The sequence below is a fragment of the Chionomys nivalis genome, chromosome 3 (assembly GCF_950005125.1).
Source record: "Chionomys nivalis chromosome 3, mChiNiv1.1, whole genome shotgun sequence".
Lineage (NCBI taxonomy): Eukaryota > Metazoa > Chordata > Mammalia > Rodentia > Cricetidae > Chionomys > Chionomys nivalis.
In genome coordinates, this window is record NC_080088.1 from 38409363 (window position 1) to 38481451 (window position 72089).

At 40.0% G+C, this 72089-nt stretch overlaps 1 pseudogene; it reads right to left on the reverse strand.

Moving 5' to 3' along the window:
- Positions 1-45673: 45673 nt before the first annotated feature.
- On the reverse strand, positions 45674-52133 carry LOC130872043 (uncharacterized; annotated as a pseudogene).
- Positions 52134-72089: the final 19956 nt, after the last annotated feature.

Sequence of the window (72089 nt, forward strand, 5' to 3'; positions counted from 1 at the left end):
GTTGTTAGATTTAGAGGCTGAGAAACTGCCAGATTGTTTTCCAAAATGTCTGAGCCCTTCGACAGTCCCACCAGCAATAGTGAGGAATTGTACATTCTTTCCTATATTTGATGAAAATTTGTAAATTTAGTGTAAATAAGGAAAGCTTCTAGGCTGCATCTAGAGTTCAGTGTCAATTTAAGGCACAACACTCTAGGGAACTTACAAACTGAGTAAGTTTTGTAAGCAGGACCTAGCTATATGTTGTAAATCATGATCAGAGAAAAATGATAAAGAACTGACCTGGGAAGAAAGAGAGACTTTTGAAGCCTATAGTTGTTGACATAAAATGGTGAAAACATTTTGTGTGACCACTAATTAGATGAATGGTTAGTTTTAAACACCAGCTTGCCCCAACCCAGAGTCACCCAAAAGAGTCTCAGTTGAGCAATTAAACCTAGACTAAGTTGGCATGTGAGCATGTCTGCGATTATCTTGATTGTTAATCTATGCAGGTCACCACGGGCCAACATATTCCCTAGGCAGGACATCCTGAACCATGTGAGCTAGAAGTTACTGTGACCAGGAAGCACAGTATGCTCATTTCTCTCTGTTCATGGCTGTGGATGGGATGCAAGCAGGTGCTTAAGTTCCTGCCTTGACTTCCTCTCAGTGATGGAATGAAACCTGACACTGTGAGCTGAACAAGTCTGTATCTTCCTTGTGCTGCCTTTGGGCAGGGTGTCTTATCACAGTAACATGAATGAAACAAGAGCCAGAACTGTTTCAGGTAACTTCCAAGGAGTTATAGCCCCAGAGAACTCCAGAAATAAACATGAAGAAAAGGAAGGAACTGGGAAGAGTAACATTAAAATACAGTTGTTCTAATATGAAATGTCATTTGAAAATTAATAATTGTGATGGTTAATTTGTTTGGCAACTTGATTAGAAGTAAGATCACCTGGTCCTCTGAGCTGCTACTGTAGTCTGCTGTTGCCATTGTATTCTGACCACAATGGACGGTCCACTCAAACGGTGAACCAAAATAATGCCTGCTTCACTTACATTGCTTTTGTTAGGTATTTTGTCACAGTAATGAAATGTAACAAATGCAGTATTCCTCCTCTTTTAGATGGAGGTCAGGGAAGAGAGGAGCATGCCATGGCGAACATATGCAGAAAGGAAAATTTCACGTGCAATGGGTAGAGGAAGGGAGAAACTGTGAAGCTGGGTCTAACTTGATGAGCGTGTGATTCCATGGCCATATGGAACTCATCTGAGCTCTCACTGTTCTAAAACCTGGGAAAGGGAAGGACAAAATTAACAAATATGGAGAGAAATGAGACCCATAACCACAAAAGAGAATTTGGAATCAATTTGGAAGTGTTTCCAAGAAGTTGCATTTCGATAGCTTGAGTTGCTTTTGAATTTTGTGTCAAACTGAAAATTAGATTTTACAATTTTATGAGTTGCAGAGATATTAAAATTTTTTACATTGTTTTGTCTACTTGACATTCATAGGAAGTCATAAGCATTTGAAATGAGAGCAAGAAATACAACATTAAATTTAAAGCAAGAATTTCCTTTTATTTACAGGAGGATCTATCTAGAAGTTTAGTAAAACTGTGCAAAATAAGATTAAACAAATTGTGAAATGGGGGGAGTACCAAAGAGTTGTATTTAATATTGATCAGTGTAGGAAAATTCCCAGAACAATTACACAGAACTAAAAATAGACACCTTGACTCATTATTATAATAGCTTGTGAACATCACAAGGTGGTACTAGACTAAAAAGGCAAATTCATAAAACTATAGCTAAGCAACAATTCATGCAACTAAATGGTAGAAAAACTAAGACATAGAAAAACTTTGACAGTCATAGTTAAATGCATGTGTTAGCACCAGGTTCTTTTGGGAAGTCATTATAATATCAGCCTAATTGCTTAAAAAGCAGAAAGTAAAACAGTTGAGATGATGAAAATGTCGAGGTCTCTGGGGGTAGAAAATGAAAGTACCAGAAACAAAAAGAAGAAAAACATAAATTGAATCAAGTTTCCAGACTTTCTTCATGACTCTTGGATACATAGCCAGCATCGTTTAGCAGAGTGTGTCTGTTTACATAACACAAACATATTCATGCATGTGTGCATATACCATTTAAATGCAGGTACATATATAAATATAGGTAAATGTATACACATTTTTCTCAGTCCCTTTTCTTTTGCAGCTTGAATCTATGCTGAGAGGAAAAAAACATAAAACATGTGCATGATAAGTCTCAGGTGGTGTGGGAGAATTGTCTGTATTCTGTCAATCATGTTTTAAATAAACGCTGATTGGCCAGGCAAGAAGTATAGGCAAGAAAACAAGACAGGAAGTAGAAATGATGAAATGAGAACAGGAGAATTCTGGGAAGGAGGAAGTTGATTCCTCCCACTCCTGCCCAGACTACCAAAGGAGCAGGATGTGATCTGCCCCACTGAAAAAGGTACAGAGCCATATGGCTAAAATAGATCAGAATAATGGGTTAATATAAGCTACAAGAGCTAATAAGTAGCCTGAGCTAATGGGCCAATCAGCTTTATAACTTATGGAGATCTCTGTGTGATTTTCTTTGGGGCTTGCTGGCTGTGGGGTACTGGGCGGGACAGAAACCCAAACAAGCAGGACCCTCATGTTACACTCAGGTAATGGAATTCATTCATCAAGGTTTTCTTTTATATATATATATATATATATATATATATATATATATATATATAGTTTGGTTTGGTTTTATATTGCTCTGTTTTTAAGGAACAATGGTGCCATTGTGTTGCCTAGGCTAGCCTTGAACTAAAGAGGTCCAAGAGATCTTCTGTTCCAGGTTCCCAAGCAGGTGGGCTATAGATGTCTAACTATGAATTTTAAAGTATGAATAGTATCATGACTAAGTCCATTCTTCAGTTGAGGGGTATTTAGGTTGTTTCCAGTTCCTGGCTATGACAAACAATGCTGCTATGAACATAGTTGAGCACATGCTTTTGTGGCATGATTGAGCAAGCAGCCTTTGGATATATACCCAAAAGTGGTACCTTATGCTGTAGTAATTTATCATCAAAATCCCAGTGGATTTCTAAATTTATATAAACGTTACAATGTCATCTAGGACCATCTTTCAGTAAAACTTGGATTTTTGAATATAAACACTTCAGTATAGCCCATCTGATTGCTGAGATGACTGGTAAGTGACTAATGTCTGAAAAAGGACACTCTGGACAAAAAGGACAACTGACATCCCAGGAAAGACAGCAAAATGACACAAAATTTTGTCATGAACAGTGGACATATGTATTCCAGAAATTTATTTCTCAAATTTTAGTTTTCATACATTTGGACCATAGGGTAACAGAAACCACAGAAAACAAAAATAATACATAAGGAGAAATTACTTTAATGAAACCTCTCTTCTATCGACAATTGATATTTTATAAGGAAAACTCCAAGAAATCAATCTGGTAGCAGAATGGAAACTTAATCCCTACTTGCTACCTTTCATGATGCTGGAAAGTGCTATGCAAGCTTCCAGGGTAGAAAAGCAATCAATACTCTTACCTACTTAAGAACCCTGATTGTAATAACGACTGACTGCAATAGAGACAAGAATGTTATAAAAGCAACCGACCATTTTCTGCTTGTATTTAAGACCCACTCCACAATATAGAATTCTTGTCTAATACCATTAACTAGACAAAGAACCAATGGCTGGGTAGGTATAGGCTTTAAGGGAGGTTACTATTATTGTAAAGATAGTGTTAAAGTGCCCCCTAAATACTGATCTTTATATCCATGAGTTATAAATGCAGCCTTTATATCCTCATCAGAGAAGCTTATTTTTGTAGTAGATAGCTATTAACAAAAAGAACTACACCCTGTGAATGTGCAGAAAATAAGGCTGTTCCTCCAAAGTAGTATCATATGGAATTATTAACCCCAATACCACAGGACATGTAAAATGGTTTACCCATTCTAGTAACAAATAGAAAGTAGTGGTCTTGTACCACCAGGCAGGTTTGTCAAATGACTTACTTGGAACTTTCCTTATTTACAAAACCATCTCAGAAGCATTAACAAATAAATACTGTATAAAATGCCAACTCAAGCAGCAGTTATAAAGTTGTCTTTGTCACTGCAGCCTTTATTTCATCCTTACAAAAATATCAATGTGTTTTGGGAGGTCCCAGGGAAATGAAGCAAATATATTTACCCAGAACAACTCAGTTCTCCATCTGAGTCCACATCCTCTTAGTCTGCAGACCAATGTAGAAACCATTTCCCTCCTGCAAAGGAGCCAGGCTTTGCCAAGCTCAACAGCAGGCACAAAGCAGATGGAGCCAGCAGCCTGGCTCTGCCTCCAGGCTCTACCTTTGGTTGGCAAGAGGCATTTTCTGTTCTTTGCACAGGATGTTCACTGACCTCTTCTGGCGCTTGCAAATTCTTCATGAAGTGGGATTTCTCTTAGAAAGTTTACATTCTCTACCATTCATCTGGTAGAAAGAATTTCATCTAGTTGTGGGGAAAAAAATCACAAATTAAAGGTGTTCTAGAGTGACGAATTCCTTTTTGCAAAATAGAGTATGGGATTATGAATCCATTGATTAAAAAAATAACATATAGTTTAAGCACCAGCAACACCAGTACTCACTCTGGCAGAATGGCATACATAAACTCCTGCAACAACCCTGAAATGTTTACTTAGCAACACATGTGCATATAGCACTGTTGCCATGTAGTTTTTCTATAGAATCATTACTAGGGCAGAGGAATAACACCTCCATTAAATCTTCCCCTTTGGGTTAAAATTTCCCACTTCTTTTAGTGTTTCCCCTTCCTATTCTGCCTTGCTAAGAGGCCACCTGGGTGGTACAAGACTTATCTACTTCCCTCTGTTGATCCTTTGTTCTCTCTGAAGCACAGAACTGTGCATCTGCTGAAAAGAAACTGGTCCCTGGACCAACTAGCTTCACGACTTCTGCCGCTTCATTGTCCAAATTCATTGCTTAGATGCATCTTTCTTGAGGTACAAAATCAAGTTGTGATTTCCTGAAGACTGTCTTCAGTCTGGCGGCACAGATCTAGTCTTCATGTATTGACGTAAAACCATTTCCAAGACTCACCTGGTTAAACCCGTATTCAATAGCACATGGAAAGAACTCAACTCTGTGAGGAACTGGTAATAGCACCCCCATCCATCTGAGAAATGAAGAACAAGCTCCCTACCCCAAGAGCTTCTACAGTCTGGTGTTTCTGCTTCCTGTTTCCACTTTGGGGGTTTGGTGGAAAGAAGAAAACAAGCAGAATGAGAATCATGTTTTCCATGATCCTGCCTGTCTCCTCCCTCTGTGCAAAAAGAAAGCAGACAAGAACAGAGATCTAAAGGTCCCAATAAGTAGCATCCTTAAAACTGACTCTGACTTTCTAACTGAGGACTTTCAATAAAACACTACAAAGAAAGTCTGCCAAGCTTGTTTTCTTGTATTCATAGTGAGAAATAAATTCCCTTTCTTTTTGAGAAAACTAGATTTTAAGACCACTCTATTATTATAGTCTCTTTGAAACTCCTTCTCTTGGAGAAACCCATCATTCTGTTTGTTTTCTTCTCTTGGTCTGTATGAAGATGATTTAGATCTAAGAGAATGAAAACTACAACCATCACACATTTAAATAACTGTATTGCCAGATTTCTTCTTGATAACGGGAAAACACCAGCTTGATTTAAAATCATGCTTTCATTCCCTACTGTCACCACCACAGAGATTTAAGAGAAATGAGAGGAGAAAGTTTTGAAAAACCCCAACTCACAGAGATACTTTTCCTCAAAACATTTTAATGTGGTGGTTTGAGGTAAAACTTGTTAGATAAGATGTAAACTTACCCAAGATATCTCGGGGCCTCCCATATTTCAGGTACTAGGTAGAAAGATGTGAACCAAGTCACAGTCCTGTCCTTTCCACACTGGTTTCCTAGTTACACTATTCTATTATTTTATGAATGTATCAGCCTGCTTACATAACACCTAAACATAGATGATACTTACAGTGCATGCTAGCAGCAAGACAAAGAGAACACCTTTCACTTTCTTTAATCATAATAATTAGCACTGTGGTGGGGTCATTGACTGTTATGCATAACCTCATCAACAGCAATTAAAACCAAGACTCTGAAGATTCAGGTGACCTCTGTATATTACTTCATTTTTCATCATGAACAATAAACAAAGCCTGATGAAAATGAAACAAAGGAGGAAGGGTTTATTTGGAATCGTGATTTCAAGGAACTCACTCTATGGTTGTTAAGTCTCCGGCATTTATGTGAAAGAAGATAGCACAATGGCTTTTTCACAACATGAAGGAGAAAAGGGAAGAGGGGAGGAGAGAGGAATAGAAGACAGCAGAGGAGTGGAGGGGAAAGCAGAGAAGAGAAAAAGAAATAAGGGAGAGGAGGGGAAAGGAGAAGAGCGAAGGAGAGAGGTGAAGAGGAGCAGATATTCTTAAAGACGTATCCCTAGTGACCTGTTTCCTCCAGATAAGTCATCTACTAAAGCTTCCAGAACTTCCCAAAATTGCTCTATCAGTTAAAAATCAAGCTAAGCCTCATATTTTTACGGAGTGGCTACATTTCACATGCAAATCATAACATAATATGTGTAGGCTGAGATTTAAGCACAGTTCCCTTAACACTGCTCATGCTACTTCTTCTCTATCATCTTGCATATTTTTGTAACAGAATCTCTGCATAAAATGATGTAATTGTGTCTTTTGGGGCTGGAGGGTATACAGTTCAGAATCCTGCAGGTGTGAGCCAGTGCTAAGACAGGGGATAAAGAGAAACAAAATCATATTCCCTATTTTCTCGCACACCAACACTTCCCAATTGATCATGTTTGGCCCTAGATCCCTAATATTCTGTCTTATGCTAATAGAAATCTATATTTCAACTGAGACATTGTCCTTTCTACCCACCCTTTCTGTAGCAGACATGTAGAAATAGAAGGAAACATGTGGACTGCATGGACAAGGGCAGTGTCTAAGAATGAAGAAACAACATCCTAGAAGGGTATGGAGCCCAGACTCTGTGGAGCCAGTACACTAGTCTGTGCTGCTTAAGACTGAACTGTCACTAAACTGAGAAATAAACTTTAATCCTAGTTAAGTCTCTTTTATTGTAGATGTTTGCTAGTCCAGATGAACCTATAGTTTAATTCATGTTTATGTTTCCAAATTACCCTGAAGCATGTGCTGTGATATAGAGACCACTGACAGAGACCACTGTCATCCAGAATGAAACACCAACCCAGAACTAGTGGGCTTTCAGTCTGACCAACACCTTTCTCTCTTCATTTCTTTCCCAATCTGACCAACACCTTCCTCTCTTCATTTCTTTCCCAATCTGACCAATACCTTTCTCTCTTTGTTTCCACGTTGTCTTCACACAGCCAGAATGATGGATTTACTGTTTCTTCAACACTCCCCATCCTCCTCTGCCCTGACGTCTGATGTCAAAAAGCCATTTATTCCCCCAATGTGCTATTTACAGCCGCCCTTTGAACCCAAAATACCCTGTGCCAAGAAAATAAAGGTTGTTTTGTTTAGGTTGGAAAGGCAGAAGAAGGGAGTCAAAGAAGGAGGGAGGAAGTTAAGGAGGAGGGAGTGAAGGAGGATTTGAAGAAAAGGAGTAGAGGAAGGAGAAAGTTGGGAATAAATAGCTGTTGTGCTGTGCTCTTACGGGTGACAGAACACTGTCCATAGGGGATTCGGGAAAGGAAGACTCACCCTATGAAAACGTGGGAGGAAAGTCTGTAGGCATAGGCATGTTTTATATCTTTCTGCTTGCTTATGTTTATTCCTTGGGAAAGCAATTAGGCAAATGAGAAACATTAGAAAATTGGCTTACACTAATTTACTGAAGTATTTTCTCCTCGTGTACAGTAATTTGAATAAACCACAAATTAATTTTTGTATGAGCAGTGCCAAAATGTATTTTAGCCTTTTAAGATACTTGGGGAAGCTGTTTGAAACTGAATATACTTTTCAGGGGTAATCACTGGAAATTCGAATCCCAGAACATAGGCATATTCAGAAGGAGCTCTGTTCTGTTTTCGGCAATAGACTTCTTGGTTGTTTTATCCCATATAAAGAAGCACCCTTGTCTAGGAGCATGTCAATTTTCCACTTTCTTAGGGAACTTTTACTTTAACATTGAAAATGAGCACAAGAGCTCTAAAAAATAATGTAAGCTTTTAAAAGGGAGAATTCCTGAAATGGTTGTAAACAAAATATTACTTTAACATGTATATCAATAAGGCTCAACCAATGGTATTTTTCTTCTGACTTGAAGTGTTCATGCATCCATCCCCAAATCTCTATCCACAGTATTATTGAAAAATATCCTGTTATAAGAGCAAGGTTTCATCCAGTCTTCTCTCAAAGCCAAGATGGTTGGATCACTCATGGAAATTGACTAAAGTACTTGCTCTACAAAGCAAGGGGTACCCTCTGTCTAGCTTTACCCACTGAGCAACTGCATCTATAGTTCCCTTAATACCAATCCAGTCTACAGATGAAGACCAAATGAGACAACAGAGGATGGGGCTGATCTTCTTTTCTCCATGGTGAGAAAATGAGTAAACCTCTGGAAACCTGTACCTGGTGTTGCGTGGAGAATGATGTATTCACTGAGACCTTTAAACTTGGATGTTTACATTCCTACCAAACGCAGCATCATCAAAGACAGACTGAAGTCTGTTTGGGATTTTTATTTTCCAGCCCCACTGAGCAGTACACCATAATTTACTGAGATACAAATCAAAGAAACAAATGCCTAACACTCCCTTCTTTATAAAATTAAAATTATGATTCATGACTTAACGCCAACTCTTGATGCGGTACTTAATGTACTTTTAGGATAAAAATATTATCTTCCATTTGTATCACATTTTACAGTTTCAAATTCATTATTTCATAATGCATTGTGTTGTTTCTATGTGTTGTCTTGTTAAGTTTTTGAAAAATGTGTCATTTCTTATTGCCAATGTGTTGATTTACTGCACATTTAACTTAACAAGAAGTAACTGCCACCCTACTACCTTTCAAGGTCACATCACATTGTAATCATCCTTGCCAAAGTGTTTTCCCTTAGGACCTTATGCAAACGGATCCATCGTATCATACAACTCCTAGTGCACTAATGGGTGTGTTTCTCTGTTTGATATTTCCCGTAAATAAATACAGTAAAATATATTTAACTCAATTAAGACTTGGGCAATGACGGACTATTTCCCTTGGATGTGGTTCTATAACCAAGGGTGAGCTTACATGCTTTTGCGGCTGACTCAATTGTCAGTTTTCAGTCATAGAAGAGTCCTGGTAGCATGTTGGCGAGTATTAGCAAAACTGGGTGGCGAACAGAGGACAGGCAAGGCTACTTTCTTTCTCACAAGGGAGTTTTCTCCCTGGGTATTCTGCATTTGCATTAATCTGCTGACAGTTCCCACAGCCGGAAGCTATCCTTCTGTGCCCTCAGCTTTTGTAACTACTTGCTGCCTACTCTACTTGTTCCCCAGGCACGCCTTAAGGCCCTTCAGCCAACACTTACTTATGTCTCCCAGCTGACCCTTTCCCTGGAATACACCCTTGTCTCATCTTTTTGTCCCAGACAATCCGGTCTTCTCCATAGACAGTATGTCCAAACAACTTCAATTTGTATTCTGTGACCTTTCCAACAACCCACACACCCTCTTAAATGGATGTTTTACTCATATAATCACAATGCTTTTCTTGTTTCTCTAGGAGTCTCTGTATTAGAAAGTTTAGAGAATGTGCCCAGTTTTGTTTTGTTTTGTTTTACTCATAAACCTAAGAGCTGAGATTTATTACACGCTTGCAGTGTTCCAGTTACCATGATAGGAATATTATTTAAGCTCCATTACGAGTGCTGGAGGGCAGAGGCGACCTTACTATATGGGTGAGGAAATAGCCTTGGACAGTTTGAACAGCTTGCACAAATGCCTTGTCCATCAAAGTCAAACATAGACATGAACTCACACCCACCAGACTCTGTGTCCTTAACAGTGCAGAAAAGAACACAGTGGCTGTACCTAGTAACTCCACAGAGAAAGTTTACAATGGGATATTACTCACAAGTGTGTTACAGGAGCCCAAAAGCAGTCATCAGAGGGGAAACAGCCAACTACGAGATCTTACTGCAAGAGACTTCTACAATGAGGGGAAGCAGCCAACTGCGGGATCTAACTGCAAGAGACTTCTACGATTGCCAGAGCTGGAGAGCAAGTGAGATGAGATGACACTAGAGAGAAGGCAGAAGCTGGCACGCAGCTTCTCAGTCTCAGACAGTGGGAGTCGGGGCCACAAAGAGCAGTCCGGCAGGGGCTAGACTGCTACACTAGAAACAGTGGCGAGATGCCCCTATAGCAGAGGTAGAGGTTCAAGCAGTGTTTCCCGTCCTCTGAATCCCAACACAGACTTTAGTGCCAGTCTCTGGAAAAATCCAATTGTTCGAAGGAATCCCAAGGAGTAATTCTCAGAGCAGCTTATGTGCAACACAGAGAGGCAGGGGGTGCATTTGAGAATGAGCATGCAATGACCCCCTTGACACAAATGCCCACACTGACCTCACTAATCCGTGAAGTCTCAGGTATCACTCACATCCACGGTTGTCAATCAAGTACAGCTTATGCCTATGGCACACAGTGATTGGAATATAACACTTTATCTGCAGTTAGGGAAGATACGTGTGAACATCAAGTATGCACCGCAAGTGGCTAAATACCAAGACGTTAGGCAATTCTTTCCCCAGCTATGTAAGGATAGCACAGGAACGCACGGCAGATTTTATCCTTTGTTTCTATGAGACATTACTCAGTGAATTATTGTTAAACCAGTTCCATGAGGTCAGTAACCAGGGGTCCCCAGGTAAACCAAAATTCTGCTTAGGTAGTTTGGGAGGTCCTCAGAGAGCTCACTGTTCTTTTACAGCTAACGGTGTCTCGCCTTCAAAAGAGAAGAAAAGGCAGTAACAGTTTAATACTGTTGAGAAGTCACTCACTTGGCCTTTTTGTTACAACTGATATTATTGTTGGAATCCATTACTTCTCTAGTGTCCTTTATTTAATCTGTTTCACATTCATAAGGAATATGAAATCCAAAACCAGCACAGACTCAATTGCTCTCATTACTTGATCTTAAATATAATTGTCTAACTCATGGAAGACAGAACATTTCGAGGAAATGTCGATGAGTCTGATGCGTCAGAGTGACAAAGTCCCTGGAGCTAATGTCCACCCAAACATTTTTAATTCCCTTCGTTACAAAAATTACATGAGAAATTTCTTAAGAGCCATCTTACTAACAGAATTTTAGGTATTTCCTGTTCTCAAGGGCAGAGAAATACTGCAAAATCAACATTTTTTTAATGACATTTCAGTACTGTCTCTCTTGGCTGAAAACAGAGAAAGTAAGAGACATAAAAATGAAAAAAAAAAGAAAAAAGGTTAATTAAGCATTTTTAACTCTTAATAGCTGTTTTTACGTTAAACCTTTAATCCAATTTATATTTTGTGTAAATAAATTTATTTGTCTTCCTGGTGACAAGATCATGAATAAATTAAACGAAATATATCTGCTTCCTCTGGGATTAATTCTTCTGTGATTACTATAATACAGAAATAAGTACAAGCATTTCAGTTTAAAGATTAAGCATCTTTTAATTCCATTATCAGGGACATTTTAGAATAAAATGCTGTTTGCTGCTTCTCATCTGGGGTACAATCTGAGATAAGCCCATCTGAACTGTGGCCAAGTCTAATGTTTATTAAAGTCTGTGAAATGAATTCACATTGAATATGATCCCTTGGTCTGAAAGTTGAGTATCAAGCCAGCATAAACTTCGCTCTTCTGGAAGAAAAGTTAAGAATTTTTCTGTTTCTTGCGCTCTCCCCATCACAATTCCACAACACACACAGAAACACAGACAGACACACAGACACAAACACAAGACACACAGGCACACACACACACGCACGCACACACGCACACACGCACAATTTTCCTCTATCAGACTGCCCAGAGGACTAGGACATGACTTCGGCCCTGACCCTCTCCTGTCGCTATTCTCTTCTATGACAGGAGTCAGAGGTATTGACCCTGCAGGTTATTTTCCTCCAGGTCCCCAGTGATTTTCTTCTGGCATTGGCTAGTGAGTGGTAACTTGCAAGGATGCTGAAAAGCCTAGATACTTCTAACTCTGCTTACCTCGGTCTCCGAGACAAGAAAATCCAACTACAGTTAGGGGTTCCACAAAAACGCTCCTCTTCTATCTCTTCTGTTACGGTTTTCTTCGTTGCTAATATATAAACTGCTTCTGTTTCTATTGGTTTTTCAAGACTTCCATCATAAGTATAATGAAGCCCCTCTACCATATCTCCACTATCTTAAATCCGTTAGATAGTTTTCCTTTTTTGGATGGAGCGTGACTAATGCAAATAGTTTCCATCAAAGCCGAAAGAATGAAAACACTCTGTATGTGTTACCTCTCACCCTGACTTCGTAGAAACCAAAACCATGGCAAAACACATCTTTAAATAAAGGGTAGAGGGCTCTCTGCACCCATGGTGCTCGAGGTTCAGCTTCCAGAAGTCCCATGCTGTTCTCTATATAGGCTGAATTCTGACTCTTTTTTATTTCCTCATGATTCACTCCAAAATGAAAGTAAGTCTGGCTAACACCAGCTACCACACTCCTTGCCCCCACTCTAGATTGTCTTGGATTTTCCTATAATTAGAACAATCTAGCTACCAGCCAAGTCCCAACCAGAAGGCAGCTGCTTACAGTAAAGACAGGAATGGTGCGGGATGGCTGATCCACCTGGAGTTTTGGGTCAGATACTATCTCAGCTCTATGTACTGTGTGGTCAGAGCCTGGTGTGGTCCGGAACTTCCAGAGAGAAGCTTGGTGCCTTCGCGCTGTCACACAGTACCTTGCAGAGTAGATCATCAAACCTGAAAAGCCTATCTCCACATATCATTGGCCCTGGGAAATCCAGTATGCCAAACAATCCACATTCTTCTAGAAGCCAATAGCAGACCTTCCCCAACTCTACATCTAACTCCCCAATGAGCCCCCAAAGAACCCATGCCAGCCAAAATCTCCAAAACTCTCTGGAAAAGGCCCATTCTCTGACACTCACTTCTCCAAAAACAAAATTAAAAACAGTCCCCTGAACCAAATGGGAGCCATCTAGTTCTCCTTTTTTGCTGCTTTATTAGCCTTTTCTTCCAGCCTAAAAGAGAAGAAAATGTCAGGCAGTATCAAGATAAATGAATGTTCCTAGGCAGAATTAGTCAACAATTAAAGAGAAGGGGCCTCTCTCTATCCTGCTGTACTCAGAGAAAGACAAGCCTGCAAGTGACACATGCTGGGTTAGTTCTACAATTTGCCCTAGAACAACTTAGGGGAAAAAAGAAAGAAAAAAAAAAAAAAAAAACAGGCCAGTAGGGGATCAACAAGAATAGGTCTCTACACACACCAATGCCCAACCAGAGGCCATAAAGTTGACAGTTGAGAGACTGTCAGTGACTGGCCTGAGACAGTCACACGGGGCATTAGGATTCGGGCATGAGAACTGGGACAATTGGGACTACGGGGTTGGGGTGGGGTATAAACAGTGACTCTGTTGCACTCACAGATTTCACAAAGTTCAGTGACTGTTTTGTCTCTGTTCTCTCTGGGTCTTTGTTGATTCTGAATATGTTTACTGTGAATAAATGTTATTAACAAAAAAAACTTTATTTTACAAAGGAGAAGGATCTTAAAAAGGAATGTTTAATTCTGATTTCATAGGCCCAATAGTGTGTGTGTGTGTGTGTGTGTGTGTGTGTGTGTGTGTGTGTATTGCATGACTTTCATGAAATGCCTAGGTTTCCCTTGTCCGAATGGACTCAGTACTTACAGCTAACTCCGGACTACATTGATTAAGCTCAATAATGTGATAGGCTAGTTCAAATGTTTGAAGAGTCATTTAATCTTAGGACTTAGCACTCATAGACTAGTTCTTATATATGCACTCTGTCTCAGCGAATTTTGTTTTACTACCATTGATGCGATAAAATCATAGCGCAGGCCCGATCTTTAATAAGCACATACCTAAGATGTTTTAGCAACTACACCGCATGTACATTTAGGTTATGAGAAAAATGGGATTCATAATAATATGAAGGACTTCCGGAATGGTCTCTGGGAGCCACGATTTCCATATTCGTCCTTTTTGGGGGCGAAAAACAAGCCTAGGTTGCATACTTGAAATGCTTTCTCCCTGAAGCTTCACATGCCAAGCTAAATCCGCTCGCTACTTCCCTCATCAAATCTCTGAGATTTGTCAGGAACGGCAGGCGTTTTCAACTGGTCAGCCCCTGTGCAGAGTCAAATGGTCTTAACCTAAGCTATTTGTTCACTTATGCAAAACCAGCCGCATAAACTGTGGGCTGCTTTGTGTCAGCGAGATTTATGCGGGCGCAATCTTCATCACTCAGCTTGACAAGTCTCCCCAACAACCATGCATCACTTCTGAAGTCCGCAGGTAGCCATTCTTTACCCACTTTAGTCCCTAAAAACTAGGAAATCACTCTGGTAAATCAAGCCCCTGGCCAAAGGCCACAGTATGGCGTTAGAAATGCAAAGGAAAGCAGTTTCTGCTTCTCCCTTGCTTGTCTAGTGAAGAATAAAATGAAATGCCATAAAGTGACGTAGAGAAGAGGCCATAGGTTTTGGAGTCAGACAAACCTAATTTTGAATACTGGTGGCTCCCCACACTGGCTGGAAAATCTGGGGTTTTGAGTGTAGTTCCTGATCTGTGGCATGCAGACACCAAGGCCTGCACTGTGGTAGCATTCTGACGGGCTTAATCTGCAAGGAAAGCGGCAGCCGTCACTGAGAAGAATAAGCAGACTTCTGTTACATAATAGAATATGAGAAAAATAAAACAAAGCTAGGCTCGAGGATCACACACACAATCCTGTTAAACTTGGTGGGTTTCAGTAAAAAGGCATGAATCAGGAAAAGGGATTTGAAGGGAGGAGGTATGGGAAGGAGTTGGAGGGTGAGGACTAGCAGCAATTAGAATGTACTTAATATATATAATTAATATATATATATATATAGAGAGAGAGAGAGAGAGAGAGAAGCTATCGAAGAACAAATTCAACAAATTTTAAAAAGAAAGAAATTATGCAGGTGTAAATGCAAAGGAGACAGACTTCACTGCCCATGGGATGTATCCAACCAGAATTCTGTGGCCACCTGTGTCCAAGTCTCTAATGATCGCTGGAAAACTCAAACGTCACACTATTGAAATGGCACGCACCAGGAAGGTTCTGTACTTGAGGGCAGGATGACAGTCCCAACACTGTATAAATCTCCGGTTTGATCAAATGGAAGCAACAGAACCCTTATACCAAATAAGGACAAAAATGTTCCTTCCATGTAAGTGGAAGGCTGCAATGGCTAGCCAGGCTGTGGAGAGCTAGGGCAGCAAGCTGTAGTACCTCAGTCCAGGTTGCATGCAAACCCTGGAATCAAGCCCCAGAGCAGCAAGCAGATACTGTAAAGCAGGCTGCTGTCATCTTGCTATTTAACCGTTACACTTTTCTTTAGTTCTAGCAGATTTTTAAGATAAACGTCCTACTTGATTACAATTTATTTTCTTCTTGATCTGGGATGGGGTTGTGTTTGTAGAACATTTATAGTTGTCTACAAAGCCATGAGCTCAGTCTACTACACAAGGGTTTTAAAGAAAGACAGGTTGCAAGAATTGAAAAAAAGAAAAAAGAAAGAAAAAACAACATGTCCTTCTCTTTTAAATCTTGGGACATCTGTACATGTCTGCAAACTTTCCCAAGTACACGGCAGTAACCTCAATTCACACTCAGTAAACGCCTAGAACTTCTCTGAAGATAGAGGTTTCTCTCAACAAACTGACAGCATCACGTACTTTTGGGAAAAGGATAATAATATTTTTTTAGTTATAACACATCGTTGATATAGATGGCGTTTCCAGGGGAGCTATGCTTTAGCTCCCAGCAAGAACTTGAGTTTGCACTCAGTGTGCATCTTAGCTTGCAATACATAAACAGCAGAAATAGCACCTCTGGAAAAAGAAAATTGTGGTTACAGCCTGCAAGCAATGGTTAAAATTATTTCCTGAGATACAGCTTCTGAAATTTCACACTTTAAGTCTTCCCCCAGGAGAGTTACAACAGCACAGATTTCTTTAATATGCAACCAGAGCTCCAGATACTTCATGGAAAGTATCTGCAGAATCTGATTCTCAATATCAAAAAGGAGGAGCTAGAAAGACAGACAGACAGACACAGAAAGACAGAGGGAAAGAATTTGCTACTTCTAACATCTCTTGTTTCCCTAGAAGACCATGAATCATAGTTTCAAGGGATTTTTGACCCTTTTACCCAAGGAATCACAGCATTCACTGAGCCAATCTCTGTCCTATTTTGGGGGAAAGAAGAAAACTGAGGTGGAAATGAAAAAGCCATCAAATTGTCCAACTTGAAATTGAACCGGCTGGAGAGAAAACCATTCAGGTGGAATATTACTAGACAAATGGCAAAGATTAGTCTGATATGTCAGAGATCTACTGAGTGAGTAGTTTAAAGCTAAAGGCTATGGTTAGGACTGCATGTGGAAGCAGTGCCTGCACATAAAACCATGAACATATAAGATCATGTATCGGTTACATGTAAAACACTTGAGGCTGACTGCAGACGAGGGAAAGATGAATCAAACTTGTGTTGAAATTGGTTATTTGGAGGAAAAGGTGAATAAAACTTTTCCCCTTGAGTCAATGGTCGTAAACATTTTTACTGGATTTTTGGAAAGTCTTTATACGGCTGTATCACACAACACAAGCCAGTTTCCCTTTTTACTTGAAGAACTAAGCACAGTTCTAAAGGGCACTCATGACTTGGGATTCAAATCTATGTCCTGCTTAGGGAAACCCAAAGATGATCGTGCTATTAAATGCATAGTCTGCAGCTGGAATTCGATAGAAAAGCCCATTATCGCTGTCCTGAACTTGTATCCATTAAAATTCTAAAGCCAGTTCCTCCAAACTTCCCAAGTTGGAAACCACAAGGGCTCCAAATCTGCCTTACAAATTTGACAGCCGGTGTCATAAGACTTCCAGTTAGAGCCTACAAAGTAAAGGTGTTCCTAACTCTTATTCTCCTTTCTGAAACTCTGACTAAAACATAGGAATTTCACTTTGAATTGTATTAGCTACCACAGCAGCAAATCCAAAACAATGAGGAATATAGTGAGACTTGGGTTCAACCCAGCATAATGGATGCATACCTTAACAGACCTCAGGCAGAGAGTGGAATACTAGAAAGGAAGGGGATGTGGCCCTAAGGTGTCTGACCATCGATTCCTTGTTTGAATAGCAAGTTGTATAGAGTGGCAGTCAACGAAAGGCCAAAAGGATAAAGAAGCAGACACATCATCGTTCCTCGCAGTGAACTGGCTCACGGACAGGAGAGGTGGCAGTAACAATCGGTTGCTGTTTTAAGTTACAGTTCAAAATGGGTAAAGTAAAATTAACAAGCATTCATTTCCCAAGACATTGCTATGCAAGACAAACTGATATGCCTATCACTGATAGAAATGAATAAAACTGTCTCCAAAGAGAAATTTTAAGAAGGGAATTGAAGCACAATCATAACAAAGATTTCTGCCGCCCACCACTGCTTTCCAAGCACTGTCTCAGACTACTGTTCAGCAAACAGCAGCTCTCTCTCAGAGAATGGCTTTGTTTCCAGATGAGGAAAAGAGCAGAGAGGAGCTGATATAGAATAGCATGTATACAACCGCACGATGAAAAAGGTAGTCTAAGTAATACACAGAACCACACGCAACAATTGTAGAAGAAATGTACAACTGCCTCCAATACTTTTCGATAATACTTTTAAATTAAAGAAAACAGAACCATTTGAAAAAGATATTTAGAATAATAAAGTATGTTTCTAAGAACAAAAGGTAAGCCAATAGAAATACAAAAAAAGCAGACTGTCAGAGTTGGGCAGTGGTGGCACACACCTTTAATCTTAGCACTCAAGAGGTAGAGGCAGAAGGATCTCTGTGAGTTGAAGGCTAGCCTGGTTTATGAAACAAGTTTCAGGACAGCCATGGCCATTCCTCAGAGAAATTCTGTTTTGAAAAACAGAAAGGAACTCAGTAAGAAAAGATTATAAATAAATTTGATACACTCTAAAATAAAATGCATTTGAGAAGAATAAATTTTTAAATGAATACCATCAAAAGAACAAACTTAATTATGGAGATCATATTTGAGAATCTCAAATAAAATGAATGGAAGAAGGATAAAGAATGAGAAATCACTATAGATAATTAGAGACAAATTAAAACATAATGAAATGCATTTGAGATCTAAATTGAACATTCATGAAGGGAAAAAACATGTTAGAAAAAATACATTATATTTGAAGAAACCATGTTCAAACTAAAAACAAATTATATTATTAATCAATCAATGAATTTTTATAACGTTGAAACATATAGTTTATGGTGAAGATATAACTACCCTAACTGTAAGAACCAAATAATATACCATAAATCACATTTTTAGAAAGCCAAATGGAGTAACTTTTAAAGATACATGGGAAATTGGTTAAATTGCTGTATAATAGCCACCAAAGAAAATCTCAGTAAATTCCCCAATATAGACTAGCATAGATGATATCTTGTAATCACAGTGTCACAATACTAGAAATGTATAAAAATTAAGGCTAACACACCAAGAATTATAACATTCTCAAACAACTCGAGTCAAACAGGAAATTAAAATCAAAATAACCTAACTAAGAGACTGGGGCCATGGGTCTTGGACATTCTTAACTTTAATTCACAAAGTCACCAGGTTAGATCTTTTGCAATATCTTGAAAATCATAAGGAAATTGGAACTTGAGAGATGATTCAGAGGATAAGACATAGGCTCAATTCCCTGCACATATATGGTGATTCACATCCAATCATCTGTAATTCTAAGTTCCAGGGAATCCAATACCCTCTTCCGGCTTCTGCAGGCACCAGGCAAGCATACAGTGCACAGGCATATGTCCAGGACAAAAAAAAACACTCATACACATAAAAATAAGTAAATAAATAGATAGATGACGATGATGATGATGATGATGATGAAGAAGAAGAAGAAGAAGAAGAAGAAGAAGAAGAAGAAGAAGAAGAAGAAGAAGATAGACAGATAAATAAATAGATATTTTTAAATTAAGGAAAAAATAAGACTGTAAATGAATTTTTCAAATATAAAATTATTTGTAAAAATAATTGAAGACTGGAAAAATATAATTTTTTAAGGACCATTCATTTTTATTTTATGTGTATGTGTTTTGCCTACACATACATACAGGCACTGTGTATATGTCTGGTGCTTAATGAAACCTAAAGAGGATACCAGATCCCCTGGAACTGCTATAAGTGCCATTTGGGTTCTGGGAACTGAACCCAGGTCCTCTGCAAGAAGCAAGTGTTCTTAACTGCTAAGACATCTCTCCAGCCCCATTTTTCTCTCCAGATTCCATTCTTTTTCCGCAATGAATTTATCAGCTGGTATCTGGTTAACAAAACAAAATCCTTACATAAAAGTAAATGTGCATACTTATGTTACAATACAGAAAACAGAAAGTGTTAGAATAGCAAAGGGAACAGGAAATGTTGCCTAAAGAATACAAAGAAGCCAAAAGCTGATGATATATTTGATTGAGACAGAAGGACAAGGGAAGGGGTGATACTCTTGTCTACAGTGAGGTACGCTGTGTTCACCAAAGTTGGTAGTACACAGACAGGGTAACCTACTGGAAGCAACTATGACTGGAAGTGGAGACACTGGACAGATGCAGCCAGAGCCGTTTCCCAGTAGCAAAGAGGAAGAAGCTTCCCCAGCTTTGACCCTGCTCTGACTTCCATTATCTTTCCAGTTTTACTCATCAAGCAAACTTTAATGAAATCCAAGGACACCAAAGACTATAGCTTGCACGGGGTCCTTCCATGCCAGCTAGACAGGAAGGGAATTGGATCTAAAATCAAACTAATAGAGAACTATTAACCTAATAATAAAATGAGGAAATAAAATGGTAAGAGAGAGAAATAGCTTTATTTTTATGACACATACAAGACTTTAATGGGATATGTATATATCTCAGGTAGGACAGGAATATTGTACATAAATAATATATAGTAAAAGATAAGGTTCCTGGTGGTATGATTGAGCATCCTTTAAGTATATGCCCAGAAGTGGTACTACTGTGTCCCAGTTTTCTGAGAAAGCACCGCTCTGATTTTGAAAGTGGCTGTACAAGTTTGTACTGCCACCAGCAGTAGAAGAATGTTCCCTTTGCTCCACATCCTCTCCAGCATGAGCTGCCACTTGTGTTTTTGAACTTAGCCATTTTGACAGTTTAAAAATGGAATCCCAGAGTCCTTTTGATTTGCATTTCCCTGATGGCTAAGGATGTTGAACATCTCTGTAAGTGTTCCTCAGCTATTTGAAATTCTTCTGTTGAGAATTCTCTGTTTCCATCTGTACCCCATTTTTAATTGGATTATTAAGTTTGTTGATTCTAGTTGCTTAAATTCTTTATATATTTTGGAGATCAGCCCTCTGTCAGATACACAGTTGGTAAATATTGTCTCCCTTCCTGTAGCCTGCCCTTTTGTCCTATTGGCTGTGTCCTTTTTCTTATAGAAACTTTTCAATTTCATGAGGTTCCATTTAGTAATTGCCTTGTGGATCTTATTGTCTGTGTCATTGGTGTTCTGTTTAGAAAGTCATCTCCTGTGCTCATAAGTTTGAGATTATTGCCTACTGTCTTTTCTGTCAGTTTCAGTGTATCTGGATTTATGTTGAGCTCTTTGATCTATTTGGACTTGGGTTTTGTGCAGAGTGGTAGATATTTGCATTCTTCCACAAGTCGATATCCAGTTAGAAGAGCACCATTTGTTGAGGATGCCTTCTTTTTTCCATTGCATAATTTTGGCTTCTTTGTGTGGATTTTTGTCTGGGTCTTCAATTCAATTCTACCTATCTGTTTTTATGCCAAAACCATGTGGATGTGTTCATAGTAGCTTTGCCTATAATGTCTAAAATAGAACCTAGATGTCCCTCACCTGAGGAATGTATAAAGAAAATGTGGTACATTTACACGATGGAGTACTACTTAACAGTTGAAAACAAGGACACAGGAAACTTGAAGGCAAATGGACAGAACTAGAAAATGAAGGAGCTAGAAAAGGAGGAGAGAAGGACTTCAGGGGCCAGTCACCCAACTACACAGCAAGTCATTGAGTAAGAAGTAAAGAAAGGTATATAGAACAGAGAAAGACAAATGCCCAGAGGCAAAAGGTAGACAGATCAATTTGATTAAGAAAAGCTGTCTAGAGACAAGCCAAGCTAAGGCCAGGCATTTATAAGAAAGAATAAGCCTCTGTGTATTTATTTGGGAACTGGGTGATGAGCTCCCCAAAGAGCCAAAAAGAAAAAAAAAATGTACTCACTCAGAAGTGGATATTAACTGTAAAATAAAGGATAACTATACTACAAACCACAGACCCAGGGAGACTAGGTTACAAAGAGGGTTCATGAGGGAAACTGGAACTCCTGGGGAAGAGGAAATAGAATAAAAGAGATTTCCTCAGTGGTGTGAGGCTTGGTGGGGATGCAAACCTGAGCAATCAGGCTGGAAAGGGGACAGAGCAGGAAAACACTGAAGGAGACTACTGGAAAGGGGGGCGGATTTGGGGGTCAGGTAAAAACCTGGTGAAAGGGGATCTCCCAGAAATCTACAGGGATGATCTCAGTGAAGACCTCTAACAATAGCAAAAACTTGATCTGGCCATCTCCTGTGACCCTCTTGGTGCCTGGTCCAATTGTCATCCTAGAGGCTTCAAACAGCCAACGGAAGGAAAAGATGCCAGACCCACAGCCAAACACTAGGCATAGTTCAGGAAATCCTGATGAAGAGAGGGAGGAAGGATTGTGTAAGCCAGAAGGGTCAAAGACATCACAAGAAAACTCACAGAATCAACTAACCTGGTTTCCTAGGGGTCACAGAGACTGAACCAGGGAGCCTGCATGGGACTGACCTACATCCTCTGCATATGGTAAATTGTGTAGCTTGGTCTTCTGTGAGACACTTAACAGTGGGGGCAGGGGCTGTTGCTCTTTCCTTGGCTTTTGGGACCCTACTCCTCGAGCTAGTTTGCCTTGCTCAGCCTTAATATAAGGCAAGGTGTTTAGTCTGACTGCAGCTTGATATGCCATGATTTGCTTATATTCATAAGAGACCTTCCCTTTCCTATACAGAAAAGAAGGAGGAATGTGTTGGGGGTGGGAACAATGGGCAATGAGGGGGCTGGGAAAAAAGGCGGAAGGGGAAACTGTGCCAGGGAAATAAAATAAATATATTGTTAAAAAAAAAATGTGGTTTCCCCTCATCCCATAAACCCAACTGTTCTCTATAGAGGTGACAACTATTATTTATTTTTGCATATTTCTGAAAACTTGTAATGACTAAAAATGAATACATATTTTAAAGATATTTTTATTTTATGTGATATGCATGTATGTGTACATATCACATGCCCCCAAGTATCCACTGAGGCCCGGTTTCTGAAACTCCATTTGGTAAAGATAAAATGACTGGGTTTGCTTTTGTCCTTCAAAATGTAACCACAGAACCTGAAAAGAGCGAGCTTGCTGAATTTTAAAAAGCAGGACAGTTTTAAATGCCACTTTGGTTTCTGTTTGCTAAGAAATCAGAAGCCCTGGAGTTGGAGTCTCGGATGGTATTGAGGCTCCGTGTGGATGCTGGGAATCAAGCCTGAGTCCTCTGCAAAAACCTGAGCCATCAGTCTAGTCCCTAAATATGAATATTTTTACATGCACAAGTCATTATGTGGGGTTCAAGAGCATAGAAGTATGAATTTTAGGTTTCTCTTTCACTTTAGGCAAATCTTGTATGTTTGTTACAATTTAATATTTTTGAGTGTCCATTTGGGAAAAAAATTCCATTTAATGAACAAATAGGCTACTTCTAGATTTATTTTTCTATTTAAGCCAATTGTCTTAGGTTTCTATTGATGTAATAATAATAATAATAAAATAAACATAACCAAAAGCAACTTCAGGAGAAAATAATTTATTTCAGCTTACACTTCCACATTACAGTCCACCATCAAAGGAACTCAGGGCAAGAATGCAATGCAGGGAACTGAAGCAGATGCCATGGAATAATGTTGTTTACTGTCTTACTCCTAATGTCCTATCCAACCCAGGATAATCTGCCATGGGTGACACTTTCCATAATGGGCTGTGGCCTGCTACATTAATCATTAATCAAAACAATGTCTGACGAGCTTGCCTTTAAGCCAATCACATGGAAACATTCTTCTTAATTTAGAGTCCCTCTTCCCAAAATGACTCTAGATTCTGTTGAGTTGGCCAAAAACAAATAAAAAGTAAAATAAAAAACAAGCAAACATGAACGGCCAAACAGAATACCAGTATAGTACAAAGATGAAGGAATGCTTATAAACTGCTTGTCCTGTGTCTTTCCATTTTTGGTACTCAGTTAGCATGTGGTATGCTGGAGGCAATATCCTAAGAGCAGAGCTTAAGTGGGATATGTGAATTAGATATCAGACACTGAAACATGGAGCTCATACCATGTCTATCTCATAATCAGTGCTATTTATAATTCATATCCACATGTTTGGTAATGTTTAGAGAGACATGCAGATGTAACCAATATATGCATCTTTGCCCCAAGGCAAATGCACATACCAACATTCTTATGGAGCCTTAAGTTGATAGATTCTGATCCTCTCTGTTTGGGTCAGAACAATTCACTGGGCTCTAAAAGGTTTAGAGTTTTTGAGGTGACAGATATATGAGCTTACATTAGGCCTTAACCTCTGAAGTCCTCAGATTTCCTAGTAAATGCAAAGTGGCATTTTAATCTATCTACCCTTTAAAAATCAACAAGCCTGCTCTTCTCATGTTTTATGGCTATGATTTGAAGGACAAAGGCAACCCCAGATATTTTATCTTTCGTGAACAAAGATTCAGAACTAAGAGGAAGATCTATGGGAAAAAAAAATTGTCTGATCCTCGTAGCTTCTCCTTGATTCTTGTTAAGTATTAGAGGTTTCTCACTTCTGTTCCTAGGAAGATAACGGGGGGGGAGGTATTAGAGAATGAATGTGATAACAAAACTATAAATTTAGTCTTCTGTTACTCTTAGTGTCTTCAAAAAGAACAAATTACAGCTAACTAACTCTCATAATCCCAGAAGCATAGACAGGCTGCAAGGGAAGAAAAGATTGCTATGGTCTTACCCAGATATGAACTCTATGGATTAGGAGATCAACCTACTAGGCAAGATATACCTCTCTTTGCATTCACCAGTGGCAAATATACAGATTATACATGTACACTCTACAGGCTGTGCAAAGTGCTTAGAATCAGTGACAGATGACAGTTCCATTCTAAAGACCACATTTATAGCATTCCCTTTAAGACTCGGGGAAAAGTGCAGAAAAAACAGAGTGTAAGAGCCCCAAAACAAGAAGAAGGACTAAGAAACAGAATCTCTGGACAAGACAAGGCAGTTTCAGCCGCGCGGTGGTGGCGCACGCCTTTAATCCCAGCACTCGGGAGGCAGAGGCAGGCGGATCTCTGTGAGTTTGAGACCAGCCTTGTTTTAAGAACTTGGACTTTCTTGAAACATATGCTTCTGGCAGCACCAATCTACTTCAAGAGGATGATGGGCATCAAAGAGGCTCCTCATGGAGTTTGCTAGCCATTTACACAAGAAACTGCTCTTGCTTGATGATATGTTCTATGAACTGGACATTCAGGACCCACAGAAAAATGACTGCTGAACTTGTCTAAAGAAGGTGAGACATTGCTTCAGGGTTCCTGCTTCATGAAGGAGTCTGCCAGACATTCTACAGTTGCAGTTGCAGAAGAAAGCAACTGAACTTTATCATTACAAGGTAGAAGAGATCTTCAAATTTACTGCTTCATAGAAAAGTCTGCAAGATACTATGGGCCTGTAGGCTGAAGATGGATGCCCCAATGTTACAGAAGAACTCTGGGTGACTATCTAGGCAGTGAGATGTCTTAGCCAGTTCTAGAACTTTGCAAGTGGCTTACAATGCAATTCCTGTTTACTTAGGTAATATTATATCCTTCTGGGGTCTTTAAAGAGTTGAAAACAGTTATAGTTATAGTTTTCCTTAGTTATGATAAAAGGTAAATTAAATATGAAACTTTAGACTCATAAAAATATTGTAACTATAATTCTTGTTTGATACCTATTCTGTTATATGTAATTTTACTATGTTAAAGTTAAAACTTTCCTTTTTATCTTGACAAAAAGTGAGATGATGTGGGATATCCTTCTGTATATGTGATGCTTTTATTTGTTAGTGAATGAAGCTGTTTTGACCAATGGTTTAGCAGAGTAAAATTGGGCAGGAAATCTAAATAGAGATATAGAGAGAGAATAAGTGGAGTCAAAGAGATGCCATGTAGCTGCCGAAGGAGACAGTCAATAGAACCTTATTGGTAGGCCATAGCTTCATGGTGATACATAGATTAATAGAAATGGGTTAATTCAAGATGTAAGAGCTAGCTAGGAATATGCCTGAGTCAGTGGCCAAGTAGCATTTATTTAGTATAGTTTCTGTGTGATTATTTGGGGCCGGGCATCAGGGAAATGAATGAGCAGTCTCCTGTTACACCTAATTGTTCTAATAAAAAGATGAGTGACCAACAGCTTGGCAGGAAGAAAGGTAGGTGGGACTAGTAGGCAGAGAGAATAAAAAGGAGAAGAAATCTAGGCTCAAGAAGAGATAGAGGGATATGCCAGGGGCACAAATCCAGAAAGCCAGATATGTGAAGAAGTGAAAGAAAGATATTATAGACGGAAAAAAAAGAGTAAAATGTCTCAGGGCAAAAGGTAGATAAAGAAAAACAGGTTAATTTAAGTTAAAAGAGCTAGCCAGAATCAAGCCTAAACTAGGCTAAGAATTCAAAACTAATAATAAGTCTGTCTCTGTGTCATGATTTGGGAACTGGTTGGTGGCCAAAAAGAAAAAGGCCTGGTACAAGGTAAGTCCTGGTTAAACTAAATAGGTGACCAAACCAGACCAAATGTAATGAATATAGGAAAGTGACTGGTGTAGAGGGAAAATAGGTTTGATGGAAATGGGAACAAAATGAGAGCAAATGTAGTAAGGCAATGATCAAGACGTATCATGAACAAGTATAAAACATAAATTAACAACATTTTAAAATTTAAATAATGAATAAAGGTTCTATAAGCAGTCAACAGGAATCACATAAAAAGTATGGATGTAAGGCAAAAGAAGTTGTCAAGTTTTGGACATGATTTTGAAATTTCCAAAATAAAAAGAATTTAGTAGAAATAAATACATTGTTTCTGATGAAAGGGCAAATTCTAAACATTTGAATGTCGGACAATTTTTTCAGTCTTTTGTTTGTTTGATTTAATGTTGAACGACACATATTTCAAAGATGGATAAAATAAAATCAGAAGTTTAATCTAATATTTGAATTCAAAATTCTGAGACTCTTCAGCACATTAGAAATTTTTCAGTCATCTTAAGAGATGAAACTGTTTAGATTGCTGGCACAGATTATAAAATCAATGTGCCCCATATTTTCAGACATTACTGCCTAAGGTCAAGGGTAGCTCTGGAGGATCTTTACCCTCAGAGCTACTCTTTGAAATAAAGCAACGAAAACCAGCCTACAAACCACAACCCCAGAGAACTTAGACAACAATGAGGACACTAAGAGAGACTTGCATAGATCTAATCTACATGGGAAGTAGAAAAACACAAGATCTCCTGAATAAATTGGGAGCATGGGGACCTTGGGGGAGGGTTGCAGTGGGGAGGGGAGAGTCAGGGAGGGGAACAGAGAAAAATGTAGAGCTCAATAAAAATCAATAAAAAAAATCAAAAAAGAAAAATCATCTGTATATTAAGTGGGGTATTTTAGAAGACATTTAAATATTCCACTGACATTTTACTGATTTAAGGAGCTTTTAAAATGCCACAAGGACATAGAATTATAATCCCAAAGGAACAATTCTTTAATTCACACCAAGAAAGGCAGGAATGCTTCTACATAGTTTTTGAACCAATGCTGAAGGATTCCAGTTGTGCAAGAGAGAACAAGCACTCCAGGAGGAAAGAATAGGGAGCACATAGGTATTGAGTCAAGTGTGGATCAAAGAACAAGGCAGTCTATCTTATCACGGGCAGTGTTTGTACATGTAGTAGGAGACAAGGCAGGAATGAAGGGTAGGGAGGGGATGTGTCACAGAGCTGGAGACATATTCAAACACCATGGCCTCTTTAATAAGAAGAAGCCACACTCAACCATAGAACTGCATGTTTTATCACAGCACATTAATGGCCACGTTAACAGAAAGGAAATTGAAAAATAACCATAAGCTGTGGTTATGACTCAAACATTCTCCACATTTCAATCTTCAATGTACCAGTGCGCAAAATGACATTTGAGAGTTGTACTTTCTTTACATCATACTAAAATGAGCAGAAACTCAGCTATTTGTGCATTTTTAGAATCATACTAAACTTAGATGAAGGTTAATGAACAAAGGGGGTGGAACTCAACCCACTCAGAGAGGTCTACATCTTTACAATGCTAATAGAATCTCATGCTTGAAGTATAGACATAGCATAGTCCCAAAGAAACCACAGAGTTGTGGTTCCCTGGGCTTCCGAACCAGAAGGAAGATTTAATTATTTTGCAATCTATGCAGGAAGCAACTGTCCTTCCTCAGCTGTCTCCCTGCCTTTCCAAGCCCACTGGCAATTTGATCTTGTACACAGTCTATGTTTTTCCAATCTTAGTTCTCATGCCATTCTCAAAACATTCTTGATCTAATCTGCCTGACTAACATCCCTTGATGAAGCATTTCTCCCTCTCTCCTTGAGGAAGGGATAAAATATGTATTGATCACTTAGAACTTATCCATCATTAGGATTAGTTTTAGATCATTAATTAGCTTTATGACACAGTACCCTTTTATACCCATCTACCTTATTATACTGTCACTGAATTTATTAAAAGTTATGCTTCCTTATTTACCTTATAAATATTTTCTTCAGATACACTTTATCTCATTAAAGCAAATCTCTCTTTTGATCATTTCCAAAGTCCTATACATTATGTGTATAAGATAGGCAGGTAGATTAGCAAGTATATAGATAGGTAGGTAGATAGATAGATGATAGCTAGCTAGCTAGCTAAATAGATAATTTAAAACTGTCAAAAAACATTGTTTTCATTTAAAAAGCTCTTCTAACTCAAATTTTATCACCTATAGGATAAAACAAGAAATTCACACTGAGGATCATTTTTTTCACTTCTTGCCAGCTATTTTGGTGATATAAAGTAATTCCCCTAGATTCCAGTTATTAATGCATTATGGTCCCAATTACTTATATATGATAGTTCAGGCACTATAGACTGAATTAGAGAACACTGGGTACTCAAAAGGTAAGGATGCCCAAACCATAATATTACACTTTCAAAGCTAAGGCAAGTATTAACTCAAGTCTTTCCATCTTCCTGTGTTGGGGAAGCTGACAAGCTGCAGGAACCCATTCTAATAATGAACGAGACCTGAAAATATTAAAATGAACATCAAAGATGAACTAAAGAGGGTAAAGGGATTATTGAATATGAATTACTGCATTTTGGAGGATGAAGCCTAGGCTATTTTGAACTTCAAAAATGTGGTTAGATCACTAGAGCACCAATATTCATCAAACAGAACATTTTCAAAAGACTTGATTGCAAAAACCTGCCGAAAACAGCCATCGGGTCCCTAAAGAATTATTAACACTTATATTTTTGGTTGTGAGCCTAGCCTTTAACGGCTGAGCCAGGACCGCGAGGGGTGCACCCACACTCTGAGACAATGGGGATGTTCTATCGGGAACTTACCAAGGCCAGCTGGTTTGGGTCTGAAAAAGCATGGGATAAAACCGGACTCGCTGAACATAGCGGACAATGAGGACTACTGAGAACTCAAGAATAATGGCAATGGGTTTTTGATCCTAATGCACGTACTGGCTTTGTGGGAGCCTAGGCAGTTTGGATGCTCAACTTACTAGACCTGGATGAAGGTGGGTGGTCCTTGGACTTCCCACAGGGCAGGGAACCCTGATTGCTCTTAGGGCTCACGGAGGGAGGGGGACTTGATTGGGGGAGAAGGAGGGAAATGGGAGGCGGTGGCAGGGAGGAGGCAGAAATCTTTAATAAAGAAATAAATAAAAAAATTTTAAAAAAGAATTATTAACAATTATTTATCCTAGTTACATGAAAATCTACTGAAAAGAACAAGAATGCTGTTAGCAAATTCAGACACAACAATCTGCGGAGCTGGAGGTGAGGCTTGGAAACGTGAAGCATAGGTGTGTCATTCTTTGAGACACAACACGGGGTGCGGGTACCTCGCCCCATTTCAGTTGTTACCTTGTCACTCCCCATTGTGTCCTCCTTGAAAATAAGAGATGGGTAAGAAATATTCTGTGGCCAACCCCCAGACAGGTAACACTCAGAAATTTAACTTAAATGTGACCTGAAGTTTGACGGCTGCCAAGCTGCATACAGCTACACTGCCTAGAAGCAAGCTCTGGAATGGCAGCAGAAAGGAAAAGCACAGGCACAGGCTCCCCCACAACAGCCCTTCCCCGCCCCTGTCTGTGAACCCACAAAGCCAGAATGGGAGCAGCTCTCTTTGCTTACCCGCTTACCCGTTAGACACAAAGCGGCAGAAAGTTGTGAGATTCCTCCCAGAGCCCCACTTGCAAGAAAGCCCATTTAGAAAATGGTAGAGCGGCGAGCTCTGTTGTTATTGGTTTTCTTCCCTGGGAACACAGAACACACTGGGGATTTAGCACTACCACAAACCAGTCTTCTAAACCCTCAAACATGTCAAGTGCAGACTGGGAGCTGCTCCTTCTGGATTTTCAGAGAGCCATAACTCCCTGTCTTGGCCCACTCGTTCTTGGCACTCTTAGATTGCTGAGGAAAATCTTTGGAACCACCAATCGAGGCTTTTGGTGTTCTGGGACACCATTAGCTCAGCCTCACAATATCTGTTCTGTATTTTTTTTTTTTTGCATAAGGAGCCTGAAACCCACAGACAAAAGTGACATCCAGGAAAGTCATTAAAACAGACTCCACCTAATTAATTGCTTACCAAAATTAGATCATGTTTTTCACCCTTTACAAAGGTTCAATTCAACACCAAAAGGAAAGAAAAATGAAGTCATTTACTTTAACAGAAATATAAGGTAATTCTTCCCTAATGTATTTGTCTTGGGTGAAAATTTTTATACATTAATAGTATATAACAATTTATGAGTCCCTGCTATATGCCAGGGACTATTGTAAATTTTTATGTGTATTAAATTAATGCAAACCCCCACAGAAGCCACCATCTACAATCTATATGATAGAAATGAGAAATTTCAATCATCATCTATATGATAGAAATGAGAAATGTCACACGTCTCAGGAACAGAAAATTGTAGAACTCCATCTTGAACACACACAGGCTTACCTGTTTTAGATTCTTAGCTGACAATTGGTCCTATTGCCTTCTGTGCATTCTACATGATAGGACATTTAAAAAGTGGAAAGTAAGTGCATCTGAATCTTAGGTACTAGTCTTTGTTCACGCCAGTATCTGTAAACATCCACTTTCTCTTTCCAGGCTCCGTGGATAGGAAGACAGGCTTCCTTTGAGGGCCCAGAGGCATCTTTGAATCATCCCCTAGAGCCTCAGCCTTGCTGTACCACATCAGACAGCAGGACCAACTATTCATTAGAGATATTTGTTTTGATGGATATATTTTTATAATACTGTTATTACTGCCAATACCATTTTGAAAAATATAGTCTATGAAGCAGGATAACCACTCCTATTGAAGACTACACCAGAAAGTAAAAAATGGATCAGTGTCTCTCATCCAGAAGGAAAATGATTAAATTTACCTCATCTCTGGGACATTTGCCCTAAATTATATTTTTTGCAGAAGGGTAGTTTAAGGTTTTTTTTTAAAAAAAAAAAAAAGAAAGAAAGAAAGAAAGAAAGAAAGAAAGAAAGAAAGAAACTAGAAAAGTATCAATTCAATGAAAATAAAATCTTCTGGTAATTGGGCTGAATTCTTGTGTCCAATTTCTCTGCATCCTAAGTAGTAAAAAAAAATAATATTCCTACAAAACTACAGCCTCGAGACATACAGACAACACCATATCTATCAACCGCTTGATCTGAGGAATGGTAGTGTTTCTTCATTGTCTAAATAAAAACAGTTATGTACAAAATAACATTAAACATCATATTTTTAAACACTTTACCAGTGAAAGTTTGGATTTTGTTGGACACAAGAGTGAGAAAGGAGAAGACAGAAGCAGAGACAGAGAAAGTTGAGAGTACCTGTCAGAACTAACAAATCCTATTTTTAGAGTTAAAAGGGGCAGGGGGGCTTACAGATAATCTAGGTCCATCCACTGGTTTCTCAAATCAAGACGTTGGGATAGGAAAGAATGCAAAATATTTAGCCATAACCACACAACTATCAAAAGACAAAGTTGAAACTAAAACCAAGGACTTCTGTGTATAGTCAGTCATTTTCCACTGTCCTGTGTTGTCTGGTGACCAGACTGCATTGTCCCGGCCTTTGATAATAACTCTAGAATTGACTCTGCTTAAAGATACAAATACAGTGCCTGACTGTGAACCTGACATCACGTGTTCTGGGCTCTGTGTAGTTTACACTAGCACAGTTCAACATGGGACCTTGATCATTTTATGATAGTTTGATTCATTGTAATTGTGCCATTGACTTGTGGCAACCTGAGTGCATATCCTGTCATCACTTTCCTTGTGTTATCTTACTCTCTTACGATAAAAAGAATTCTCCAGGACCCAGTGTTTAATTAAAATCACTAAGTTCACCTGTTGGCCATGATCTTTGGTTTTGTTTGAACTCCAGGGTGAACTCTATAAAAATTGATCATAATGCCACTTTGCATTCCTGTATGCATCATTCAGCAAGTCCCTTCTCAGCCACACAACTCTGATGTTCACAAAGAAGACTCAGGACCAGCTTCTCAAAAGTCTCCTTCAAGTTGTGAAAATCAGTGATGGAAAGCCTGTGAAGCATGACTACATCAAGTTTATTATTGTAAATTAATATCATAAACATTTCTAACTATAGTATTTTAATAGAAAGTCCAATCTCATAGAATAAAATTATTAGTAAGAGAGATTCAGTGACATTTCTAATGCCTATATGTAATGTTTTTACAGCTTTGCAGCTTATAATTCAGTAATAAAAAGACAAAGAAAAGAATTGTCTACTTTCTCTTTTAACTATTATATAGTCAGTTGTGTTAATTATTAGGAATGACCATTAACTTCTACCTTTTAATATAACCTTAATCATAGCTTGTTATATAAATGTATTCATTATGCCATCAATTTAATATTATTGTCACTACTGATAATTACGAGAAGTACTTCTCCAGGCTTTTCTAGCAGGATATTATCTAGAATTTCATATCCTTTTCCATGGATACTCCAGATAGTGTTGTTTTTTAGAACTCATAAACCAGAATAACTGTGTGGTGTGGGAGAATTGTCTGTATTTTGCCAATCATGTTTTAAATAAACACTGATTGGCCAGGCAGGAAGTATAGGTGGTTCAATCAGACAGGAAGTAAAGGCGGGGCGATGAGAACAGGAGAATTCTGGGAAGAAGGAAGCTCTTCCCGCATTCCTGCCCAGATCACCAAAGAAGCAAGATGTGATATACCCAGCTGAGAAAGGTACTGAGCCATGTGGCTAACATAGATAAGAATAATGGGTTAATATAAGCTATAAGAACTAATAAGAAGACTGAGCTAATGGGCCAATCAGTTTTATAACTTATGGAGATCTCTGTGTGATTTTCTTTGGGGCTCGCCAGCTGTGGGGTACTAGGCAGGACAGAAACCCCAACAAGCTGGCCCTCGTGTTACAACTATGTTGATTCTGCTCATCCTTTTCCTATGTCAGTGAGAACCACAACAATTCTCACATCCTTTAGCTGGGTAATTTGCTTTTAAGTTTCTAACCTTCTTAGAAGCACTTTCTGTAAGTGGCTAAGTAAGTCAGTGGTGTGAGAAATACCTCTGACACATTAGCCATCAACTCTTCCTGACTCAGAACAGACATTCCAGAGTCTCCCTGCACAGGGTGAACTCCAACCTGATTTGAGGTTGAAGAAAGAGGAGTCATATTGATTGGGGTAGAAAAGCAGTTAAGCTTTTATTAGTAATGATCTAAAATTACTCTAATTAAATATAATGTCTACCATTCATGCAGTGTGCTAAATCTTGCACTAAGCTCTTTGTGTGAGATTTTTCTCCCCCCCCCTTTTTTTTTTTTTTTTGCACTGTGAGATGCTGTCTCTGATGTTCTCCTCATTTTATTGATGAGATAAGCTTGAAGCTCCAAGGTGGTAAGTCACACCACACATTTAAGAGAACCAGAAGATGAACTCAGGTTCTTCGAATCCAAGGTCAAGATACTAACCTTTCAGAGGAAATAGGAAAATAATATATATGATAAATATAAAAATATATACACTAAATATATATGAAGCATGATTAATAAAAACTCAGAGATAGATATTGGGGTTCAACCTACAGACCAAAAAAACAGAGTAGTCAGTCACTGGCACATATCTCGACCTCAGTGTGAAAGGGCGATCCTGCCTCCAGGAATCTCAGAATGAGACTGAGCTTGAAGCTGTCTCCTCCTGTTTTGTAATCCTCTCTAGTTCTGGGATTAAGGGTGTGCACCACTACTGCCTGGTTTCTATGGCAAACTAGTGTGGTTACTGGGATTAAAGGTGTGTGTCCTTGCTGCCTGCCTGTTCTGAAAAGCTGGCAGTGTGGCTGTTTACTTTTTTGATCCTCAGGCAAGCTTTATTTATTAAAATACAAAACACACACACACACACACACACATTTGTCCAAATCCTAATAAACCAAGAACTGATATTACCTGGCAAACTAAATGGCCAGTTTCAGCTGGACACCTTCAGAAACTACAACTGATCCTAAACAAAAGACGAAATATTGAATCTCTACAAAGGAGAAAAATGCCAAGAGGAGCAGCAATGTGTCATATTACCATCATATGTGTATGTTAAAGTTAGAAGAATGAATCATGGGGCCAGCAAGACAACTTAGCAGGCAGAGGTGACATGCAGAGAGTCTGCAGAGGTATGAAGGAAAAATGCCAGCAAAAATGCTTAAGCAAAAACTAGACAAAAACATCCCGATGAAATTAATGTTCTCACAGATGTATCATTATCATCGTCGCCTACCCATAGAAAAGATTTTAGGGTATTCACAACCATTTATATCGAGAGATTCTAAAATTTCAAATATACTAATTAAGGATTTTTTTTCTTAGCTGAGCATTGCTCTTAAAATGCAGTGCTGTTTTACATTTGATAAATCATTTTTATTATTCCTTTTGATCACTAAACACATTTTTTCGCAGAGTCAAGAGGCAAAGTGGTATTTTTTAGTTTTACTAGATGTCTAAGTTCCAAGGTTTAACAATTTTGACCCAGATATGCTAGCAGTAGAAATATCTTCACCTTCTATCTCAGGACATCAGATCCCATAGTTCCTCCCAGGACGCAGTGAAAGGAAAGGAAGGAAGGACACTAGGCCCACAGCCAAAGGGGCCAGGGTTATGAAAGGGAATTGGTCAGTCCGGTTCACATAAGGGTGTCTAGGAAGTGTGGACTGTCGTAAGGAACTATTAACAGCTCGTTTTTCACAGTGGTATGATTTATTTGCTCCACTTGCACTTGGTATCATTGTCTTGCTCCAGGCTTATTGCTAAATAATACAGAAGCCAGAAGGGAATATAATAAGCCAGTTGAGAATGTGAAACATGTGGAGAGGTCAGGACACACTCCCACATGCCCACACAACACATGACTTTGCGGTTTCTCTATCACTGTGAACATGAATGTCGTTTCTATCGCCATCATTAATTAAAATGAAAATTTGTAAAGCCTGTACACCATTCATTCATTGTAGGGCTAAGCAGGATTATTCCAGGCTTCGGCCCAAGTTCTCCAAAAGCCTAGCTGATTAAAAGGCATTAACATCTGTGTTTTGCCAACACTGATTATACTGATTGCTGGCAAGTGCTTGCTGCTAAAACCTAACAAGGGAGCTACAGAAAAACTCAGTGAGCACAACACTTAGAGCAAATGAACACCACTGACTGAATTATCTGCTTCCTCCTTGTCAAACGGCTGAGGCTAACTTAGTGTCTTCTACTGGCCAGCTGTCAAGCATACATACAGTCGGCCTCTAAGATTGAACAGGGGAGGCTGCAAAGCCTTCAGAGACTGGTGATGAATCCTAAGTAATCCAAATTCGAATTCAAATTCTTACCTTTTCCCCCCTGACTTTTTCCATGAATTCATTTTGTATGAGTGCTGCCAGTGAAAGGGGAAAGAAAGGGGAATTCAATTAAGTCCAATCTGATGTGATAGAAGAGTTCTGAGGTTATAGAAGGTGCTGAGACTATCCAGAGAAATTTCCATAGCATCTTTCTTCGGTGGAATTAAGCCAGGAAGGTTAACTAAGGTTTGAACCCTTGTCAGCCTGAAGATCCCTGGCAGAAAGCACTGACTACAGGGCTAACAGAATGTAATGAATTTGTGAAGGATGCAACACAGCAGTCTGGAAGCTCACTGCGGCCTGTGATAAGAATAAACCAGCTGAGAGTCTTTTGTGTTTTTAAAACAAAACAAACCCAGAAGCAGTGACTTGCAAGTTTGTAGCAAGCTTATCAGTCTCACTTCAGGACTGCCTGCTTGTGCCCACTTCGGTGTTCCTTTTCACAAACAGAAAGCTAAATCAACAACTTTCTTGGCACCCATGACAGGGTAGGTAAAAGAGTCTGTGAAATGTGGAACGAAATTCTCAGGTTTTGAAAGTGATACTCCAAGGCTAGAAAAATAAACTACTTGATGATTGTTTTGTTGGCTTATTTCAGCTCCATTCTGCCTCCTGAAGCTCGACTCCCAGCAAGGAAACAGACAGCAAAGGAGAGCAGAACTGATTGCTGTTTTGGAGGGATTATAGTGACACACATTGATGCTTACCCCGACTGGCTGCTGCCATCAGTCCTATCATTCGGAGAGGCCGAAAAAGATTCCATTTTTCTGTTGGGACCTTGTGGAACTTTGAACTTCACCCCCATCCCTGAGGAAAGCCGGGGGTCACTAGCCCCCTTTTAGGGTAAATATTAACTAATGGGAAAGAAAAAACAAGCTACACAAAACTGCTGACAAGATGCTGACCACCTAACTTCCCCTATCAGTTGAGTAATAATGGACCAATCAGATAAGTCTCCAGGCAGACCCTATGTTAGCAAAGGGTCAGCAGTTGTCCTGAATACTGACCAGGTGACAGTTGCCAGGATTGAAGAAAACCCCCTAAGCAGTGACAGCCTATTAGAGAATAACAGCTAAACTTTACCTAATCTGTAGCCAATTGTGATATAGGATAAATAATTTGGTACTTTGAAATTGTAATCTTGTGACTGCTTTGTGGTTTTGGTCTTTCTATAAAAACCCTTTGCAATAGCAGGTGGGGGTCCTTCTCCCTCCATCTGCTGTGCCAGACTGCGAGGCAGAGGACCCGTGCTAGCCCACACATAACAAACTAAACCTTGCTTTTGCATTCGGAAGTGTGTGGATCCGTGGTGATCTTCTTGGGGGTCTCAGGACTTAGGCACAATTCGCGTCACACATTACCATTAAGTAGCTTGCAGATACTTTTGAGTAAGTTTTCTGATGTCTTTATGCTCTTTCCAGTCATTATTCAAGGTAGCTAAAAAAGAAACTATTAAGACATACTAAGTATCTCAGTGTCCCTCACCTTTATCCTTTTTGCCACCACCATCCCTATGGCCAGCCCCACTTGTGGCTACTTAGTATTTGAAAAGCCCTGTACCCGAGGTTTGATGTGCACCATCTCATTTAATCTTCACTACCACCCTACGCAACTGATATTATTTCTGTTTTACAGATGGGAAAATGTGGTTGATTGGCGACTAGACTCGGGTTTATGAGTCGCAGTCTAGAGCTCTTTCCATATTGTTTTAATAATAGTTAACAAAGAGCAGAGAGAATGCTAAAGTTTCCAATTCGTTTCATATCAGCTTCCTCTAGACAGAAATGAGGCAAGAAAGGGAGCATGAGAAGAAAGCTCCGTTTGCAGCCTCTTCCCAAAATAAAGCAAATATGCAATAGGCAAAGATATTTGCAAATCTTGGCATTTTGCGAATTGCACTCGGGCTGTCATCTCTCCATGCTTGAAGTTAAATGTTAAACATTCACTTCCAAACCCGCTACTCATCAAACAAACAGTGTCATTGCTAAAAGCCTGTGTCATAAAGTCTGACAGTGTCGGGTAGCCTTTCTAAGACTCTTGGCTTCCAAACCACCATGGTTATTCTAACCCAGTCAGTCTTTGTCTACGTGTGCTTCTACCCAGCAAGTGTTTAATGACTACCTCCTGAACATGTACTATAAAGGTGTCTGTTAACTACCCAGCGTTAAATGTAGGCTTCCCTCAGTCTCTGCTCCATGACCATGAATGTGCACCCTCTTTCCTCACAACCAAAGGAGAAAAACAAAAAAGATCGTATAAGCCAAGTGTGCATGCATCATTAAAGAGAGCGAGGTGGGCAAAGAAAAGGCATACTTATGAGAAAATATGTTGGGGGAAGTTTGAGGGTATCTTTGGGGGTGTGTCCTTTCATACCAAGAAAAGAAACACCATCACACTGCGAGGAGTTCAGAAAACATAAACATGCTGTCAGAACCATCTAGCATGGTAATAACTACTGGGGAGGGCAGGTAGTAGAACTACTTGAGAGGATTAGGGTTTTTGCAGCTTCCAAAAATAATGGTTTCCTAAACACTAGACTGTACATATCTCCAGCAGTTTTTTTTCATCTCCCGAGGCTTAAGGAAGCCCAGGCCAGGAATGCCTCTGCGACCCATCTCTAACCCTTATTTCCAAAAGTCAATACATTATTAAGAATACAAGTTTGGTAATGATTCCACTAAGTTGTGGACTTCAGTCTGCTAATGATATGGTAAGAAAAGAACAATTGTTTTTCTGCGACCATAAAATAAAGTTCTGTTCACTTCTTACTCAAATGTATTAAAGGACTACAGACTTCCCTAAATGACAATTACTAGCCAAGTGTACCTCTCTTTGGTGTACTTAACCCAGTCATAAAATGTTTATAACTCCCTTATTTTAAGTGGAAAAAAAAAACATACTCCACCATTTGGGGTAAAGCTACTCTTTTTCAACTTTCTTCTGTCTTCCTGTGTTGCTCCTTTAAGAAACAATGACAGCTAAAGTATTTTTATCTTAGCCCAGAACTAATGCACTGAGTTTCCTATTTAATGACAGCCATCTTTCTGTTGCCAAATGCTTCACGTCTTAAATGACTTGAATCTCAGCTGCAATTCTGAGATAAGCTTTTTCTCATAACCTTTTCACAATAGGCTTTCACCAGCTCCTCTAGAAAGGAAATTAAATTTTGCATTTGACTCTGAGTTCATGTATCTGAATTGAAAAATGCTGTTGGTCCTTCAGATATGGTATCATTAAGCAATACAAATTAGCTTACAGGTCCTTGAAATAAATATTTTATCTCTAAAAAAAAGAGAGAGAGAGAGAGAGGAAGAAAACTCTACTTGAAGTTGATGAACAATCAAAAAATCGATCACGCAAATGGCAAAATGACTCCAAAAGAGAAAAATAAATATATTTCTGTGTCAGGAAGGTAACTTCCAAATATGGCCAGAACAAAACCTACTTACCTTCCTACATTTCTCAGCAATATGTCAGCTATAAAAAGTGTGTCGAAAAGTGGGTTTGTGCATAGGAGACTGTCAATTGGTAGAAAATAAAAGCCACATTAGGTATGCATTCTGTACAGTGAATGAAATCCTCATTTCTCAAGACAGAACACATGACAACAGCTATGTCCTAATAAAAGCAAGATGTCCTCAGAAATTAGCAAGAAACTCCTTTCAGGCAAAGTCTCCAGCTCATTTTTTCCAGGACCCAAGCTGAGACTTTGCATAACCTGCAAGTAAACATCCCTGATGCCAGAACTTGAGAAATACCAAACTTGTGCAGAAGTGTTTGTCCTTTATCCTGGATCCCAACTCCTTGGCTTGCCTCAAATATCCTCTTCCTTCATTATTGGACAATTACTGCCAGTCTTGAAGATAGGTGGAATTTGCCTATACTACAGTCTCGAATCAAGAAAATATTCAGAACTGAGACAATGGTTAATTCAAAGGCAACATCTGTGAGAAATATGATTGCAAACTAAGAAAGCAAGTTGTCTATCAGGAGACAAGTGATTCATAAATGTTTCTGGCAAAGGCTCAGACAGATGGAGTCGTGCACACACGCTATTTTTTCCCACTAGGACTTTTGTCTAACATATCATAAGTGATTGCAGACCTAAGTGGGTATGCATTAAGATCTAAAACAAATGTAATAACCTTCCTGATCAAAGTGGCATTGAATCTCTTCCCTTGTGGTATTTCCCACTCTGGCTTCTTCCTTTCAGTAAGCACCTTAGGAAAGTTCTTGACTGGAATGTTTATGCAGATGCAAATGTTGTGACTCCCCTCCTGGTGGGGATGTCCGCATTGGCAGGATATAGAGAAAGAAAACTCCCACATTTCCATTCCAGCAGTTCTTGGGGTGAGGGTACATATTAGTCCTCTTCTCATCAAATGAATTATAACTATTGTGAAGATATTACATTCACAAGATTTGAGAGTGGTAGAATTACAACTATAAGTCTCACCATTGACTTTTCACTGTGCAGAAAATGAAACCCAAAGAAGTAAAAATGACTTGCCATTTTTCATTGCAGGGTGGGTATTATGTATAATTGTTCTATTAGTAGCATTTGTTAATCCTTTACTATGCCCAATTTGTAAGCTGATCTCTACCACTGGTTTGTAGGTATAGGAGAAAAGGTATTTGTGTGGTTTGATACTTCTTGTAGTATAAAGCGTTCACTAGGTGTTTGCAGGGGGATCTTGATAAGGAGAGACTGCCACAACAGAAAGTCAAGAGATAGAGAATAGTGACAGTTTTTAAAGAAAGAGTGATTGTGGACACTCTGGAATGCTATTTAAATAGATTTCTAATGAAGTAAAAGTACAAGGGACAGAAATCATGGGAAGAACTTTCTAAGCAAGCAGAACAGTATGTACAAAGTCCAGGAAGCTGGAAGGAGCTGAGCGTGTTTGTGTGTGGTTGGAATAAAAGAAGGCTAGTGATGATGGTGAGGTCAGAGAAGACACTAGAGGGCTTTGAACACAAGTAACATCATCTTGCTTGGAGGTTTCCCAAAGATTCTTGTAACTGCTAAGCAGAGAATGAATGGGAAAGTGGAGAGGGAACAAAAAACAACCAGGGAGGCATTTAAGGAAGAATCTCTCCAGAGCAGGGCTGAAATCGCCTAGAGCAAGGGTTTTTGCCCAGTTTGCTTCAGTTCACAACTCACCACAGGAAGCAGCACAGATACATGGTAGCTGCCTCGTAGGTGTTTGTTGTATGAATAGATGTCTAAAGGGAAGGCTAAAGAGGAAACCCACTGGGGCTTGACCTAGGAAAATGACATTAGAAACTATGAAAAAAGTTTCAACTAGGGGAAGATTCTAAAAGTTAGAAGCAACAAGCTCAAGATTAAATTAGACTCTTTAGAAATAAAGACCTCAGTAATGCTGTAACCATCCTGGGTGGAATTGGGACTTCAGTTACTCAAGAACTAACCGATAACAAAGGAAAGATCAGAATTTGTCTCGCTCATATTGCATGTAAACTGCATGTTGGTCTTTCATATGGAAATGAAGGAAGTAGTTGATAGATGTGTGTGGAGTTCAGAGAAGAAGTGGAACTTGGAGATACAGATGGATAGTGTTTAAAACATATGTATACAATCAGATGACCTGAAAAGTAAATTAAACTGGAGACCTGATAAGGTCTAAGAAACTCTAGAGGATCTCAGTGCAATGAGCAGTAAAGGATGAAAAACCAACAATGACTTTTGTCCAACAGCTACACAGAGAAACACAAGTAGAGAATCCTGAGAAGAACACCTGAAATTCAAGTGTTGAAAGAATATTTCAAAATGACCTAAGATGTCAAAATGAGCATTGAGAATTGATCACAGGATTCTAAAATGCCAACGTCTCTAGCAAAGACACCTTTAGTGACGTGATGAAGACAACTAAACCCACTCTAGAATGACTCCAAGAAGAAATGAAAAATAAGTAGAGATCAAAAAAATAGGCAGTCCTTCCAGGAAATTTGTTTTATATTAAAAGAAAAAAGTCAAGAAATAAGGAAAGATGGAAGAGAAAGGGAATCAAAGCACGGAGGCATGCACACATGTGTGGATGTTTGTTGCTTCAAGTGAAACATATTGCTGTATGTTTATATGCTCTTAGAAAGATTCAGTAGGAATGCAAGAGTTCATTCTAGAGATAAATGGGATAATTTCAAGACAAGGTGTAAGCTAAGCAAAAGCAGAGATCTGGTAGAAAAATAGATGATTCTGCTTAAGAAGGAGGATGCCCAGTTAACATGGAAATAAACAAAAGGAAGAGTATAGAGGTGATTTGGTGGTAGAACAGGTAAGAAACTGTATCCCTATTCTTTCCTTTTCTAGTAATAACAAGAAAGGGTTCTAGCGCAGAACAATGTAAAGAAAAGACTATCTGAGATGAAAAGGAAGAGAAGGTGGAGAAACAACAGTCAGAGACTGAGTTTCCTACGCTCTGAGCAGCACTCATATGAAGCCGAATGCTATTTAGAGAACATCAGAACAAGTCCTTCAGTGGAGGGCAGTCTGCAGAGGGAGGCATGGCTCTGAAAGAGGAAGCAAGAAGAGTCTTAGAAGGAGCTCACCAACTCCAATGATTTGAAAGATTGCCTCAAAGTGAAACTGCTCAGGATGGCCTTCACAGAGGTGCAAATATCAGTCATTAATAAGATACTTCTCTGAATGAAAGGTGGAAGCATCTTCCATTTAAAATAGCTCCTTCATGAATAACTTAAAATAAGAAAAAAGAAGAAGAAACAGGAGTCAAACTCCAGACTAGCAATCACAAAATGTAGAGCCCATGGATATGATGGCATTTAAATACATTTATATACATTTAAATTTAATATGTATATTTTGTATAGAACAAAAGATTAATGGCTTGTTAAGTTGTAATAATAGTAATCATGATGTAATTATATGTTCCTTCAGGATACTTTACAGTGTAGGAGTTGGAAGGATTTACTCATTAATCTGAAGGGTTCTATTATTTATTCTCTACAGTGCTTTTTATTTTTAGCTGCTCAGTGGATTTTTATGGAAGGTTTTAATTAATTCCTTTTGCTGTTTTAGAAATCTCTTAACTACATTTTAGATAAGAGTAATTCAAATCTTCAAGTAGTTTTAGAGTTTCCTTTTTCCTTCAACACTTGTAATGCATAAGAATTCCATGTAAGAGCTCCAAAGAAATCAACACAAAGTGTTGTCGAAAAAGTTGAACTTCTGTGAGCTACAGGAATCGTGTCATGAAAGCAAGCATGCACACGTGTACAAACACACACATACAAAAAAAACTACAGAATTTTTTTTCAAGTTCAAATGGTACAGGGCAAGACTTCACTGCCAAAAATTATTCTCAGAATTCAATATTTATTAAATTTCTAAAATTTATCTCTGACTTCTGATATAAATGGTACTTCCAATTTCCCCATATACCCCTGAGCCACATTCAGGTTTCTGGAGGAACCTCACTGTGACACAAGATGACACCCATATGCACTCATTTATTTGCCTTTGAATGAAGTAGAAACCTTCTTGTTTGCATACAGTCAAAACCACAGCTGGGACCGATCTCAAGAGAGGAGGACAAGGGTTCATTTCATACTCATTCTTGCAGCCATCAAAACTGCTGTCTCAGCTGCTATACTTGGGTAATTTGCAGACTCTGCGTGCTGATCAGAAACTCAAGAGTACTAGCTCCAGGTGATAAAGAGTTGGAAGCCCACCAAGCTGCCAGCATGACTCTGGAATAAAGCAAGTAGCTTATCCAAGGTCAGACAGGTGAAACTGAAAAGCTTAGGCGTGAATGCTAGCAAAGAACAATGGCCGAGAGGAAGATGCAGAGATGAAACCTAATGCTTTGTGAGCTGACCTAAAGCATCACATAATTACATTTAAACCTAGAAATTGGAATCAGTCCCATATCAAGTACTACCCACGCAATCAAGGGGATGTTTTCTTTTTGACAAACTGCGTCTATCTGTTGTAAAGTTGGCCCTTCCTTGGGGTAGGAGTTCCTTCTGTTTGTGTGTTGCTTTCACAGGATAATGAATAAAGAAACCTTGGCCTAGTTGATAGGACAGAACTTAGGTAGGCGGAGAAGACAGAACTGAATTCTGGGAGAAAGAAAGCAGAGGGAGAGAGCCGCCATGGAGCCGCCAGAATCAGACATGCTGAATCTTTCCTGGTAAGCCACAACCTCGTGGTGATATACAGATTAATAGAAATGGGTTAAATCAAGTTGTGAGAGTTAGCCAATAAGAAGCTAGAGATAATGGGCCAGGCAGTGATTTAATTAATACAGTTTCTGTGTGGTTATTTCGGGTGTAAGCTAGCTGGGTGGCCAGGATGGAACAAGGGCCTGCTCTCCATGCAACACGTCCTCAGGAATTTTTAGGTTGAAAAGATACAATGCATGTGAAGTGTTATCTTTTATACAGCTTTTTCTGCCCAGACTCATTCAAGTGCAATTGCCAATGCAACAGTATTTCAGTGAGACTTTCAAGAAAAGCTTATACCATGAGACTTTCTCACTCTGGATGAGATTGGTGCTGTTATAGAAAAGTGAGTTCGGCTTCCTAAGCCTCTGTTGCCCTTCCTTTCTCCCTCATGGAACCATGTGATGAGAAGTCCCTCACCTGATGCTCCATCCTTGTCTTCCCATCCAATCTAAAAAGCAGATGAAGATAGAAGGCAAGTACCTGATAAGTTACATATTAAGCTTTCATTGGGAAGAATTGAAAGAATTTATAGACAACATATAAAGACTTATTGTTGAAAAGTTTATACCTCAGTTAATGTTTAACATTTCAGTGAGGTATGTATGGGAATGTGGTACAGTAGTGGTGCTGGGAAATCCTGACTTATTGGGAAACCAGGATATACTTAGAACCGCAATAGGACAGCTCTGGGGTAAGGGTGTTGAGCGGCAATAGGATCACTCTGGAGGGGGTAGAGCCACAGTGGGACAGCTCTGGGGCAAGGGAGCCACAATAGGACAGCTCTGGAGGCTGGAGCTGCAATGAGATACTCAACCCTGAAGGAAAGGTGTCCTGACTATAGGGAAGCCAGGTTACCTGGTGGGATGAGGGATGGTCTCCCCGCAGGATACAGGGATTTTGTTCTTATCCTGGAGAGCCGTTACAGCTGTTCCCTTATGGGAGCATCCTAGCAAAGCTATCTGCTTCTTCTCTGACCCAGATGGTTCTTCTGCTAACACTCTACTAGAGGGAAGCCCCCTGCAGAAATGTAGTGAAAAGTTGTTACTTTTCCTAGCAAAGTTCTTCTGTTCTGCTCTGCCTTGCTGAGGTCCCCTAGGGAGCATCTCAGCAGGGATTTTCAGCTCAGCATCCTAAGGAACATTCCAGCCAGGCTCTTCTGCTCTGCACCAACGAATGATCGAATGATCGTCACCCAAGACTCTTGAGAAAGAGATTTATTTGGGAAGGAGGAATACAGGAGAGTGGTTGCCTCTGCCAGGGAGGAATTAAAGGCAGCTCTTAACTGAAGGGGTGGAGAGGCTTATATAGGGCTTCTTAGGGGTGGAGTTTTCCCGGGGAGAAGGGGGATTGGTTAGTTTTTCCCTGCTCAGGGATTGGTCAGGTTAGCTGGTCAGGGGCAGAGATGGCTCTGACTTCATGGCCAAACCGTATTTCTTTCACTGATTCTTTTTAGCTTTTTGACTCTAATCTTAGGACCAGGGCATATTTCTTTCACTGACTCTAATTCTAGGAACAAAGTGTGTTTCTTTGACACTAGTTTCAGAGCCAGGGCACTTGTCTTTAGTACTGGGTTCGGAGATAAAGACGTTTCTCTCCTTGTTCCAGGTCTCAAATACAGGGTGTGTTTCTTTCACTGGCCCTGGGTTCTGAGTCAGGGTGCTCAGTGATTGATTGGTTTTCTGCTCCAGTTATCCCTTTTGAAAGACCCCTGGTAGGGACCTTCCCTCAGGTGGAGACCCCGGACCCACAGACCAGGCCGAGACCACGAGTCGGATGCAAACTGCAAGAGGTTTATTAGGTAGACACAGGTACCTGCGGGCGGCAAAGTCTTTCGGAGGACTTGCGCGCCTGTAGACTGGGAGGAGGACTTTTTATAGGAAAGAGGGCAGCAAAAAGCAATTTACAGAAGCAGAAGCGTGGTTATCAGAATGAGGCGGGGGGGGGTGGCATGAATGGTTTTCCTCTCCCAGCATGGATGTCTGGCAGCAGACATCCTGCTCTTATCTTATAGGTATCCTACTTTGAAGTCATCCTGCTTTGTAGATGTCCTATCTTATAGATATCCTGTTTTCCTCTCACGAGAGCAGGCTAGCTGCTGATCCTGAGAATCTTTCAAGCAAACAGGACGTTCTCCCGGGGAGCCTGCTAGCTGCGGGTTCTGAGGAGGGGGTCTGTAGGGTCTTTCATTCCCCCCTTTTCTTTTATCACAGAGTTAAATCTTTTACTCTAAGCAGTTAGGGAACCTCGGTTTCTTGTTGTTGTACCATATGATACTGATGGGTCAGCACTAGGGCCTGAATAACTGACAGCCTGTCTTTCATAAACTGGACCAAGCGGTTTAAGATGCAGGGCCCAAACAGGAGTATCAGAAGGAGGACAATCAATCAAGGGACCCATCAGAGGAGACAATAGAGTCGTAAACCAGGGAGACTTATTAAACCACCCTTTGAACCATCCCTGTTGTGATTCGAGCAGCTTTTGTGTCTGTCTTTACCTCTCTCTAAGCTTTGTCATAGTGTGGTTCGCATAGAAACAACATTCCTCTTTGAGTGCTGCGCATAACCCTCCCTCTTGTAAAAACAACATGTCTAGCCCCCTCCTGTTTTGTAGGGCTACCTCTGAGAGGGGGGGTTAATGACTCTTCAAGTGCGCTAACCGATTCTTCCAGTGCCTTGATATCAGTATGCATGGCTGCCTGAAGTTGTCTAAATTGGCTGGTCTCCATAATCTAAGACTAAGGGGTTGCATCTACCTCCTGGGGTGGCGTCCTGGACATTGGTAGCGGTAGCGATATCATAGCAAGGGCCACAAGCTTTTCCCCCGCAAGTCCAGGGTCCCCTTCCCGAGTACCCAGGCGTGGTTCCTCGTCTGAGCGTGATTAGATCCCAGATGGAGGAGGGTTTCCAGTAAGCCTCCCCCGTCGTTTCACAACCCCATTGGGCACAGTAACCGTCCCCTGGCCCTCCATGTCCCTTTTGTGTGTTTTGTCCTGGACAAACATAGAAGTCTTTGTTCCTGGTCCCATGTCGTCCCCCTCCACCCCCCGGGTGATGGCAGTCATATCCCGGGAATGTCGCCATCCCCAGTCTTAGTAGGGCCCATATAATGATCCAAGGGCCCCACGGGTAAGCCTTATCTTTAAGGGGTTTTGAGTGCGTTGGGCTCTCCATGCTGGGGTTGCGGCGGGCTCCATTTTGTCAGCTGTATGGGCGGCCTTAACGTGTGAGGCGTGGATCCAGGCTGTGATGCCGTCAACCTTTAGTGCCATTGGGGGTCAGAAGGACAGTGTAAGGGCCTTTCCACCGAGGTTCCAAGTTTTAGGTCTGGTGTCTGCGGACACAAACAGTATCTCCTATCTGGAAGGGATGCGGTTCCACCGGCTGGTTCAGTTGGTCTCGGTAAGCAGCGGCGAGTGGCCTCCAAACCTCTCTCTGCACAATCTGTAGACACCTGTAAATGAGCCTCCAGAGAAGGACTGTTAGCAAAATCGGCAATGTTTGAATTAAAGAAATTTATAAATGGGGAGGAGCCCCATATAGGATTTCAAAAGGAGTCAGTCCATGAGGCCCCAGGGTGTTGTGGGCCCTGTACAGGGCCAGTGGTAAGAGGAGCACCCAGTCTCTAGTGCCAGTTGCAAGCGTTAATTTGGATAAGGTCTCCTTAATTGTTCTATTCATGCATTCTACCTGTCCTGAACTTTGGGGTCTATACGCACAATGTAATTTCTATTCGACCCCTAGGAGTTTGGCCACCTACTGACTTACCTGGGAGACGAAGGCGGGCCCATTATCGGTGCCAAGACTTGAGGCATTCCGTACCTGGGAAATATTTCTTCCAAGAGCTTTTTGGTCACCACCTTTGAGGTTTCGTTTTTGGTGGGAAAGGCTTCTACCCATCCTGAAAAAGTGTCTATGAACACCAGGAGGTATCTGTACCCCTAGAGACCTGGCTTAACCTCTGTAAAGTCGATCTCCCAATGTACTCCGGGACAATGTCTCCGTGCCCGAACTCCTGGACCAAGCTTGGTTCTGCCTGCATTTACCTGAGCGCAGGCTTGGCATTCATCAGTCACTTTTTGCAGGGCTCTGTCCCTGTTCAGGAGGTATTGGCCTGACTCCTGTCTGTCCGACAAGGTTTTCATCTTCTTTGGCCCCAAATGAGTCAATTTATGCAAGTAGTCTATTATTTTATAAGTATGTTTTGTTGGCATACCAATCTTTTCCTTGAAAACCCAATGTTGCTTTTCGGGGTCATATGTGGCCCCCATTTTCTTTAGGAGATCAATGTCCTCTTTACTATAGGGTAGCGAACTGGAGGCTTGGGCCTCTTCCGGGTTCGTCAAGGGGAGAGCTTGGGAGGTCTTGGTTGATTTTATAGCAATCTCTCGAGCAGCGTTATCTGCCAGCCTATTTCCCTTTTCCTCAGGGCTATGGCCTTTTTGATGCCCAGGGCAGTGCATAATACTTAATTTTGGGGGCAAAAATAAGGCTTTCAGGAGTGCCAGTATCCCAAGTTTGTTTTTAATTTCCTTTCCTTCTGAGGTCAGCAGCCCTCGTCTTCAATAAATTTCCCCATGTATGTGAGCCGTGGCGAATGCATATCGGCTATCCGTATAAACATTCAGTCTCTTACCTTCTGCCATCCGGAGTGCCTAGGTCAGAGCGATGAGTTCAGCCCTCTGGGCGGAGGTGCCTGCTGGTAAGGCTTCTGCCCAAACTACCTCAGTCTCTGTTGTCATTGCTGCCCCCGCCTTTCGTTTCCCATTTGCCAGGAAACTGCTGCCATCCGTATACCAAGTATAGTCAGCATCTCGGAGGGGTTGATTCGTCAGGTCCGGTCTGGTCCCGTGTGTTTCTGCGAGGATCTGGAGGCAGTCGTGGTGTTCCGGGTCCTCAGGCAGGGGGAGCAAGGTCGCGGGATTAAGAGCGACCACAGGTCCGAATTGCACCCGGTCCGCATTCAGGAGCAGGGCTTGGTAGTAAGTCATGCTGGCATTGGAGAGCCAGCGGTCTGGAGGCTGCTTGACCAAGGCTTCCACCGCATGGGGTGCCAGGATAGTCAGTGGCTGGCCCAGGGTTAGTTTACCCGCGTCTTTAGTGAGGACTGCAATAGCTGCTACCATTCGCAGACAGGGCGGCCACCCTGAAGAAACTGGGTTGAGTTTCTTTGAGAGATAAGCTACAGGACGCCTCCAAGGGCCCAGTTTTTGAGTTAGGACCCCTTTGACGTAACCCTGTCTCTCATCCACGAACAAGTCAAAGGGTTTGGTGATGTCAGGGAGGCCTAAAGCAGGGGAGGCTGGTAAGGCTTTCTTAATGTTTTTGAAAGCCCTCTGCTGTTCCTCTCCCCAATCAAACATTGTCCCTTGTTTAGTTAGAGGATACAAGGGTGCAGCCATCTCGGCAAACCCTGGGATCCAGAGGCGGCAGAATCCCGCTGTTCCCAGAAACTCTCGCAGCTGGCGGGGGTTCCGGGGGGCAGGGATGTTAGTGATAGTCTGTTTGCTCACCTCGGTCAGCCATCTCTGTCCATCTTTTAATTGATAACCTAGGTAAATGACTTGCTTCTGGCACATCTGAGCCTTCCTGGCTGATACCCGATATCCTAATTGTCCCAATGTCTGTAGGAGGGACTTTGTGCCCTCCTGACATTCTTTCTCTGAAGCGGCGCCAGAAGGAGGTCATCAACGTATTGGAGCAATGTCAGGGTGGGGTACTGGACCCGAAAGTCGCCAGGTCCCGGTGCAGAGCCTCATCAAAGAGGGTCGGGCTGTTCTTGAATCCCTGGGGGAGCCTAGTCCAGGTCAATTGACCCGAAAGACCAAGATCTGGGTCCTTCCATTCAAAGGCAAAAAGGGGCTGGCTCTCCGGATGCAGCCGCAAGCAGAAGAAGGCATCCTTTAAGTCTAATATGGTATACCAAACGTGGGATGGTGGCAGAGTGCTCAATAAGTTATAGGGGTTGGGGACCATGGGGTGCATGTCCTTCACCCTTTTGTTGACCTCCCTCAAATCCTGCCCTGGCCGGTAGTCCCCAGTCCCTGGTTTCTTTACTGGTAAAAGGGGGGTATTCCATGGTGACCGGCAGGGGATGAGAATGCCCTGGTCCAAGAGCCTCTTTTTTTGCAATAAGCACATTGGTCCCTGTCCATTTTGGCCCCCTTCCTTTCTCCCAGCCTACCTCCCTCTCTTTCTTGTCCTTGAACTACAGTGGCCAGCAGCCTGCTTAATTCTTTATTCTGTTTCATGTCTCTTTCCTCATTTATTGGTTGCTCCTCTGAATATACTTGTAAATTCTCCTTTCCTTCTCTCTTTCTTTGCCTCTTCAGCAGATCCTGTATTGTATACCCCTGCAGACCTTCCAGCCTCTGTAATTTACTTCTGATATCCGGACTGGACTGCCAAATAAAGGATATTGAAACACTAATGGCCTGCCCCGGTTCCCCGGGTCATAGGGAGTATACATTCTGTATGCTTCCTTAAACCTCTCTAAAAAGGCAGAGGGAGTTTTCTCATTCCCTTGTATCACTTGCTTTACCTGAGCCACATTAGTGGGGCGGCATGCTGCCCCTCGGAGACCCGCTATAAGCAGCTGGCGATAGAGGCGTAGGTGTCCCTTACCTGCAGCTGTGGTGAAGTCCCAATCAGGTCGCGTCAGAGGGAAGGCCTCGTCAATTTCGTTAGGCAAAAGGGTTGGGTGACCGTTGTCGCCTGGAACGTTTCTCCGAGCCTCCAAAAAGACTCTTTGCTCTTCCTCTGAGGTCAGCAGGGCTTGCAAGAGTTGCTGGCAATCATCCCAGGTGGGCTGGTGGGTGACTAAAATAGACTCGATTAGATTAGTCAGCGCCACTGGGTTTTTGGAAAAGGAAGGGTTATGCTGTTTCCAGTTATAGAGATCAGAAGCTGAGAATGGCCAGTACTGTTGCTGCCCATTCGGACCCTCTCGGAGGGGAAGGGCGTGGGAGGTGGAATCAGGCGGCGGCTCGCGTCTGTCCCTCTGTTGGCCAGCCATAGGTGAGAGGGCCGGGGATTCTTGTGGGGGCCCCTCGGCCATCGCCGCTTCAGGTCCCTCTGGGCTATCTGATCCTGCATATGGAGGAGGCTCAACATTTTACAGGGTGTGTCAAACTTTTCCAACTTCTATAAGCAGTTACAAATATCATCAGGTCAATTCCAGTAAGAGTACAATGACAGACATTGTTGTTACTAAATACCATCAGTTCCAGTCTCTGAGAAACAGTTAAAACCCCAATTTTCCCCCCTTCTTAAGTGAAGAGGGGTTGTTAACGATTGTCCCATGGTACCAGATTTAGACTCGAGCACAAACAGATATACAAAAACAAAGAACATATTTAAACACAAAAATCCAACAATCAGACACAAACAATATGGACGCTCAGCACGGCTTTGGCGCAAAACCGAAAGCAAAACTTCAGACGGAGACTGTGAAAAATCAGGCTCCGGCCACCTTTGGAATGTGGCCCGTCAGATGAGCACCGAAAAGGCTCCAGATTCAGACCCAAGTCAGCAAAGCAAGACTTTGGGATACAGATTGAGCTCCGGAAAAAGCTGCCACCTAATTCAGGGCTCCAGACACCCTTGGAACGTCTTCCAGGGCTGCGGGGTGGAAGTCCGAGCTCGTCAGCTCCTTCCTGGGCCCGCCAGATACAGAGCACCCAGATCTGAGTGTACAGAGTTAACAAAGCACAGAAACGACGCAGACACAGACTAACAAATCGGTGCTGGCCAGCTTACCTCCCGATGGTGGGTCGGTGGTCCCTGGGTGGGGGCCTTCAATTCCCGGCCAATGCACCAAATGAAAGACCCCCGGTAGGGACCTTCCCTCAGGTGGAGACCCCGGACCCACAGACCAGGCCGAGACCACGAGTCGGATGCAAACTGCAAGAGGTTTATTAGGTAGACACAGGTACCTGCGGGCGGCAAAGTCTTTCGGAGGACTTGCGCGCCTGTAGACTGGGAGGAGGACTTTTTATAGGAAAGAGGGCAGCAAAAAGCAATTTACAGAAGCAGAAGCGTGGTTATCAGAATGAGGCGGGGGGGGGGTGGCATGAATGGTTTTCCTCTCCCAGCATGGATGTCTGGCAGCAGACATCCTGCTCTTATCTTATAGGTATCCTACTTTGAAGTCATCCTGCTTTGTAGATGTCCTATCTTATAGATATCCTGTTTTCCTCTCACGAGAGCAGGCTAGCTGCTGATCCTGAGAATCTTTCAAGCAAACAGGACGTTCTCCCGGGGAGCCTGCTAGCTGCGGGTTCTGAGGAGGGGGTCTGTAGGGTCTTTCACTTTTACCCTACAAGGTCAGCTGTATTATAATAACCTTTGGCTTTATGCTGTAGACGAAGATTAAAATACAAGGGGCTTTTAGTAACGTGCTCAAAGATACAGCTTGTCAGGATTGGAGATAAAAATCTGAACCCAGGCAATCTGGCTCTAGAAATTGTCCTCCTAACCACTACAATACATTGCCTTTCAAGGTTTTGTTTTGTTTCGGGTTTTTTGTTTGTTTGTTTGTTTTATTTTTGTTTTGGTTTAAAATCAGTTGAAATAGAAGCATCACTGTGGTTAGAATTACTCAGTGAATATACAAGCAGAGGAGATAGTACCAATGACTCTAAACAGTAGTCAATTTTAGGACTCAGTAATGTTTACTGTTGTATGTGATATGTCAAAGTAAAGACAAACCAGACAGTAGGTAATATGGATTGAATATGTCCTACAAAATTCATGGACTGAAAGCCCAATCACCCCTGTGAGTGCTGAGATGTAGACTCTCTAAGAAGTCATTAATTCACCAAGGTGGGCTACAACATATTAATGATCCATGGAGCAAGGTTTCTATAAATGAAAGATGTTGGGGGCTCTCTAACATCTCTCTCTCTTTCTCTCCCTCCCTCTGTCCCTCTTCTATCAGGGCCAATGGCCCCAACATAGAAACTGTTTTTCCCTCACTCGACCTATACGGAGGCGTGAGAAATAATGAGATACAGTTCACACAGCAATCTCGGAAGGGCATCTCAGGCTTCATCCATTCCTGAAGATCTATCCACGTTTATTATTCAAAACACCTTTTATCCCCCAGGTAAACCAAGGTAGATACTCATTAATATTCTCTTTCCCCGGGGACCACAGGACTACCAAAACACCAGCACCTTAAGTCACCAGCTTTGGAATCAATATCTCTCCCCAGGCGATCTACATTTTAACAAAAGAGAAGGAGTCAGACATCCTGAGTCTTTGTCAGGTGGCTAGCTTGTTTGGCAGGATTGTAGCTGCCTTGGAAATTAAGCATGGCCAGAGAGCCTGGGTGCAAGTATCTTGTATGAAATATGGGCCCACACTCTTCTTCTCCCTCTTGCTATCTTTCTAACTTTCCTCCTCCCCCTCTCCTGCATCTCATCCTCTTTCCCTGACCTCATCTTCCCCTTTCTCCTTCCTCTCTCCCTCTCTTGCCTTCACAGTTTCCGCTATAGGTTGGTGCACCAAAAAGGCACTTGCTAGCTGTAGGCTCTTCACCCTTGGACTACTTAGCCTTGAAATTGGGAAAAATAAATCTCTGTTCTTTTTTAAGTATTTTTTTTATCTTTTGAAAAATTCATAGGTGAGTACTGTATTTACATTTACACTGTTGCTTCTCCCTCATTCATCTTTTCCTATGACCTGACCATGATCTCTCTGTCTCTCAAATTCATTACCTGTTTTTCTTTTTGTATATCTGTATTTTAAAGGCCTATCTTTATGCTCACAGATAATCACATCACTTACCCCTCATTAAAGATTCTTCTTTGTGCAACAAATGGGGACTAGTATGGAGATCTACAACTGGCCAAATCCAGAAAGCAAATGGCCATGAGGTGCCGAATTCCAAGTGAGATATCTACAATACAACACTAAGGTTCAGGAGTATCAGGGAACAGGGGTAGAAAGACTGTAAAAGCCAGAGGACAAGGATGCTTGCTGGTAGACAGCAGCTACTGGACATGACAGGGAAGCTGTATCCATAAATCTCAACAATATGGATTGCCTGAACAAGATTTACCCATTGGCATTCCAAAGTGGATGGGAATAATTTCTCAAAGCCCTACCCTTGGGTGAAGAGGTGCAGGCAATCAATAGCTATGGAGAGATGAAAAATCAGTTTTCCTCAGGGATTAGCTCACTGATTGGTTATCTAACTGCAAGTGGCCAGTCCTAGACACATAAATAAATCCATGTTATTTATGCATTATCCAATCACAGGAATCCTGTAATATAGTAACACAAAACAGACAAAAGCTGTAGGATATATCCAGGAGTTACTGAAGGAATCTGGGAGAACTAAGACTCTATGTGGTATCCAGTACTCAGTGAAGTATCAGAGTAAGACACAGAGATGCAGATAAGACACCAATTGCAAGACATGGAAGGCAGGTCTCACCTGTATCATCCTGAATTCCAAGTCTAGCTGGTTGGAAGTAAGTTGATGTACATAAATAAGTATATCTCTCACCCCTCATTAAGGTACTTTCTTTTTGCAGCAAATGGAAAATATTGAAGAGATCCATAGCTGGTGAAATGCAGAAAACAAATGGCCATGAGGTGGTCAGTCCCACTTGAGACAGACACAGATCTTAAAGAAAAAATCAAAGTGAGTTCTTGAGCCATCTAATTCAGGGCACAATGGCAAGGTTTGTTAAGGCTGTTCCTACCCTCAAGAGGAGATTTTAAGATTTCTTTCCACTGGTGAGCAGGTGAGGGTGACTGCACACTTAAAATATTAGGCTGCATACACTTGATTGATTTTGCTGGAAAGAAGCGTAACTGACAACTTCAGATGACAGCAGAAACTATGCTGGCCTGAGACTCCTTGTCTTATATCCTGGATCTACTATCCTTTTGTATACCATCCGCCCCTCTTCTTGCACTGGACAGTCATTTAAAATCACAAAATTAAAAATAAATTCATTTTTACCTTGGGTTTGATACCTTGACAAGTCATTTCCTTCAGTGAACTATTGAGTAAATGGCAAAACAATCTTAAGATCAGGTTGTAACTGGTTTGCCTCATTGACAGTTAAGTAGAAAGAGCCTTGCCATGGTTAACCCTTATCTGTCATTATCTTGGTTGGATTAAGAAATGTCTGTGGGGTTGGTGGGGCATATTTCTGAGCTAGTTTGTGAGAGTGTTGAGAGAGGATTAACTGTGGAAGGAAACCCTACCCTGAATATTGATGGCACCATACTATGAGCTGGAAGCCCAGAGGGAATAAAACAGGAGAAAGGAGATTTCTTTTATGTGTACATCTAGATTGAAACATGCATATGTTTCATGTACATATGTACATGTATATGTGTATACATACATAGTGGAAGGAGTGATGTTTGCGTAAAGATAGTAAATGAATCAAATGGAAAATGGAGGTAGGGCAGAAAGAATAGTTGGAGATAAATGTAATTTGTTGTGTGTGTGTGTGAAAATGGTGTCATACTAAAGCCTATCATTTTGCACACCAATGGGAAAATGTTAAAAAGTTAATTTTTAAAAATGAAATAAAAGCAGGAGTTGAAATCTAGTAGGATACCACCATTCTCCTCTTTCTAGTTTTATTTTCAGTGGAATGAACATCTCTACCCTGTCATATCTTCCCACCGTAATGGACTGACACTCTTGAAACCGTTCATAGGCCAAAATAAATCCTTTCTCCCTTAATTTATTTTTCTATGTGTTTGGGTTACAACAATGAAAAATTAATCAACACATCCTTCTTTGATTGCTACAAAAGCCTAGAAAAAGAGCAGCCAATCAAATCAGACAGTTTTATCCAACTTATACTTACGTCTGTTATTATTTCTCCCTCTCCTCTTTCCTCTGCCATCTTCCTTCTCGTCTCATCTGTCTCTACTACTTCAGCTGCTCTAGGTGGAACCCATGAAGACCACCAGGCTTTTACAGACACTTTTCCCTGTTTCCTGAAGGACAAACAAGCAGTAGAGAGTCAGCACCATGACTAGGGACAGCTCCTTTCCCCAGGGCTTCCCAGCCTAGTGCCCAGTTGTGGTTCTACTATAGAACTAATGTTAGTAGCTAGGGGGTTCCCCAACTTCCAATCCTCGTTGTGGCTTTTTACATCAAAACTAAACCTCACCATGAAATGTTTCTGCTGTGATATTTTCAGAATCCTTGAGGTCTAGTTGTAGACAAACATAGATTCAGGCTCATAGGTAGTGTATTTGAACATCACCCAGTCAAATTAGCGTTCAAAAAATCCATGGCTCTTCACTAGCATTTGTTAATCTTAGAAGTCTCAGATAGATGGCTAGCTACACTTAAAGAGGATGGATGAAGAATAACAACCCCAGTGTCAGCACTTCAAGACTCATCCTTATCACTGAAGAACTTGTTAGTTTGGGTTCCTTTCTACTGCCTCCAGAATCGTGACAATTCTTTTGTGCATCCACAAACACAATTTGGACATGTGTTTGTCAGGGTGTACTTCAATACCTTAGATAAGTTCTGGGATATCTATATCCCAGATATAGCAACAAGGGCCTGAGCTGAGGTGTGTTTGAAAGGTAAGTCAATTTTAAGTAGTCACTGTGTCTTGGAGGCATTTGAGGAATTATGATCCTTTATGGTGACCTAAGTCACACTCCAGAATTCACACATAGTGTTGAGTTACTACAGAGTAGTCATTAAATTCTTTACCTTACTTATTCAATCTCACAGATTTGATAAAACAATTCAGTAAAATTCTAAGCATATAATTTTTCATGCATTACAGAATAATAAAATACTGGTTTTCTTAGGTTGAGATCTTGCAGCTCACTGTGTATATATATATATATATATATATATATATATATATTTGGAGAAAAATCTAGAGCACAGGTGGTATAGACTTTTTAGGCTAAAGAAACTTCCTATATCTAACAGCCTTCTCAAATTCAATGTGCTAAGCTGAACATACAATTTTTTTTTTTTTTTGTGGTTTTTCGAGACAGGGTTTCTCTGTGGTTTTGGAGCCTGTCCTGGAACTAGCTCTTGTAGACCAGGCTGGTCTCGAACTCACAGAGATCCGCCTGCCTCTGCCTGAACATACAATTTTATCTCAATAAATGGAACATGTTTAGGGGAAATCATGGGTCTGTTGTTATAGGCTTAAAAAATCAGGCTACCAATGAAACACATTCAACCTGGACAGTGGACTTTTTCTTGGACATCTTTAGGAAGGAGATGCTTTAGCAATCTCTGAAAAGATTAGGAAATGCTATAACTGGACTTTTGACAGAGATAAATGTGTTCTCTTTGAGAAGGAGAATAGCTGTGGTAGATTAAGGAATTTTTCAGAGAAATGAAAGTTCCTTGATGGAGGAATTTGTCTATTTGGTTTGGAAATTAATTCTAGTGCACAGTGGGCATTTGATATGTGCCAGGAGCATTTATTGGCTGTTATCATGGCATACCAACACACAATTCAATGACCCCCATAAGCCTGGCAGATATGAACAAAGGAGCCACTTACGGTTTATTTCCTAGGGCATTTTATGAACATCAAAATCATAAAGGAAACATTTTTAAGTGAACATTGTAGTGCCTTTGTCCCAGAATTTTTATTTAATATGTCTCTTACAGTAGGATTTTTTTCACAATTTCCCTACCACTGTACCCTGTGAATGCTGAACAGTTTACAGGTTGGGAACATCTGAACTAATCTCTCCAGAGAAGTAACTGAGCTGTCTCATCCCAAAGCTAGGAACATGGTTGAACTGATTTCCACAGAAAATGAGTATACACTCTGCTAGCTTAGCTCTTTCTGGGTTACCCCTTTGGGAAGAACACTCATTCCCTAAGGACACTCAGGTGCCTGTTTAAACTCAAGAAAATATTTCAAGGAATGTATGTTAAAGGGATTGCTTGAAATAAAAATAGAGAATATGCATTTTTCTATCTGCGTCAAATTTACTTGAAGCAAAAGTTTCTCTACTTGAGGTGAATGTGTCTTTACATGCTTCTATAACTCAATTGAATTCTAATAGAAAGCCTCTTACATCTTATATCTTATATATTATATATTATATCCACATTAGTGGATGTGTAATTTATGGAAACTGTCAGGAGCCATTCCCCCCCCCCAAATTATTATAAGGATCACTGCCCTGAGAAGTTTGCCGAGGGCTCCACTTCCCAATTGTATTGAGAATTGTTTTATTGACAAAGCCTATCCCAAACCCAAATTAACCGTTAAGAGAGAGCTATCTGTTAGCGGAACCCGCCTCACACTCTAATTATCCAGAGAACTAGGTGTGTCAACTTGTGACTTCCTGACCAAGGAATCATGACCTGACAGATCGTAACCTCCTGGCCAACGACCTCGTGACCCGCTTGGACCATGCGGCAAGATCCCATGTCCCAGCCCCCAAGCTCCTCATCCAGGGGCTATATAAGCTGCAACCATGACTCTAATAAACGGAGGCTTCGACAAATCTGCCTAGCCTCCTTCCTCTCACCAGCCCATGTCTTTCAGGTGGTACCTCTCCGTGACCCTGGAATAACTGACCAGCCAGGCAGGTTACAGACCCTAGACAGAGTAACTCGCCAAAGCGGTCTACAGGAAACTGACTTCAGACAAGATCTTGGTCAGAAAGTCAATGAACATATATGTTCACGGCATTGTGGTCAGGTGATGCTCTGGCAGGCCTGTCCTTTGTTTGAACTTTCTATGAACCCGAGAAAAAAATGTGTAGAACTTGAGCTCAAGAATAATTTCAGAGCTTCTGTTTGTTTATTATTTAATACATGATGTCGATATGACAGGGCTAAAGGACTTTGTGAAAGTTACAAATGAGTTTACAATGCCCAACAGTCAATTATTATAATTCATTACAACAAACACCCACAAAGCAATAGAAACATACTGCAATAGCCATTTATTCATCTCATGTGGTACAGATCTACTGTTGGCCAACTAATGTAGACTGGGCTGGAATGGATGATTCTCCCTATGTCTTTAAATATTCTTCTGAGACTATCAGAGTAGCAGGGCTCTGTCTTTACAATAGCAGAAATATTAAAAAGCTAGTAGATTTGCAGAGTCTCTAGGACTTAAGTTCAGTACCGGTATGGACTGTGCTCAACCTAGGTGAGTCAAGAGGTCTGGAGATGAACTATAGCCTTTAATGAGAGACACTGAATATTATGGAAATAAAGATGAGCACAGAAAAAGTAAATTAGTACCTTACAAAAAGTTATTCAAGTGACCAATAGACCCCAAATGGTACTTCTGAACAGACAGACATGGAAGTAACCAGCAGGTCTGTCCCATGTAACATATGCTACCTTCATGATATCTAGCTTTCCTATTGACTCCAGAGAAAAATTGAATGCTGCACTAAATTGTGGCGCGCAACTCCGCCAGCAGAGAAGACGACCACAACAGGATTCTTCTTGGAACGTACTTTATTGGAGCACAGAAGACTGAAGATAAGATGGAGGAGATCGCGTGAGCAAGACGTGTGAGCAATTGATAGGTGGAATTCAAGCCACTCTTGGGCCAGAGGCGAGTGTGCGCAGAAGTTGTTTACTAACTAGGGACAACTAGCAAATGGTGGCAACGGGCTTAGTGCCAGACCCTGAGAACATGACAGCGCCATGGCGCGCTACACTAAATCTCCTCTGTCCAGTATATTCCTCGTGAAATAGCCCTCTATAAGCATGAAACTGATGTTTGTGTTTCCGCTTAAACGATATTTTTAAATTCATTGAGCATATGACTACTTGTGCATTGCTAAATACTCAAAGCACTTTACAAACTAATTACTTTTGGGACACAGTGGTGCTCAGCAGTTACTGTACAGTAATTACATGGGGAAGAAACAGCAGGCTTTCTCAGAATTTGCCAAGCGTTAATGATCTGACCATCTGGGTGGAGATAGCATGAACTTAGAATTTCTCCTCAGAGATTTCCAGAGGCATTAAGCTCTTGAACAGTTTGGCAGTAGTTATAGAAATTATTATGTTATGACTACCAAGTCAGAAATCTGGGTCTATCTACTGGCTACTTAGGAATCACTTAAAAATTAAAAGAAACTCATTAGGGGCTTGGCAACTGTGTCCTTGAGTTTTGAATAGGATCTATGTCTTTACAGACTCCCTTGACCTAGTGATCATATTTTTTTTTTTGGATCATAGCTGATTTTTAGATCATACGTTCAAGATTGTCATGTGTCTACACAAACTTTACTTGTTATTCCCTTTCAAATGTCTGGCCAGAGTATTTTATCTCAGAATATTTAACCAAGTACAACTCTCCAGCTGTGTTTAGCTAATATCTTCAGGTTAGACCAGTACATGATGTGCAAGCTAAAACCCGCTTTCTGTGTGAGCTTTCAAAGTGAGGAAGTTCATGGCTACTTTAACATTTTCTTCTCCCCCTTCAGCATTCAGCACATCAGGATACTCAAAAAAGACCCAATCAGCCCATGCACTTGGTAAGTGAAAGTGTTTTTTTTTTTAATTACAGATAACATTAAGGAAAGCAAAGACCCCTAGTGTGCTGGTTGCCTGGATTATCAATGACGATTACTAGAAAAATAAAAATGACTATGCAGTCATTGTTTCTAAAAGCATCTAAATAAACACATCTCAGCACCACTGAATAATCCTATGCTCACCAGATAATTATCCAGATTTTTACAAATAAGATATAGCATTGAACTTCCAAGACAAAAGTAATAATATCCCAAAGGATTCTTTCTCTAACATAGCAGTTAAACAAATATAAACTGCTCCTATGTATCAAAAATCATGAGGGCTCTTGTAATGTTTTAATACTTCTTAAAGTAGATAAATAGGCCATTAAACTTTCTACAGATAAGGCATCATATTGCTCAAGCATCATATTGTTCAAATCATAGTTAAAAACTGAATTCACAATGTAAGTAGCCACTACCTAGAGCAGAGACTCCTAAGCACTTTCAATCATGATATAGCAAAAACACATGTAAAATCACAATATGAGATCATAGTCACACACACATACACACAAATGAATGTGCACATGCACACAAACACATAATTAAGGAAATTGTATTTACCTTCATTGCATAAGGTACATTCTTGTATTTTTTTCTCTTTTATTTCGTTGTGCTTTCAAACACTGATGAAAATGTACTTTTAAATGAATGCATAAACTGCAAACACTGTTTGTATTTTGGAGAAGTTGAAAGTTAGCAGATGTCACAGTCTGGGTCCTCCAGAAGTCAGATCCCAAGGCAAAGCTTTAACGTTTTGCAGAAGCTTTCCTCAAGAAACAAAAGAATGAACAAAATGAAGAGAAATGTGTCAGGGAAAATGAAAAGTATGTAAAAGGTGAAACATTGATAAGCTAATCACTACACACAAACAAGCATGCATGCATACACGCACATGCACACACACACACACAGATGCATACACATACGCCCACACCTCTTTGCTCATTTGCAAGGAAGAAACCTTTTGAGATGGACCATATAGCACCATTATATTTTAGAAGGTGGAAGGGCTTGTCAAGCTATTGACTTCCAATCTTTCCCTTCTACATTCTTTCACTGGCTATAATTCCATCCATTTGCCTGCTGTCAGACTGTAAGACATAGTTCTTCTGGACATTCTTTTCTAGTAATGTCAGAATTGGGCCAAGAGTGCTGGTACACTAACGATGAACGAGAGCATTCCTAAGACCTCAAGGAAGAATGAGACACTGTGACATGAAGAGATGATAGAAGTAACTTAAGCTGTCAGTGCCCTCTAACAAGAAGCTGGGCTGAGTAGAAAGAAGAAGTAGATAAAAGCATAAAGGGTCCACACCACTGCAACTCCAGTGACAACTGCTGGGTAATTCAAGCAGCCCTGATGAAAACAGATTGACATCCCTGGCTGGGAGAGAGAGAGAGAGACCCACAGTTCTGCTAAACATTAAGCCCAATGTGGTAATTTGGTTCAACAGTGACTCTTCCTGCACTGGAGAAAAAAAAAAATCTGTCACATCATCCACATAACTCAGAGTGCTATCTCCAGAAACCAATGTGAAAGGGGGCCTCTTGTTTGAAACTGTGCTACTTGGGGGTGCCAAAAATAAAGAAAAATTACAATTCAGGGAGTATGGACACTGCCACGTGTCTTGGTGGGAGATCGCCAGGAAGGAAAGCTGAGAAGATTGGGTCAAATGCAGAATCTCTGGGCAGTTTAAGCTGCAGGGCTGGCAACACCTTCTTATCCCCCACCCCAGTAAGAACTGCCAGCATACAGCTGGAGGATTGCTCAGTCTCCAGGGCGGCCTCCCTATCTTGTGTGGTTTATTGCACGGCCTGACTGAGAGTCTATGAATTGCTGGATTCTCATAGCCTCCTCTCTACAAGTTAAGGTTTACTAGTGGGCAGTATCTCAGGACATTAACATTGACAGGCAGATTGCAGGTTTTGCTTAAGTCTCCCCTGACAGTGCAAAATTAATCTATGAACTTCTCAAACTCATTAAGGATATTTTAGACTGGCAAATTTTCCACCGCTAGATTCACAGGGAATCGGAACCTGTGTGACCCAACTTACTGAGGCAACAGCTCTTGTCTTGCAAGGAAAGTAACTGCCCTAAAATGAAGGTTGCCCTGCTGCTGACAGCACACTGTTGAAGAGCCCTATAACTCAGAGGAACTGCAATAAGTATCAGATATGATCTGCCCTCCCACACCAGACCTGGTTCCAATATTAGAAAACCTGGAAGGCAGCTCTGCCAATACTTGGGACTGTTGTACTTTCTGTTTTAATCTTTTCTGTATATTTAAGGTTGTTTTTACTTTATTTTTAAATCATTTCTGTTTTATCTTTTATTCATCTTCTGACTCCTGTCTACTTTTATTCACGTATTTTTCTCTAATTCATAATAATCTTTTACTTATACTCTTCCAACTTCTCACATTCTTTTCCTTTCTGATATTTTTTCTTTTGCTTAAAGAAATACTTCACATAGAGAAGAAGGAAATACACAAGCTTAAGAGCTCGGGAATAAATACATATCACCAAAAGACAGAATAAATAAATATCACCAAAAGACAGATGGAGTGAACAGTGGGTTACAGAAAAGAGTCAGAAACTAGTAACAGTAAATAAGGAAACCTCTATGATGAGACAGGGAGCATTAGTATGCACACAATCACCATAAATAAAAATAGCCACCCAATTAAAAGATGGACAGACATATGGGTTAAAACTGTTCTGTTTGCAAAGATACCCAGAGATGGAAAGAGAAGGAAGAAAGCATGAGGACTATGGGAGCAAGCAGTTACCACATTCACATCTAACAAAGCAAACTTCAAGCCAGTTTTAGCCAGATGGGATTAAGAAGGTCAACACTTATTAATAAAGAGAACAATTCATCAAGAACATATGATGGCAGTGAGCATATGTGCATCAAATTCATAAACAAATGTTGCTAAACGTAAAGTTACAGACATGTACAGATACCATACTAGGTCACTTTGACACCTGAGTCTCATCTATGGAGAAACAGCTCCAAAAATCTAAAAAGCCCTTACGGCCTAAGAGCTAAGTGCATCGTATATCAAATGGACCCCCAAAGCATCTCCAGAATATTCCCTTGACAGTTGAGGATCCCACACTCTTCTCAGCAGCTCATGGTACTTTCTTCAAAATAAATGACATTTATGCCTTAAGTCAAACTTTAACAAATTCAGAAAACATCAAAATAACCTCTTCTCTTTTATCATATCACAAAGAAATAAAATAAGAAAAAAGTATCAAAAGAAACTATAAACAAAGAGCAAATGCATATTTTTAAAATACATTTTTGAATTATTTACTAGTACAGTATTGAAGAAATTAAAACTTCTCTAAAATGGAAAAAAAAAGGAAAGCAAACCAAGTATATCAGAAACTTTAGAATACAGCAAAAGCAGTTAGTTCTGAAAAGGAGATTTGTAACTATGAGTGTCCACATTAAATATTTCAACCTAATTATGTGTCTCAAGGCCTTAAAAAGATGAAAGGAAGCCAAATCCAAAATTAGAAGACAGAATGAAATAATAAAGATCAGAGTGGAAATTAATAAAACAAAGAACAACAGAAGTCATCATTGGCCAACGTCACAAGAGTTGTTTCTTTGAAAAGATAAAATTGACAAACCAGAATAATGAGAAGATAGGAATTAATAAGCAGTGGAGATAGACTAGAAGACATTGCAACAGATACCACTGAAATCCACGCAAATCAAGACATAAATCATATGATCTCCTTAGAGATGAACAAAATTCAATATTCCTTCATGAAAAAAAAATGTCCTGAATAAGCTAGGAACAGAAGGATCATCACACTGACAAAGACCGTGGACGAGGGTCTAACATGTAGCACTACATTTGATTGAGAGTTGTATTTGCTTTCCTGGTGTGATGTAAACAATATCTATTCACCCAAAACAGGAAATCAACAACACATGAAAGGAACAATGCCATCCTAGTCTAGCTTGGAGAAGGAAGGATTTTGTGTGTGTGTGTGTGTGTGTGTGTGTGTGTGTGTGTGTATGGGTGATGGATTTCTTACAGTAGCATAGGTGAACCCAAATTCCTACATCATCTCAAGGTCTTGTTCCATCATGCATAGCAGTCTTGGGAAAAGGGGATCATGGAGTGTCACCTTCAATTAACCTTCTACCTATTTATTCTAGCATAGTCCCAGACCAGTACAGCTGTGCAGCAGAAAAGAGAAGCTTGTAGAATCTCAGGGAAGGGTCTGATGACCCTTTCTCCTCTCCCATTAGGGTGTGTTAACAGCACCATTGTCATTAACACAGCCCGATAGGTAGATATACCACCGCCAATTTCATTGTCGTGACTTTGAGACCAAAATTATCCTGTCCCAGGTTACTGCATCTCCAAAAAGAAAGGGAAGAGGCAAAAGCTACACTACAATGAGGAAAAATGGAAGTGTTTCCTGATAATGGTTACTGCTTACCACATATACCTTTCATTGTCTGCCCACAGGAAAGAGAACAAAGGAAGCAGAATTACGTGGAAAATACACAGTGTACTAAGGAAAGAAATGTGAATCCAGTGAAAGTGGAGACAAGTGCAGACCATCACTTGCAACTGTTAGAAATCTAAGTGGAAAACTCAAGTTTCACACAGGGACAATAGAAAAGGTGACTCTAAACCCCTGTCCATCTAACTGAAGGGTGGGGGAGAGTATTTGTAAAGAGCGAGTCTCCTGGGTATTTGTTTTAAATACCCGCTTTGAGCTTGCCAGAATTCATGCATCTGGGACTTTATGGCTTTCAACAATTCAGAAAACTTCTCAGTCATCATCTCTGGGTATTTTTCCATTGTCTTTTTCATCTCCTTGTAGAACTGAAATCAAACTTAAGTCAGATATCTTGTTTTTCCTTTGTATCTCTTCATCTCTTGCATATTTTCCACCCATCACATTCCCTCAGTAGAGGGGAGTGGCGTTGATGGAAGCTTTTATGATTACAGCAAAGCACTTTGATTCAGCATCCTGCAGCTTGTATTTCCTGTCATAACTCCATAAGGAAGCTAACGCCAAAAGTTGCTAGTTCATAAGTTTTAGAGGGATTCTCTAGACTTCTGCATTTGACTATATAAAAATTATCATGGCTGCTTATTTTGTTGCCTGTTTATTCATGCATTTAAGTATCGTTATATGATATTTCTAGAACTTTTTAATAGGAAGGTTTGTATAGGTATTTAACACATCATATAATTGTTGAACATTAAGCTGATAGTGACATTATGTATTTAAGTTATTAAATGCCAGCTATACATTTGTTTCTAAATAACTATTGTTATATTTTTATTAAATACTTTATTTAATATCCATATATCCACAATGTGTGCAGTTGCAGTGCCATGCCTGTTTCACTACCAGTGCTGACTCCTTCTGACTCTTATCATCTCTCTCCCTCATCTTTCACCATGATCCTTGTGCCCTGGTGAAATAGGATGGAATAAAGATGTCCCATTTAAATACACCACAGTCTCTTATTCTCTGAATGTTAACTTGTTGTTTGTTTCTATACTAATCTCAATCTACTGTAACAAGAAGTTTCTCTGATGAAAGTTGAGAAATAAACTAATCTATGGTAGATAAAAATTTAGGGGGCAGTTTGTTACTATGTCCATTTAGCAGAATAAAAGTGCTAATTTTTCCCAGGACCCATGATCTAACTATTGTTATATTTTATTATCCTGTCCTGACTAGATTGTTTCTCTTCCTAATTAAAAAGTTATACATGGGGGAGATTGATGAAAGCTTTGCAGTTGGGAAGGAAATGATTCTTCACTGGTTTTGCTATTAATAGAATGCCAAGGCTAAGTTCTCAATTCTAGTAATTTGAACCACAAAAAAAAAAAAAAAAAAAAAACCATGGTCATGCATGTGTTCCAAAGTTCTCTAATAAGAAAAGAGAAACAGCTCCTTTATTTAAGATTGAAAATAAACTTGATCATGCAAAATACAATAAAGTGTTGAGAAAAAGAAAGAAAACACAGAAAGAAAAAAATTAAACAGCAAAGTTTTCCAGGCAAAGAAAAATCTAGTTTATAAGTAATAAATATCAGTAGGTTAATATGAAATAAAAATTTCCCATGACTGTGTGGCTGCATCTAATCAAAACTTGAGTGTTTGGTGAATGTTGCTGCTTCTGTGTGCAGGAATAGGAAAAATGAAATATTGCCAATTTCAGAACTTCTAAACCAGACAGGGTCACTGTGAGGATACCACCATCAAAGTCATCATGATTCTAAATCATAAAAGGAAATACGAGCTTGCCTAAATGCCAATATCTCCTTACTATATTATCTCTTGCCAAGTTTATAACGACAGAAATAATTAGAGCAAAAGAGACATTCTCCATATTTATCACATTGCTAAAATACCAACTGGATGACGGTTTTTGAAGATAATGGCAACAATTAACACTACTCAAGGGATGTGTCAGTTGGAGATCCAAAGTGTCATTAAAAACTGCTGCTTCCTTTCCCTTGTGAAATACAATTTGGAAGAGAGCATAGAACAGATTTCATCATGACAGACACAGAGTTGGCATACTCCGGAGCATCACCAATGCAAAGGAAGGACGAGGATGCCTTGTCCAATCAAGAACTACAGAGCCTGTAGTCGGTCATTAGACTGTTTACTGATGTTAGAATTACCAAGAGGAAAATTTTCATCACGTACAGTAAAATTACATTTGTTAGAGCAGAAGCAAATACTTGCTGATTGCAGAATGTGCTTCAGGTATTAAGTATTAAATGCACTGATAATTGGAACATTTAAATCATAAAACATAAAGACTTACAGATAGTACTCTTAAGAACCCCAACAGGAATCCTTGTGAATACCATGCTAGACCACGCAACTTGAATGGGAAGAGAGGAAAACTAAACATTTAAAAGTTTATTTCTTTTATTTCACATGTAATATAAATTGAAAGCAAGGCCAGACATCCCAAAGCATTCCTCAAGCATAAATTCCAGCCCGCACTAAGTTGTTGGCTCTCTTTTCCACAGCAGGGCATGCTGCTAAGTCAATTGTATTGTAAAGCCAATTTAGTGAGGCGAGTAGGAGTTGAGTATCTATTGTTTGCCAGGAGGGCTAAAGAAAACAGAGAGAAACTAAACATTATCTTCAGCAGTGTAGCAAGCATACTTTATGGGGAGGCCATAAACCCCTCAGAGAGGATTCTCACATAATTATTTTTAATATTGTTTGGTGTTTGTGTTCATGAAGCAGTAGAAATCACATAAAAGGCAGAAACTCTGCAGAAACTACCGAATGAGTTATTGGGTCCTGTATGACTCTTTTATTGCTTTCTTATCAAATGAGTACAAACTGCGTGGCTCAAAATTATCCATCCATTATTTCTCCTCCAAATTCCATGACCCAAAAGTTTGAGTACAGCACCATGTGGCCTATTTATCCCCATGCCAGCCAAAGTACCTCAGATCCATGACCTTTCTTTCTGCTCCTGGCCAGAAAAAGAACTCTGTTTTCAACTTTTCTGTGAATACATTAGCCAGCTTGGTAAGTCAGGATAGGCCCCTTATTTCAAGGTCACAGATGACACTGGCAACTTCATAAATATAAAATGCAATTACAACTGTCATGAGTCATGTATAGAAGATATTCACAGTAGTAACATCAGAGAGGCCAAACTTTTGCCTGCTATTTGATTACAAGTAATAGAAAACTGCCATGGGTAATTTATGACAAAAATTACATAAAATGAAATTTATTGTCTAAGTTGGAACTATGGGAGTGAGGTTGCCATCATCATGGATGGAGTCTTGCCTGAATACACATCATTAGGTCCCAATCACTATCTTCAATTTCTCAGCAATATTTACATCTCTGTGTGGTCTCATTACCTCCTACTGCAAACTAATGACCTTCAACTCCAATTTTGTATATTTCCAGATAAACAACCCACAAAAAAAGAAGTTTTTTTTTTCTTATTCTGATGTCTTATGAGAGGCCTTTTATCTGAATTCTGAAGTACAGTGTGCCAATGACAGGAGAGTGGATAGTGCTGACTCATTCCAATGCCATAGCTTATTCTTGTTCCCGAGACCCACAGAATTCTGTAGAGAATTCCAGGTCTTCATTTCTTACCCTAAACTTCTCACACTGTTTTTAGAAAACTCTATCATGCTTATCCAATCCCCCTTCATCAGCCAGTACATATAATACCCCATCACTCAGAGTGCCATAGCTAACAACTTAGACTCATATTTCTTCAGAGCATTTGGACGACTTGAAGGGCCTCTCTCAGAGATGCATGTGCAACAGGCAGAGTTGGGCATCACCATCCCTTGACTTAATGGTTCTCTACCTTCCTGATGCTGCGACTCTGCAAAGCATTTCCTCATGTTGTGCTGATCCCTAACATAAAGTTATTTTGTTGTTACTTCATGACTGTAATTTTGTTGCTGATATTAATTGAAATGTAAATATCCGTGTTTTCCAATGTTCTTAGGTAGCCTCTGTTGAAGGGTTGTGTATCCATCAAAGGGGTCACATGATCCACGGTTTGAGAACCATTGCCCTAACCCAAAATGCCCAATGAAAATAGAGAGGTACAAAACTGCAGCCACAACAGACATCTAAGGAGCTGATTCCTTGAGAGGAAAAGAGGACCAAATAGAATTTAATTAACTTTAGTTGAATTAACTAAGAAAAAAAGTAGAGCAAATTCAGGTAAGATGATGCTTTTTGAGACGCTCACATCCACATTCTCAGGTATATCTGAATTTCCTTGAACATTTTTCTTTCTGTTAACCCTGGAGCTTAAAATCCGAAAATAAATTTCAGCTCTATTTTTAAAATTAAAAAAATTGAAGATTACAAGGGAGACATGGTGATTGACACAACAAAAGTCACAGAGAATCAGTAAAGACTATTACAATAATTATAACCCAACAGACTTGGCGACTTAGAATACAGATAGTGGTTCATATCTGGAAACACACACCTTACCAAAGCTGAATCATCGAGAAGCAGAAAATTTGACTAGACCAGTAACAAATAATGAGATTGAGTTCCACACATCTACAGGACTAATTCTAATTCTTTTTAAGTTTTTGAGCATTCTTCTACATGTACTTTGTAAGGCATACTTTAATCTCAAAACTAGACAAAGATACCACAAAAATGAAAGCAATGGAGCTATATCCTAGTGAACATGGACACAGATGTACTCAAGAAAATATGAGAAAACCAAATCCAACAACATACTATAGCCTGATTCACTATGTTCAGCTAGGGTTCATCCTAGAGACATAAAACTGGCTCAATATATGCATATCAATAAATATGATATACCACACAAGAGAATTAAAGACAAAAACAATATGATCATCTTAGTAGATGCATAAAAGGCATTTGGTAAAGCTCAATATCCCTCCAGAATGAAAACATATAGAAGAATGTAATCCACCATAATGAAAACCATATACAATAAGCCAACTGCTAACGTTATACTGAACTGTAAAGGACTTCTAGATTTTCTCTAAGATCTAGAGGAAGTCAAAGACACATAGTTTCAACACTTTTATTCAACAGAGATATCATAGTTGGAACAATCAGGCAGGAAACAAAATAAAAAGCACCCAAATGGGAGAAAAGCAAATTGTATTGTAGATGACATGATCTCATATAGCAAGGCACAAATAATGTACTCCAAAATTGTTCTTAGAACTACTAAATAAATTTAGAAATTTTTCAAGGTGCGAAAGCAACATTTAAAATCAGTAGCATCAGGGCTGGAGAGATGGCTCAGTGGTTAAGAGCATTGCCTGCTCTTCCAAAGGTCCCGAGTTCAATTCCCAGCAACCATAAAATGGCTCACAACCATCTCTAATAAGGTCTGGTGCCCTCTTCTGGCCTGCAGACACACATGTGAACAGAATATTGCATATATAATAAATAAATAAATATTTTTAAAAATCAGTAGCATCAGTATACACCAAGAATTATCCCAAAAAGAAATCAAGAAAGTTATCTCATTTTACAATAACTATAAAAGGCATTTGGAAATAAATCTTAACTTAGGAAGCAAAAGATCTATATAATGAAAACTATTAAAATATTAATAAAAGAGATCAATGATGTCCAAAAATGGAAACATATTCACATTTATGGACTATAAGAGTCAATATTGTTAAAATGTCCATATTATCCAAAATGATCTACAGAGTCAGTGCAATCCCATAGAACATATAAATTTTTAAATGTTTTTATTGAGCTATATATTTTTCTCTGCTCCACTCCCTTCCTCCCTGTTCACATTTTACCACCTGCCACGCTCCTCATGCTCCCAATTTATTTGGGAGATCTTGTCTTTTTCTACTTCCCATATAGATTAGATCCATATAGATTAGGGTCCTCTTTGTTGTCTAGGTTCTCTGATATTGTAAATCTTGGCTGGTATTTCTTTGTTTTAAGCCTAAAAGCCACTTATGAGTGAGCACATATTATGTTTGTCTTTCTGGGTCTAGGTTAACTTATGCAATATGATGTTTTTTAGATTCATGCATTTGCCTGAAAATTTCAAAATGTCATTATTTTTTTCTGCTGTGTAGTACTCCATTGTGTAAATGAATCACACCTTCTTTCTCCATTCTTCAGTCAAGGAACATTTAGGTTGTTTCCAAGTTCTGGCTATGACAAATAATGCCACTATGAACATAATTGAGCATATGTCCTTGTGGTATAATTGAATGTCCTTTGATTATATGCCAAAAAGTGGTATTGCTGGGTCTTAAGGTAGATTGTTTCCTAATTTTCTGAGAAATCGCCATACTGTTGTCCAAAGCAGTTGTGCCAGTTTGCACTCCCACTAACAATGCAGGAGTGTTCCCTTTACCCCACATCCTCTCCAGCATAAGTTGTCATCAGTGTTTTTGATCTTGGCCATTCTTACAGGTATAAGATGGAATCTCAGAGTTGTTTTGATATGCATTTCTGTGATGGCTTAGATGTTGAGCATTCCCTTAAGTGTCTTTCAGCCATTTTAGATTCATCTGTTGAGAGTTCTCTGTTTAGGTCTGTACCCCATTTTTATTGGGTTATTTGTTCTTTTGAATTCTTTATATATTTTAGATATCAGCCCTCTGTCTGATGTGGGGTTAATGAAAATCTTTTCCCATTCTATAGGCTGCCATTTTGTATTGTTGACCATGTCCTGTGTTTTATAGAAGCTTCTTAGTTTCAAGAGGTCCCATTTATTAATTATTTCTCTCAGTGTCTGTGCCACTGGGGTCATATTTAGGAAGTGGTCTTCTCTGCCAATGAGTTCTAATGTACTTCCCACTTGTTCTTCTTCTATGAGGTTCAGTGCTGTTGGTTTTATATCAAGGTTTTTTATTCATTTGGACTTGATTTTTGTGCATGGTGATAGATATGGATCTATTTTCATTCTTCTACATGTTGATATCCAGTTATACCAGCACCATTTGTTGAAGATGCATTCTTTTTTTCATTTGATATTTTTTGTTTCTTTGTCAAAAATCAGGTGTTTGTAGGTGTGTGGATTAATATCCAGGTCATTGATTCAGTTCCATTGGTCCTCCTATATGTTTTTATGCCAATATCAGGTTGTTTTTATTTTTGTAGCTCTATAGTAGA